Genomic DNA, 72,089 nt, shown 5'->3' with positions numbered 1-72,089 from the left:
GATAGAAACGGTAGCTTGAACCTAAATCTGACTGCTGTCAGAAAAAAAAAAATCCAAACTCTAAGTCATATAGTGAGAAGATTTCACAATTTCACCAGCAAACAATATGTTTTGTAAACAGTCAGGAGACAGCAATGAAGGCATACCAAGTCTGATGACAGGATTATTCCACATTTACAAGAAATCAAAGAAGAGAATGTAATAGTAGGTAGTATGACATTCAAAAGAGCAGAGGGTCCAAACTTCCAACCAATCCAGCCAAATATCATGTCTGGCAAAGCTGAACCTAAAGAGCAATGAAAAAATTTAAACCTTCTGCCAAAGAAAGGTATTTGTGGCATTCTTAGAAAGATAAGCAGAATTGATCAGAATATTCAACTTACAAACACCTAAAATTAGAAAAATGCAGAAAATATAAATACGTACAATTTTTAAGAAAAGACTAAATGATGAAAAAATGTTTTTAAAAGTCATGATATTAAATACCTGTGTGTAGACCATAAAGAAAAAATAGAAAGAACATAAACTAAATGGAAATCCAATAGTGACATCATGAATAATTAGTGGGTCAAAAACAAATTGTAAGAACAGTTAATTACTCTGTGAAAGAGATCTATGACAAATGAACAACATTCCAAAAATTTCTGGGACACAAGTAAAGTTGTCCTCAGAAGAAAAATTTCATCTCTGAAAACATATATTAACAAAGTGTTTAAAAATGAACTGAGTAAGCAATTTTTAAAACTAGAAAATAAGCCAAAATAAGCACAAAAGAGTAAATATTGAAAATTAGGATATTTATATATGCACTGCTCAAATATATGTATGTATACATGTAAATAATTGCAAAGACACTTTGCAAGAAAGGATGAATAACAAATAATTGGAGGAATATTCACTTTTCATAGGTTGGCTGTGCAAATATAACAAAAATTACAATAGAACTAAAATTAATTTTAATAGCTATTGCTATCCTAATTAAAATAACAAACAAGCACTTTATAGAGCCAAAAAATAGCCACACAATTCATTTGAAGTTTTAAAAAAAGTCCTCAAGTAACATTATAGGAAAAAAAATTAGGAATAATATGTAAATTCCATATCCGAAATTATGTGAAAAAGTACTAATCATCAACAATATTGGGTACTAGTTAACAATCAGAAACATTCTCAAATGGATAAGTGATCAAAAGATATGAATTAGTAGTGTTCAAAAGAATTGCAAACTATGAGCAACATTATGAAAGATTTCTCTGAATTGCTAATAAGGTGACAAATGTAAATTCTGAAGTTTCATTTTTCACCCAGCAATTTGGCAGAGATGACAAAAGATAGACGTAGACTAAGGTAGAGGGGCTGCAGAAATTCAGGAGCAGTTGGGGGACCTATGAATTGGTTTACTCATTCTAAAAAGAAATTTGAAATGATGCTTGAGAAATAACTAGATGATTAGGATTGAGAGGCAGTAAAGGAGAATGGTTTTTCTAGGAGATTGGCTATGAAAAGATGAGAGACATGACAAAAACTTGAGAGGCTATGTGGGAAAAGGGATATTTTACAAAGTAAGGGGAAGACAGAATATTTGTAAGAGAGCAGAAAAGGAAGCATTGTGTAAAGATTAGAGAAAGGGGTGGCTGATTAAAGGAGCAGGATCTCAGAGTAAGTGTGATGGAATCAAGAGCACTTGAAGAGGGCTTGGCCTTGTCCAGGGACAACGGTCACCTCTCTCTCCAAAACTAGAGCTAAATGGTAGAGAATAGTTGATATACTTGAAAGGATTTGAGGTATAAAATTGGAAAGAAGGAAAAGCTCCCATAACAGATGGCCTCAATCTTCTCAGCAAAGTGTGAGGTGAAGTCCTTTTGTTGAGGAATTTAATTGCTGTTAAATTTCATCTTTATGAAAGTTCTGTACTTGGATTGAGAAAATTAGCTTGCACAAGTAAAATATTAGGGAGGTCTAGGCTCTTAACTTGAGTGAGCTGCAGGTTATTCTTTTACTCAATCTTTCAGAGAGAATTGTCACACCAAGGAAATCATAAATCTCTAATGGTGGCCTCATGCACAGAACATTATTTCTTTTCTGGACAGACCACACCTGATATGTTGTGTTCAATTTAGGACATAAACATTTTAAAAGTGCATTGACAATCTAGATAGCATCTGAAAAGGAGAACAGGGATAATGAGGAGGCTAGAGATCACGTCATAAATGTATCAGTTTAAAGAGCTAAAGATAGCCTGGAAAGAGAAGTTTTCATGGTAACACGAAACCTTTCTGAAGAGCTTCCATATTTGTCCAAATAGCAAGGAGGTGAAATGTTTGCTGGCACAATTTCTAGGTATTTTAGCCTTCTCATTGTAGTTATTTCTTTAAATCTGTTAAATTTACAGAAGAAATGGTGAAAGTGTCAGTGTCCATCTATTCCCCATTTGTTGGTGTCAGAAAGTTAAATAGAGAAAATAAAAGCAATTGTACATTCATCTCATTTTTTATTTTTTACCAAAATTTGGTCCTCATTTGGATCTTTGCTCTCTAGCAAAACAATGGTGTGATTGTACACAGAGATTTGATTTAGAAATTACTCCCATGTTAGTAACCAGTCATTTCCTATAAGAATATGATTAATTTCTTTTTTGTAATGCTATTCAATGTTTGCCATGCCCACCATCTTATGAGTTTTTTTTTCTTTAAAAAAAGTATTCACTTTGGTACATACCCATGATATATAGACATGAGGCTTCTGTGTATTCTACAAGACTTTGCCCTTTTTCTTTTCAATTCTATCACATTTTCCAGTATATCTTGACCATGTTCCCTTGTGCCCAGCCCTTTAACTGAATTTACCAAATGTAACAGGATTTATTGAATTAATTTTGAAGGTCTTTACTGGGATATCTGGAAGATCTTCCTCTCTCTCCTCATTTTTTTTTTGCTACATATTGGTATGACTTGCAACTATCATCAAGTTGTCTTTTTGTTTATGCTTCCTAAGAATATTAAAATGCAAAAAGGCCAAGTGTCCCATGAAATACATTTTTTGTTCCTGCCTTTGGAAACACAATGAAACCAACTCTGCTGACTTATTAATTTGCTTCTCCAAAGAGATAGCCTGAGCCACCATTTCTCTTAGATGCACCTTCCTTTTACTGTCTGGTGTCATTGATAGCAAGAATGTTAATATGAACGATTCATATCCTCCAGTAGTATATCTAGTTATCAATCACTGGAAAAAGAGATGTCATAGTTATACAGAGTACCAACAGTAGTACCTAAAGTGCCTTGCAAACTTGAAAGAATTGTATAAGTATTAGCTATTATTACTATTGCTACTACCACCAGTACCACCATCACAACTACTACTACTACCACTACTATCACTACTACTATTACTACCACTATTTAAGTGAACTAGCACTCTGAAAATCAATATATTCTACACCAAGACTTTTCCAGTATGGTAGAAACTTCCAGAGCTTGAGATTCTGCTGACATAATCTTTAAAAATCCAGGGATCTCCATGCCAACAAGAGATATTATAGTAGCACATGGAGAAAGAAAACATATATTAAGACATATTTGTTATTATTATTAATGCAATGAATGGGCTCTATCCTCCCTCACAGAGTGAGTCTGGCTATATCTCCCTCACAAAGTTCTAAGAGAGTCTAGAGGTTTGGGTATGTCTTTAATGCCATCAGCTTGAGATTCAATTGGTTGTATTCCCCTCACTGACAAGTGCCAGTTAATAGCATCCTACTTCCACTTTTAAGCTAACCTTAACCTCAATTAGCTTTTGCAAAGGAATATCTTCTTCAAGGCTATAAGCAAGAATGAACATTTCTCTCCCAACACCTCAGGATAGGTTTTCCTCAATGGGTAGAGCAGGAATAGATTTAGCACCATTTCTACATAGCATTGGTCCCACCACATTCATCTCCGAACATAGAATCCCTGCTGGATTAGCCCTCATTTCAGCTGCCACTAGAACGAGTCCTAAAAGTCAATCCCAAAGGCCATTCCTTGCTCCTTGGGGCCTTGACAATGAACTAGGTGTAATACCTGCATGCTAGGATGCTAGAATGTGGGGATGCTCCAAGGCTGGCTCTCCTTAGATTTCACAACTCACAAGTTCAGAGTTTCCAATGTCTATGTCTAGAATATACAAGAACAAATATAGAGGCCAATGATCAAGGCCCGTTTATAGGGTCAAAAGTCAGCTTCAGTATGGAGGGCCTAAGGCCTCTCAGCTTACAAAATCATCTCTTTCCAGATATCATCAGTGAAAGAGCCAAACCAAGAGCAGAAGAGAGAAGAGAATGATATTGCCTTTTAGAGGAACCCCCAGTTACAGCTACCTAACCAGTCAAAAAAGTTTTTCCCCATAAGCATATGGTTAGCAGGCCAGAACCAGTTACAGAATTTCTAAGCATGCTAATGTCTCTTCAAGGCCACAACTGTCTTAGAAGCAGGCTCCTCAGCATCTTCATGTGGGGAGAGGCCACTGGGGTACTCTGCAAATGTGCCAACCCCCATTACATTTACATGAAAAGGGAGAGAGCAGAATGAAAATCAATGTAAATCCTTCTCTTCCCCTCTCCTTTTTTTTTATATACCAGACCTATTATTTCTCTATTATAGGAACTTCCTAGCAGTTAACTCCCTCTACCAATTCAGGTCAGCCACTAATCTTAAACTTATCAAGTCATCTGGGTCATGGAGATGTTAAGTGATTTACCGAAGGTAAAACAGTCAGTTTATCCCAGAATCGGGACTTGAATCCAGGTCTTCCTTATTCAAAGGCTTGACCCATGATGTCACATTGCTTCTTAGTATCTCTTATAATGTAAAGAAGGAAAAGAATCCTTTGGTTTTACATCTCAACTATGATTTCCTCTTTCCTCTTTCTGCCACTGCCCTTGTTGAGACATCTATCATCTCATGCCTAAATTACTACAACAGACTTTTACTTGGGTCTATATCCTAGGATCCTATAGAAAGGTAACATGATACAATAGAAAGAATGTTGAATTTGGAGTCAGGCAAACTAAGTTCAAATCCTATCTCTATCATTTAATACCTGGGTGAACTTAGGTAAGTCATTTAACCTCTCTGAGCCTCAGTTTCCTTACCTGTAAAAATAAGAGGATTAGATTAAAAGGGATGAGGTCCCTTCTAGCTCCAAGTTTGTGGTCCTATGATCTTATAATGTTGGGGTCCTTCCATGAAACCAGTTAGAAATCCAGCAAGCTAGTCAGGCATCAACCTGGACTAGATTGATGAGCAGATTGGAGGTTGGGAAAAATGAGTCACATTAACACTGGCTCCCCAGAAAGACAATTGATTAACAATGCCATGGAGGCAGCAGGTAAAGAAGTGGGGAGGGGGGAGAGGAGGTAGTCTTCATATTGTGTAATGAGTATTCATGAGGGGTAATATCCATATTGGAATTCAAATATTAGGATTCTGGAATATGAGCATCATTTTTATTCATTTTCTCATTTCTAGGGTTCTTGAAGTATTTTAGAGATATACATTATTAATCAGAATCCCCTATGAGAAAAGAAAAGTATCAGGGAAGACTGTCTGCACTTCAGAGTGAATTACTCAGAAATTTGTACTTGAATCAGTTTCCTTGGCTATGAAAAAGGATAGGAAATGGACTTTTATGTTACTCTGTAAATCATTGTCAAGAATCATCAGGTCTGCCAAAATCCCAGGGGTGGGGGCACATAATTTGCATTGGTCCACCCCAGGTTCACCAATAATACCTCCACCCTTTCCTTGCTAACTTCTTCTCCTGCAGCTTTTAATAGCCTAGAACAAAGGAACTTGCCTGAAGAAAAAAAACATGGAGTTTTCCCTGAAACAAAGGCTTCTGTAATAAACTAAAAACAATATTTTTACATGGTACAAAGAGGAGGTGAATATATTAAATTTCTTTCAGTCCCACTACCTCATTTCCATTTTGACTATTCTTATATTTTTAGGTCTTGGGCACATGGATCAGTGCATATTTTTAAGACTGTATTATATCCATTTTTATAGAGGGGATGATCAAAGCACACAGAAGTTGCAGAATTTGCCCAATCAATGAGAGAGCCAAAAGTAGAATGCCAGTCTCCTACTCTTATCTTTGCTCTAACCACTCACTATTTCTCTCTGTGTCTCCTTTGTAATGATGACTAATGCCCCCCCCCAAATTTATAGCACAGCAATGATTCAGAAAGAAGAAACTATAAATACCTTTCTTCAATAGGCACAATGGAGAGATCTCTATTTCTCTGTCTTCACCCACTTCATATGCTGTTTCAGATGAGTAATCCTTTTTTTTTTTAAATACATTCTCCGGGTTGCAGTATTCTCATCTCCAGTAAAAGTTATATTTTCTAGTAAACAGTTTTTCCCCCCATATTTCACAACTCTCTCTCTCTCTCCCTCCAACTCTGTCTCTATCTCTCTCTGTATCTCTCTCTGTCTTTCTCTGTTTGTGTCTGTCTCTCCCTCCATATCCATCTCTGTTTCTGTCTCTATGTCTCTGTCTCTCCCTCCATCTCTGTCTCTGTGTCTCTGTCTCTCTCTGTCTCTGTCTCTCTCTGTCTCTGTCTCTCTGTCTCTCTCTCTCTCTCTCTCTCTCTCTCTCTCTCTCTCTCTCTCTCTCTCTCTATTTCTCTTGTATAACAGATTCCTGCTGGGTCCAGAGTGATAGTGATATTTGCCCTCTGTAACTAAGAGGTCCCCAGCTCTGGGATCATGTTCCTGGACAAGATTCATTCCCAAGAGATCCTGTCTCTAATGGAGAGGAATCATGGTCTTTCTCAGTATCTCTGGATCTTTATGCTCCCACTTTGGAGTCCCTGGGAAAATCATGTAAAAAAATGTAGGTTTGGCTCATTCTAAAGGTAAAAAACAAGCCAGGTAGCTATTCATTTCCTGACATGTGCGTGCTGCCATTTCCAAGCATCTGCCAGTGTAGCACCAGGGAGTGAAATCCCCCTCCATTACACCCGCTTGGGAAGTCTTAGAGAAAAATGTCCATACAATATGTTCCAAGGAGATGAAGAAAAAATCAAGCAGAAGATCTCTGTCCTTTTAAAGCCTCTTGAGTTGGATGACTCTTCTTTGCTGAGTGGCAATCCTCTTTGTTGCTCTCTCTTCCCCAGCCCTGACATCATCGCAGGGATCAAAGGATTACTATGCCATTCATATATTCCTAATCCTTCATTGCTGAGCCAGAGGCTATGAACATGTCCCACTGGAAGTAGCTTAGCTTAGCTCCACACATGTTCTAGAGGGGTATATACTCTATACACAGTAATTGAGGTAGGGGGTGATTCCTCCCCTCCTGTTATATCTATATCAATCACATTATCGCTGCCTAGATCTAGGGATTTTTACCCATTTTTTGTGTTACATACTTTTTTGACAGTCTGGTGAAGCCTCTAGATCCCTTCTCAGAATGATCTTTTTAAATGCATAAAATGAAATATGTAGGATTACGAAGGAAACCAATTGTGTTGACACAAAGACGCTAGGCTTTTTTTTTTTAACTTCCAAGTTCATGGACCCTCTGAGATCTATTGACAAGCTCCAAAAGGCTCTGTAAACTCCAGGTTAAGAACTCCTGTTTTAAATGTAAATACACACACACACACACACACACACACACACACACAACACACACACAAAATTACTCTAATTGGTGAAACATAGCATGGAGTAAGAAGGACATTCATGTTTCTAAGTAATAACCTACTAGGTTAATCAGAACACTAGGACTGTGATGACTTCTAATGTATTCAGAAAATTATTGCCTTTTTTCTAAGTAAGGGATAATAAAACAATAGAACTAGAGCCACAATGGCTATCAGAGATCATTTTATCCAACCCCTTCATTTGATTGATGAGAAGACTGAAGTCCATAAAGGTCCAGTAATTTGTCAAGGTCACAATGTCAATGGGTCTGCCAGTAAACATTTATTAAGTACTTATTATCAGGCACTGTGCTAAGCAATGGAAAATAAAAAGAGGCAAAAGATAATTCCTGCTCTCACTATATCACTGTTCTATAGAATGTCCCTTTGAACACATAACAGCTATTTTGGTTATTGAAACATGTGACTTGCAAATGAAATAGTAATCAATCAGTCAATAAGTATTTATTATGTGGCTACTATGTGCTAGGGAGAAGTCAGCTAGGTGGCTCAGTGGATAGAGCACTGGGCCTGCAATCAGGAAGACCTGAGTTCAAATCCTGCCTCAGACATTAGTTGTGTGACCCTGGACAAGTCACTTAACCACGGTTTGCCTTAATCCCCTGGAGAAGGAAATGGCAGTCCATTCAGTGTCTTTACCAAGAAAACCCCATGGACAGGATGGGAGTCACAAAGAGTCGGACATGACTGAATGACCAAACAACAACAAATGTGCTAGGTATATGCTAAGCGCTGAGATACAAAGAAAATTAAAAGACAGTCCATGCTCTCAAGGACTCCACAATCTAATGCGGGACACAACTATGCAAAAACCAGCTTCATATAATAAACAGAAAATAATCAGGAGGGAAGATAACTAGCTTTAAGGCAGAGCATGAATGGCTTCCCATTCAGTTAGAAACGTATCTCATTGCAAAACCTAATTCCATTCTAGGCTTTGAATATTTCAGCAAGGTATACATGTATAAAATTTATAGCCGCTACCCTATATAATTGTTGCTGCCCATTAACATTCCAGCCAAAATCCTTTATAAACAAGTAACCTAGGGCTCAAGTTCATCTGCATATGGTTCTCCTCATTGGTGGAGAGCAATTACTCCATGCTCTATGGTGGGGGCAGAGCTACTGAGGGCTTGAAAGAGAGGAGATGCTCTCTCCAAAGGCCTCATGATGGAAAATGCTATCCACAAAGAAGAAAGAACTATGGAGTTTGAATGCAGATCAAAGCATACTATTTGCTATTTTTTTTCTTCTGTTGTGTTTTGTTTCCTCTTTCTGGTGGTTCCTCCTATTGGTTCTAATTCTTACTTACATCACTAATGTGAAAAATATGTTTAATAGGAATGTATATGTATAGCCTATATCAGATTGCACCCCGTCTTGGGGAGCGAGGTGGGGAGGAACAGAGAGAAAAATTTAAAACTCAAAAGTTTATAGAAATGACTGTTGATAATTCAAAATAAATTAGTAAAAAATTAAAAAAGAGAAGATATGCTTCTTCTGGCTTCTGGCTTCAAGAGAGAAAACATGAGGTTCCACATAACCTTACACAGACTTTGAAAAACTAGTAGTAGCTCTCCTAACACTGACTGCATTTGAACTAAATTGTTTGTGGGGTTGTTTGTGGTCAGTTTGCCATCAGGGAATGTCATTGAATAGCAGCTTCTTTGGTTCATTGGTCATGAAAACAAACAAGGAGCATATTACCTAATGAGGGGAAAATGGAACTGGAAATGTAAATAGGACAGTGGTGAACAGAAAGTTAGATTTTTGTTGACAGATTAATTCAGAACTTAGTGTATTCTGGTGGTTTAAATCTGAAATTAAGAATTTGACTAGGAATTCAGCAAACAGAAGGCAGGGAAATGAGAGCAGATTTGTGAATTTCCCCCCTTCTGGAATAACTTTAAAAATAGGATGGCTGTAAGTCTTGCCTATGAGCATAAGGTAAGCATGACTCAATTCAACTTGCTAGTTCAACAAACATTTATTAAAGAAGTCGTGGAAAGAGAGATAGATTTGGAGTGAGAGGACCTGGGTTCAAATCTGTACTCTTTGACTTCCCATCTCTTTGACCTCAGTTTCCTCAACTGTCAAATGGAGTGAGTTAGACTAGTTGTTCTCTAAGAAGGTTCTTTCCCATTCTAAATCTACGGTCTTATGCAGCTATATGTGTAAGGCCCTGTGTTTGGCCCTATTTGTGAAGAAGCAAAGGAAAAAAAAAGATAGTATCTCTTCAAAAAACTTACGTTCTACTGCATCTTTTGAGGTTTCCTCTAACTCTATGATTATTTCTTCAATCGTGGGGAGAAGAAGATCCCAGTGCCCCTAAAGTTAAGAGGGCAAATATTATATGGGGGACTCTGCTTGACACAGGATTCAGATATTCTTCAGGGGGTACTATTTAAGCCACAACCTGCTGCTGTTGTCTAGATTGGACATAATCACTCTGCAGGGTCAAGGGGAAATGCAATGTCCCTTCAAAGGACACAATCAATGGATTTCCTACCCAAGGGAAGTGATGTGGTCATGGCTGCCCCTGAGTTCTCAGATGCTTTCTGACCCTTAGAGTCTCTGGGTTAGGCACCTCAGCTCAAAAAGAAGCTCAGGGACTTGTTTTCTATTTGTGCTCTGTTTGTTTTCCTGGGGCATGAATGTTTCAGCTGTCTTGGCCTCTGTCTATTGCCTTGACTTTTTTTTTCCCATTTGACCAGAAGCAACAGGTTTCCTTTTCTGTAACAGTTTTCTCATTGATGATGGCAACATCAACAGTATTTCAAAAGATTTTAACAGAAAACTTTGTTTTGTTTGTGCTTTTGAGATATTCAGACAGGTCTCATTAAAAAAAAGAAGAAAAGGATCCCAAAATAACAATAGCTAACATTTATAAAGCTATTTAAGGTTTGCAAAGTACTTTACATACATTATCTCATTTGATACTTACTACACTGTTATGAAATGTGTGTTATTATTATGCCCATTTTCCTGAAGAATTCCCCAGGGTCATTGGACTAATAATTGTCTGAGACAGGATTGAAACTCAGATTTTCCAGATACCATGTCCACTTCTCTAATGCCTCTATGTTACTTAGCTCCCCAAATCCTTGTATATGTCAAATGATCAAGATATTCATTCATTCATTCAACAAGCATTTATTTTGGCCCACTGCATGCACAGGTCTAAGAACCAATGGAAATACAAGAGTATAAGACCATGAACCTTGCCCTTCAGGAGGGTTCTGGTTTGAGACATGAGATACACATATACGAAGCAGTTCAGTAGCAAGTCAAAGCAGTCCATGTTTAAGTAGGGTCTGGGAGTAATGACAAAAGGACCTGGAATCTAGCTAAATATAACAGGACTGGCACATAACAGAATTTGTGGTATCAAAGGGTCAAAGCAAGGAGACCAAGTGCTATTGGGAATAGTGTACAAGTATTTGAGGGTCCAAAGCTGAAACCAAATTCTAAGTCCAAGTAATCCATTTTAGAAGGAGGAAACAGATGCAGGATGAGTTCCAAGTAAGCATACTGGGTTTGTTGACTTGGTTTTCCACATGGTTAAGAGAGACCACAAGGCAGTGGCTTCCAAATAGGCAAGCCAGGATTCAGTGCAGACAAGAAGGAACAAATAAGAAGCAGGGTTCAAGTAGATACTTTGGATAATAGCAATCAGATAGGTTCCTAGATCCAAGGGGAAGCTGACAGACCCCTGTGATCTTCTGATGCTATCTTTGTACTGCCCTCTGCTGACTAATCAATGAATGAAAAGCATTTATCAAGCCCCTACCATGTCAGCAATTGTTCTATAATCTGGAATTAAAAAGATAGAAAAGAAACTGTAAATGCCCTCAAGTAGTTTAAGTTCTACCAAGGTGGGCACCATTCAGGAGAGCAGAACTCTAGGAGAGAAATTCTAAAGATGAAAACACAAAAAATCTCTGGAGCATGGTTTCTGATGTAGGTTGCAACTTGGTTAGTGAGTCTGCACAAAAGGCATAGAACTAGGGAGTGAAATGAAGCATAGTTGGGGCTTTCTTGAAATACTGGTACAGGAAAGGCAATCATTAGTCATGACAAGGCCCCAGAGTGGAAGTTCCAGAGATGGAAGGGTTAAAGCAGATTGTACAATGGAAAGAGTATTGACTGCAACCAGAGGACCTGGGTTCATATCTCATCTCTCTGATGACAAGTACTTCTATGACAACAGATAAGTCCTGTTTTCCTCTATTGGCCTCAGCTTCCCCATCTATAAAATGACAGAGTTGGATGAAATAGCTTATGAGACTCCCGCCTGCTCCAAGATTTATGATCCTATCCTATGACTAAGCAAACAGCAGTGGATTTGCTGATTTATAATCTTTGAGAGAAGTTAGTGAGAGGGAGAGGTAAGAAACAAAACAGAGGGTCAAGATACCAGATTACCAAGGCCTGAAAGGGGACAGGTGCTGAGGAAGTAGAAACACTCCTGGTGACAATAATAATGTCTCCTCATGGACCCATCTACCCATCAATCCATCCTTCATTCATTCAACAAATGGCTGTTGAGTGACTGTCATGGCTGGTTTACTAATTTCCTACGTGAAAGGGCATTCATAGAATCATTCACAGAATCAAGAACAAGAAGAGATTTTTGTGAGAGAGGATGTACTATGTGATTTCATCTCTTTGAAGAACTCTCAGGGTGGAAGTTCCCTTTGCCAATTCAGATCACAACCTAAAATTTAGAGACTTGCTTGGGGCACTGAGAGGTAAGTGACTGACCCTGGGCCACACAAGGTATATGTATCAGAGGCACAGGAAACCAGGTCTTTCATACCACACTGCTTCTGTAAGAATGATGAAGGGACCTCAGCTGCTCATTTTACAGATGAGGAAACTGAGACTTAGCAGGGTCAAGCAACTTGCTTGAGGTCACATTGGCAGTAAATAGAATATTGAGATTTGAATTCAGATCTTCTGACTCCACCCTTATTTTCCTTAGAAGGTTTTGCAAATATTTATCAAATAATTACCAAGAAGGTTGAAAGGAGTTCATTTCACCAAATCTTACACTTTCAAAGAGATATATAAATTTTTTTTAAAAAAATCAGTGCTAATCAGATGAAAATTAAAAGCTTTCTAGGCTCTACCTATTCAAACAAATCATTCCAGTAGTCTCTATGCGCAGAATTCCATGAGAAATATAAAGTTCAATTTGATTTGTTTTAAATGTTATGAGACATCACCATCACTACCACCATCAACACTTCTTTATTTTATTTTATTTTTTTTATTTTTTAGGCAATTGGGGTTAAGTGACTTGCCCAGGGTCACACAGCTGGTAAGTATCAAGTGTTTGGTCTGAGGCGGATTTGAACCCAGGTCCTCCTGACTTCAGGGCCAGTACCCTATCCACTCATCAACACTTCTTAAAGGATGAAACGTGCCTCAGTGGTGGAATAGTATGGTCCATATACACCTGGTCCTTTAGTCTGGCATCTGCTCTTTGTAGCTCCTGCCCCTGGTATTTACAATACCTCAACAAGCCAAGCCCATCATTTTGTCTCCCAAACCAGCTCCTCCGGAGGTTCCTATTAAAGTTCACACTCCAATGGCAGCTCTGTCTCACTTAAATCTAATTCACATGCAAATCAAGATATCCTCCTGCTAACATCATTGGTCCTCTTCAAGAATGAAAGAAGAACAGCAAACAAACCACAACCAATTTTTCAGTCACTCGGGCTCAACACTTAGAAGGCAAATCTAACCTATCCCCTAAATAAACTTATCTACAAGATATATAACAAAGGGAAGAACAACATTCGGCCTTTGTATGAAGATCTCACAAATGTAAAGGACTTCAGCATTAAGTAGCATATCTGTTCCCTGGAAAGGAAAATATAAGCCACACTCCAGGTATTGAAGCAGTAAGGTTATATCATAGAGTGCCACGTCTCATCAGCTTTGCTTGGAAGCCCAAGCTACCTTGGCCCAAAGTGCCAGAGCTCTATTGCTTTTTCACTATTGATTTTGCACCTCATTCTCACATCATAGCAATACACCTGCTTCAACTCAATTTAGCCAAATCAGTAACTCAGCAGTAAATGCGTCTTCATGAATATTTTATGGAATCGATCTTAGCAAAGATTTCAAAGCGACTCAAATTCTTATCTTGGATCTTGCATATATACACGAGTGTGTACCAAATCATTTCTAGACAGAGAAACAGAGACTGTCAACTCTCAATTATCTACCAGTGGATTCTACTTGTGGATTGTCCATAACAATCTGAGGCTTTCCCCTCACTCTCAACCATCAGGCTCTAAGACACTAACAACACTGAGAAATTGTCAGAGATAGGCAGGTAGCAAGATAGATGTGTACCTGAGCGTGCATGATTTAGATTTACGTATGTGTATACGTGTGTGTGGTGTACATGACTGATTAAAGCAAATAATGATAATTATAATGATAGCTAGCATTTGCATAGTACTTTAAAGTTTACATTCTAAGAAAATTGTAAACGACCACTGAATTAGCTGTTGTTTTGATTTATGAGTAATTCTCCCTTCCAAAAGCAAGAAATGAGCACTACTGCATGAAGCCTTGTTTAAAACTCTAATCAAAGTTGATATTTTCAAATGTTACTCGTCAAGTGTAGCATAATGGAAAGAATACTAGATTTTGCATCAAAGCAAAGAGAATAAACACTTATAAATAGCACCTACTATGTTCCAGACACGGTGCTAAGTGTTTTTTTAAACAAATATTATCTTGTTTGATTTTTTTACAACAATCCTGCAAGCTGTTATCATTACCCATTTTACAGTTGAGGAAACGGAGGCACAAAGAAGTTAAGTGACTTGCCCAGAGTCAAACTGCCAGAAAGTGTCTGAGGTCTGATTTAAATTCAGGTTTTCCTGACTCGAGAAGTCCATCCACTACATCACCCGTTGCCTCTGAGACGTCAAAGGATTTTTATTGAAATTCTTATCCTGTTAATATCTTCATGATCTCATGAAAACCATTTACCAGTGGTAGGCTTTAGTTTCCTCATTCACAAAATGAGGGTTTGGGCTATATCATCTCTGTGATTCCTTCCTGTTATAGTATCCTATGGTTCATTGGTCCAATATGATGCTATTTATAGACATGTGTATATAAAAAGGAGCATGGCATAATTAATGGAGAGCTGCCTTCACAGTCAGAAAACTTGGTTTCAAGTCTGACACATACTGTGTGACCTGAAGCAAATCACTTAACCACATAGGATCTCAAGCAACTCCAGAAGTTGCAGAATAGTTGCCCACCTACTTTGGTAAAGGGAGTTTCTTTACCAAGGAAATCAGAAGCCCAAAGCACATTCACAACTATATACATATATACATACACACATATATGCGTATATATACACATACATATATACACATATATGTGTGTATATATGTATGTGTATATGTATATATCTCTCTATATATGGATATTTATGGAAGGATATATACATGTATGTATATGTATATATACTTGTGTACATATACTCCTATACACGCATATATACCTAATATTTATATAGCACTCTAAGATTTGCAAAGTGTTTTACAAATACTATATTATTTGATCCTCAGAACAACCCTGTGATCTAAGTGCTATTATTTTCCCCATTTTACAGATGAGGAAAAGACACACATGCGTGCACATATGGATAGGAATTATACCAATGATAACATCGTTGCTAGGAATTCCTAGGTAAGGCAAATCCTCCAGCCAATGTAGGTCAATACTTTCTCTTCAGCTTATATTCTTTTAGAGCATCCTGGAGCATTAAAACATTAAGTGGGTTGCCCAGGCTCAGAGCTGATATGTATCAGAGGAGGGTCTTGAACCCAGGTTTGTTTGGCCTACAGTATTACAGGCATGTATCCCCAACTCTTTGCACAGTGCCTGGCACATAGTAAGTGTTTTAAATGCTTATTGGCTTGATTTCTAGGTCAGTAGGCTAGCTCTATGTCCTCTAGACTTTCCTTTCCCTCTTTTTCTCCTTGTCTTTCTCCCTCTCCCTCACTTCTCCTTTTATGTCTCTCCCTCCATATGTATATATAGTAATTATATATACATATATGTTCACATATGTAACATATATTATAAATACAATATCCATATTACACAAAAATATTTCGTATGTATACGTGTGTGTGTGTGTGTGTGTATGTACATTTGGGTTTGCATAGCCTAGTTTGAGGAAAACAGAATGAGGGTAAAATTAATAAGATTATCTCTAGCATTCCCAGGTCCCTTCCCAGTTAATAATGAGAAAGGCTCCATTCTTTTTGAAATCTCCAAAATGCAGGTGCTTATTCCAAATTTTATTTTGCTTCTCTATACCTGTAAAATTCCAGCTGAAAATCTCATTAGAAGTGAAGAATGGTCCTCTCTTAAGCCCTTCAGGCTTTTGGTTTCCAACGACAGTAGGGCTAAGTTCCTTTCCCCTGAGTGATTAGGTTTCAGGGTCCCAGGCAGTAAGACACTTAGGCAAGTTCTCTACAGAAACGAAGTGCTCCCTGGAGAGCGGATTGTAATAGCTAAAAGAGATGCACTGTTTCCCTATATTGCGGCTTTTTTGTCCCAACTCAATCACAAAGTGAGAGAAAAATTGATGTGGGGCAGGGGACTTTTTCAAACCTCAGAAAGATCCTTCAGCAGCTCAATCTTTTCATTTCTCCATTGTGGTAACCATCATTATGAGGGAGGGTAAGGAAAAGACAACAAAAGAGCAGTGTACAACTCTTTTCTGAAGCTTCTGAGATGTTGAAAAGTGTCTATTTTAAAACTCCTGACAAAGATTGGCAGGATCTGAGGAAACCTCACAAGATGAACCCCACCCTCTGACAATTATTATCAAGAGAACAGTAATTGGCGAGCACCTAATCCATTTTTCTAACAATTGGGGGATTATAACCTAATTGCTGCTTCTGAGGTTCTCCTCAAATGTCATAGGAGGGAGGTGAACAAAGCACAAATCGATATGGAGCCCTCCTGGAGCAGGAGCAAAGCTTCCGAAGAAGCAACAAAGTTCTAATTTTCTGAATTAAGCTGACAAAATAAAAACAAGCTAAAATTGCATTGATTGATTGAGCGAGTGAGTGATTACTAACAGGCCCATCCGACCAATGTCTCCCCAAGCACCTGACATTTAAAATCGCGAATAGGACAGGCCTAATTTGAAAATTTGTAATTAGGGGATTTAATTTAAGTGTTCGGGAGAATAGAGGAGTATATATCAACCCAAATTAGTACAGTTAGAAAAACAGACATAAATGGAAATTAGCAAGTCAGTTCAGAATAGACATAATGGAGTGCATTTATATTTGATGTAAAATAGTTGTTTGGAACGTTGTTGGCTTACTGTGAGTCTACCGACCTTAGGATCATTTAAATACCAATTTCTGAACTTCTTTTGTTCCTTCAGAGCTTCTATTAACACCAGCATAATAGGGCTCCAAAGTAGAATGATTCTAAGACATCAAGGCAATTCCCACCAGTTTGTCACCCTATGGTAAATGGTCAATCAAATAATTTCACTTCGGTCTTTCAGACCACATTCGTAGCACCCTTTGGGGAAGACCACTGTAGTATAATAGGTGTTTAACCATCTCTCTCAACATACAGCCATAAAAGCAGAAACCCACATCTGCCGGTCTGATATAATGTCTATCTGAGATATCCTAACTCATATTTCATGAGTCAGCCATATAAATAGCCCCTCAAACAGGAATTCTGTGGAAAAATCCTGAACTTCTGGCATTAAATTATAATCTTTTAATCTTTGGATATATGATAAAGGCACCTCAAAAATTTTAAGAAATTTAAATATGGAAAGTTAAAATATGTGTCTTCTTAATTTTTATTTTTAAATGTCCATGGGAAAAGATCTATCGAATGCTGGAGCTTAGTTATTGCAAATCCATCAATGTTTACCTGGCTCTGACAAATATTCAAGAACAGATTGAGCCTTTTGGACAGAATTTTCCAAATGGCCATAAGCGAACAATAAAAACATTCTTTAGCTACCAATATATAAGCACGTCTTTCTTCTCTACCACACAGCAGATGATATTTGTTTTTCTGTTTCATTTTTTGCTTTCTAACCCAAGCCACAGGCCAGATTTTCCTCCTCTGTAACTCTGCAGGGATTCTTCTGTTTGTACCTTCAATTTAATTCTGTTTGGCAGCCGAAATATGGCTGTTTCTCCTAGGTTGCAATGTTCAACTATAGACCTTCAGTGCGGTAAGTCCCAGTGACAAGGAGGAGATTTAACATCAGAATAAATTGAATATATTAAGAGGTCCAGTTTGCTATAGCCTTTTGTTTTTCTACTGTATCAGATCAGGGTGAAAATGTTCTACCTTCAAAAATGAATTTCATCACATAGAAATTTAAACAGTAATTTCACTTTAGAAGTACTGGACAACTAGGGATAGTAGTATGTGGCTATGATTTCAGCTAGTAGGGCTGCTGAGGCTGGGGGAATTTCTTGAGCTCCAGAGTCCTGAGCTTCAATTGGGTCTGCTAATTAGGTGTCCACACTAAGTTCAGTATTAATATGGTAAGTCCCAAGGGGGGGAGAGGGCTACCAGGTTGCCCAAGGAGAGACAAACTGCCTCAAGACAGAAATAAAGCTGGTCAAAGCTCCCATGCCATCCAGTGAAGCAATCAAGACTGTGAGAAGCTTTTGCACTTTCAAAGTGGGCAAGACAGGGAGACTGGGGAAAAAGAAAAAGAAAAAAATAAGTTACTGGCCAGGAGGAAGAAGATTAAAGGGCTTACTTAGTCACTTTATGTACAACCTTAATACAATACAATAAACATTTATAAAACACTTGTTATGTATGGGTTACTTTGCTTTCTAACCTGGGTTCTAATGAATTCATCCCAAATGAATTTCTTACCATCTAAAAGGGAATTTCCCCAAATGAATTTACCAAATTCTAATTCAACAAATAGATGTTTCTTCAAAAAATCCTGACACCTTTTCATTGCTCAGATTACAATAGCCTGGGACCACTTGGCTGAGAAACATAACTTAATGAATCAGGTCAAATTCTTAAATTCTTCCCCAGATTCTTTCAAGAATGTGCTTTCCTCAGTCTGGGTGTCTTTTGCAGACAATTGTGTGAAGTGCCTGAGCAATATGAAAGGTCAACAGGCCGTACAATCCTTCAAGTTATAATTACACATTCCACAAACTTTCTTCTTCTTTCACATCATTGCTTTTCTCTAGTCCTTTTTTACGATTCATAATAAAGTTGGAGGACACCTTGAGTGTATTTGTTTATGGAGCCACAAAATGGTAAAAAAAAAAAATGTTTTCTTTTAGCCAGGATTCCTATATATCTTATAGAAAACATATTCTCTCCAAAGTACATTGATTGTATTGGAATTGAACAACGTTCCGTTTGGAGAATGTTCCTTATATGTGGAACTGTTTAGATTTAAGCAAGAATTTGTTTTTACTGATACGATATATTTGATTGAAAAAAAAAACACCTACCTTAATGTTCAGGCTTCAAAACTTAAGATTGAGATTTGTTTTATGACTAGATAATTAACATAGGAGTTTTGCTTTTAGAGAACAGTCACAAACGAAATGAAAATGTATAAATTATAAGTTGTTCCTTCTCAAGGTTAACTAATAAATTCTTTTGAATGCTAATAACTTCTCTCCCTCATACTTTATCATTCCATAAACATATTATACATATATAATATTTTATATATTACATATGCTATATGTGTGTGTATATATATGTATATATATGCATAATACAATAAGAGGCAGCATGAAAAACAAGACAACAGGTCAACTTTGGACTCAGGAAGATCTAGGTTCAAGTCCTGATTGACATATACCAGATGTGCAATCATCAGTAAGTCACATCTCCTCAGCACACTAGGCAAATTTTGGAGCTGGATTGCAATCTGAGTTGGTAGAGGTAGTTTTCACATCAGAAGTTCCTTATACCAAAAAAATCACAGGTCCTAAACATACATACACACACACATACATACATATACAAACATACACATATGCATTTCACATATGTAGATAATGCACGTATATGTATACTATACTATATGCTTATAGTGTAAGTTGTATATAACATAAACACAAAATAATTTGGTAAGTATAGCATATATGGTAGTTTTGCATGACATACTTGTGAGTATAAATTTCCATATTCACATTCTGTGATTGTGAATTTTTGTATGTTACTAAACTGCATACACATGTCCACACACATGTACCATTATCAAATTCTTTGATTGTCTCCATTTTCATTTATTAGCTTAGTTTCATCCAAACAGTTAATTCATTTTTGTAAAGATTTACCAGAATTGGTCCAGAGATTTTTCAGACTGAAAGAATACATACATACATACATACATACATACATACACACACAAACACACACACACACATTTATTTATTTATATATTTATGTATTTGTTTATAGCCTCTCCTATGGGAAAAGGAGTGAAGTATTTGGAAGTTCATATAACTCACAAATCAATTAAATTATAAACATCAAATAATGCCCATGCGCCCTGTACAGGAGTGAGAATTGAAACCAAATGTGTACAGTTGCCTGAAACTTTCCACAACGTCCAGGTTTAAAGAACTTCTATTTGGACAACATTTTAAGGAAAGAATGGAATGAGGATAATTTTTCTTTTTAAAATAGAAAATGAAAACCCCACGAGAAATTCTTTTAGGGAAAGTCAATTTGTGCAAACTCTCTATAAAACTCAAATGGCAGTGAGTGTGAACTCAAAGTATGATTGTTAGTCCAGATTCTCCCAGCCATGGAAGCTGCTCAACTAAAAAAAAAAAAGTTTCACAATAAAAAGTAGAAATGGCCTTTTATAGTCATTTAAGTTGTTATAACAAAATAGCCACAGCGTATTATGAAATATTGCCATTCCTGAGACAGATTTGATTTGTATTTAATATTGTTGGAAATGAAAATAAAATTGCTTTGAAATCCTTAGGAGGAATGCATTATTCCAATGAGTAATGGGGGAAATGTAAGTGAGCTCAGTACCTGTTTCTCTGGGTGACATCGATAGAATTTTGCAGTCCCAAATTCTAGATGAATACAAGGAAGTATAGTTCTGATTTCACCAAGAAGCATTGTGGTATACAAGAAAAATAACAATACGGGCTCTACCACTTAAAATAATGATATGAATGTTAGAGCTTGAAGGAACCTTAGATGTGATCCAATCAACAATTCTCTCATTTAATAGATCAGGAAATGAAGACCCAAAGAGGCAAACTGATTTGTCCAGAACACTTAAATAGCACAGCCTAAGCCACAGCCTGTCTCCTAACTGCCTAAAGGATGACTGCTCTCTCCACTACACCACGCTATTGCTGCTGCCTACTGTATGACTGCACACAACTCATTTCATTTCTGAGCCTGTTTCTTCATTTATAAATATAGAATGATAATATTTAGACAATCTACCTCAAAAGGTTATTGTGAGGAAAGTGCTCTTGAAACTTGACTCCCTCTCTCCCAACTCTGTCAACTAAGAACCTAGCCTTATATTTTACTAGTAAATAAATAAATAAATGAATGAATAAAGCTGTTTGCAGAGAGCTCCTTTTTCTCTGTTCCTCATCTCACAGCACACAGATGGCTTCTGCAATGATCTCCTTCACCCCTCTCTCACAGGAAGAGGTGACCCTTCTTGCCAAGATCAACCCTTCATACGCAAATAACCCCACTCCATCCCATCTTCTCCAATAGATTTCCCCTCCATTACCCTCATTCTCTCACTCATCTTCAGTCTCTGCCTGTCCACTGGCCACTTCTCTGCTGCCTACAAACATGCTTATGTCTACCGTTATCTTCAAATCATTCTTTTTTTTTCTCTCTCTTTTTTTTTTAATTTTGGTTTTGTGTGTGTGTGTGTGTGAGGCAATTGGGGTTAAGTGACTTGCCCAGGGTCACACAGCTAGTAAGTTTCAAGTTTCTGAGATTTGATTTGAACTCAGGTCCTCCTGACTCTAAGGCAGGAGCTCTATCCACTGTGCCATCTAGCTGTCCCCTACGGTTATCTTAAAAAATCCCGTACTCAATCTATCCATCCTTGTTATTACTCTGTATCTCTCATGCCTTTTGTGGCTAAATTCCTTGAGAAGGTCATCTACAATACTTGCTTCTACTTCCTGTCTCTCACACACTTCTCAGTCCTCTTTCTTCTCGACCTTTCTGCAGTCTTTGAAACTGATGATCAACATCTTTAATATTCTGCTTCCTAGTTTCTTTGGTTTGTTTCTTGTGGTTGTTGTTGTTGTTTGGGGCGGGGGGATACTACTCTCTCGGATTCTCCTCCTACATATCTCAGCACTCTTCAGTCTCCTTTGCAGGATCTTCATTCAGATCATGCTCACTGAGCTTGAGTGTCCCCAGGGTTTTTTTTTTCCTGGGCCTTCTTCTCTTCTCCCTCTATACTCTTTCACTTGATAATCTTGATAATCATCTCCTATACACAATTCCAAAATCTCCTTGTCCATCCTTAACTTCTGTTCAAATTTCCAATCTCTCATCTTCAACAGCCCAATAGATATCTGAAACTGTTGATATCTTGAACTCAACATATCCAAAACTGAAAATGGATAGAATTTAGTAGCCCTAAATTCTAGATGTGTTATGAAACCAAGGAGGTATAGTTCTGATTTTGCAAAGAAGCAGAATGGTATATAGGAAAAATAACATAATCCTGGCTCTACCACTTAAGATAATGATATGAATATTAGAGCTTGAAGAGACCTTAGATATCACCCAATCGAAAATCCTTATTTTTAATAAAATAATGAGTTCATTATCTTTCCCAAAAAAACCTTAACCCTTCCAAAATTTCTGTTTTCAATTCAATTCAATAAACATTTATTAAGCAACTACCATATGCCAGGTACTATACTAAGCACTGAGTATATAAATTTTTAAAAAAAGAAGCAGTGTCTCCTCTCAAGGAACTTACAATCTAATGTGGGGAAGATAACATACAAAAGGAAGACAAAAATTGGGGTCAGGGGGAAAGGACATACATGAAGTTCCCTACAGTTCAAACCAAGCAGACCTACTTGAGAATGAACTCATTTTTCCTCTGTACCCTTCCCCCTTGCAAATGTCACTATTACTGTCAAGGGCACCACATCCTCCCAGACCTTCTGGCTCACAACCTAGGTGACTTCCTTGACTCAATTCCTCTCTCTGTCTCTCTCTCTCTTTCTCTCTCCCCCCTCCCATATCCAATCTGTTTCCAAGGCCTGTCAATTGTACCTTTGTAACATCTCCAGTCTGCCTCCCCTTCCCTTCTCTGATGTTGTCACCACCTTGGTGCAGGCCTTCATCAACTCACACCTGGTTTATTTATTGCAACAGTCTGTTCACTCATTTGCCTGCCACAAATCCCTTCCCACTCCAATCCATCTTCCATTCAGCCATCAAAATGATCTTCCTTAAGGACAAGTTTGACCATACTCCCTTTCTACCCACATTTCAATAAATTCCAATGCTTCCCTGCCACCTACATGACCAAATCATCATCAGCATGAATGATCATCTCTGCTCATTCAGAGAGTAGAGGTGAAGAGGCAGAGCATTCTAGGTAGGAGGACAACCAGTGAAAATACCTAGAGTTAGGAGATTGAATGTCTTGTTTGAGAGGCCACAAAGAGCCTGGAGTCTCTGGTTTGAAGAGCAGATGATGAAGGGCTTTGAACTTCCTAGTTTCATTCAACTACCAGCTAAAATCCTATCTGCTACTGGAAGCCTTTCCCAATTCTTCTTAATTCTTATTCGTTTCCTCTTTGATAATTTTCTATTTACCCTGTATCTAGATTACATGTAAGTAGTGATTGGTCTGTGGTCTCTCTCATTCAAGTGTGAGCTTCTTAAGGGAAGGAACTATCTTTTGCCTTTCTTTGCATCTCTAGCACTTAGCTCATTCCATTGCACATCGTAGGCACTAAATAAATGTGGGCATTGTTTTGAGGCATTCAAACTTCTGTTACTTGCCCAGGGTCATACAGCTAGTGTCTAAGACTGGATTTGAACTCAGGTCCTCTTGACTCCAGGGCTGGTGCTCTATCCGCTGTGCCACCCAGCTGCCCTTAAATAAATGTTTATTGACTGATTAACTAAGCTTGTAAAGCTTTATAGAAATATGTGTTATTATTGTTTGTATTTATTATTATTTAAGGCACATTTTAACAAAGAACTGCTGTATTCCTATCCAAAAATATTAATGTACCTACTACAAATTCATTATCTATTGCTTTGCAGTTTACAAGTACATTCACATGTGTGACATCATTTCAGTCTCACTACAACCACATGATAGGTAGGTCAAAAACTATCATTATTATTTTACAAATAAAGAAGCTGATGCTTGTTAAGTTTAAACAATTAGTTGAAGAAAGGTCGCAAGGCTAGAAAATAATAAAACTAGTATTAGACTAGGTAGTCTTATACCCAACTCAGTACTCTCTATGAGACTCCAGACTTCCTGAAGTCTGAAAATGTGAATTATTTAATATTTTTTTTAAATGTACTTTTCTGGGGGCGGAGCCAAGATGGCAGAGCGAAAGCAGTGACTTGCTTGAGCTCTCCCCCAAACCCCTCCAAATACTCATAAAAAATGGCTCTAAACAAATTCTGAAGCAGCAAAACCCACAAAAAGACAGAGTGAAACAAATTTCCAGCCCAAGACTACCTGGATGATTGATCAGAAAGATGTATCGCGCTGGGCTGGGAGCGCAGCGCAGCACAGCGTGGGCGCACAGGCCTCAAGAAACCTGGAGCAGGCCTCAGAGGACTGAATCGCTGGCAGCTGTGGAGGTTTCCAGACTCCTCAATCCATGAATGCCAAAGACAACTTAGAAGGTCAGTGGGAAAAGTCTGTTTCTGTCAGTGCTAAGAGAGGAAGGTGGGGTCTCAGCTCCATTCCCCAAGCGCCTGGCCCTGGGGGGGCAGCTGCTGCCCAAGCTTCTGGCCCACAGACTGAGGGGGAGTCCAGTGGCTGATCAGAGAGGGACTGCAGGGATCTCTTTGCCAATGCTGAGGCAGGAATCTCTTGCTTTGCCCGTGTGTGGATCTGGGTCACAGTTCTGGGCAGAGGTGCTGGGGTGAGGAGGAGCGCTGGCGGTGGAGAGAACCCCTCCTCACAGTTACAGGACAGAAAGGAATACTTGTGGTCACAGGCCAGGAAAGGAGTAAACACCTCGCCCCTTATCATACCACCTTGGAAGAACTGAAAATTTACAGGTCCCTACAAGTATCTCTGAAAACAGCTACACAACCCCTGAAGCTTGGGACAGTACATCTCCACATTGGAAGCAGACTCTTACCTTAACAAAGAGTTTAAAACTCAAGTAATTGGCTGGGATCATGAGCAAGCAGCAAAAAGAGTCAGACTATATTATCTTACTTTGGTGAAAAGAAGATCAAAATGTACAACCAGAAGAAGACAACAAAGTCAAAGCTCCTACATCCAAAGCCTCCAAGAAAAATATGAATCAGTCCCAGGCCTTGGAAGAGCTCAAAAGGGATTTTGAGAAGCAAGTAAGGGAAGTAGAGGAAAAACTGGGAAGAGAAATGAGAGTGATGCAAGAAAATCATGAAAAACAAGTCAACAGCTTGCTAAAGGAGACCCAAAAAAATACTGAAGAAAATAACACCTTAAAAAAAGCCTAACCCAAATGGCAAAAGAGGTCCAAAAAGCCAATGAGGAGAAAAATGCCCTAAAAAGAAAAATTGGCCAAATGGAAAAGGAAGTCCAAAAGCTTACTGAAGAAAATACTTCCTTAAAAATTAGAATAGAGCAATTGGAAGACAGTGACTTTATGAGAAATCAAGACACTGTAAAACAAATCCAAAAGAATGAAAAATTAGAAAACAATGTGAAATATCTCATTGGAAAAACAACTGACCTGGAAAATAGATCCAGGAGAGAGAATTTAAAAATTATTGGACTATCTGAAAGCCATGATCAAAAAAAGAGCCTAGACATCATCTTTCAAGAAATTATCAAGGAAAACTGCCCTGATAGTTTAGAACCAGAGGGCAAAATAGAAATTGAAAGAATCCACAGATCTCCTCCTGAAAGAGATCCCCAAAGGAAAACTCCTAGGAATATTGTAGCCAAATTCCAGAGTTCCCAGGTCAAGGAGAAAATATTACAAGCTGCCAGAAGGAAACAATTCAAGTACTGTGGAAACACAATCAGGATAACACAAGATTTAGCAGCTTCTACATTAAAGGACCGCAGGGCATGGAATATAATATTCCGGAGGGCAAAGGAGATAGGATTACAACCAAGAATCACCTACCCAGCAAAACTGAGTATAATCCTTCAGGGGAAAAAATGGTCATTCAGTGAAATAGAGGACTTTCAAGCATTCCTGATGAAAAGACCAGAGCTAAACGAGGTAAACAGGAAAGAGAAATCATAAGAGACTTATTAAGATTGAACTGTTTACATTCCTGCATGGAAAGATGATATTTGTAACTCATGAGAACTTTGTCAGTATTAGGGTAGTTGAAGGAAAAAAATTGTATGTATGTATGTATATGTAGATAGATAGAGGGCACAGGGTGAGTTGAAGATTAAGGGGTCATATCTGGAGAATAAAATTAAGGGATGAGAGAGGATGATACTCGGAGAAGAAAGGGAGAGGTAGAATGGGGTAAATTATCTCACAAAAAAAAACAGAAAAGAAAAGTCTCTCACAGTGGAGGGGAAACAGGGGAAGGTGAGAGGGAATGAGGGAATCTTATTCTCATAGGATTTGGCTTAAGGAGAGAATAACATACACATTCAATTGGGTATGGAAATCTGTCTTACCCTACAGGAAAATAGGGGGAGAAGGGGACAAGAGAGCAGGGGGATGATAGAGAGGAGGGCAGACTGGGAAAGAGGGTAATCAGAAGCAAATACTTCTGAGGAGCAACAGGGTCAAAAGAAAGAATAGAATAAATGGGAGGGCAGGATAGGATTAAGGGAAACAGAGTTAGTTTTTCACAACATGTCTACTAAGGAAGTGTTTTGCATAACTGCACATGTACAACCTATATTGAGTTGCTTGCCTTTTTAATGAGGGTGGGTGGGGAGGGAGGGAGGGAGAAAATTTGGAACTCAAAGTTTTAAAAACACGTGTTTTTTAAAAAAGTGTTTTCACATGCAACTGGGAAATAAGAAATACAGGAAATGGGGTACAGAAGTCTATCCTGCTCTACAGGAAAATAGAAGGGGAAGGGGATAAGAGAAGGGAGGGGGGAGAGATAGAAGAGAAGGCAGACCAGGGGAAGGGGTATTCAGAATGCATGCCATCTTGGGATGGGGGGAGGGGTGAGAAATTTGGAACTCAAAAACTTGTGGAAGTGAATATTGAAAACTAAAAAAAATAAATTTATACAAAAAAAGAAAAAAAAAAAAAAAAAGAAAATGCACTTTTCTTAATCGTGAGTACCTATAGTAACTTGCATGAATACATTACAAGGTCTTTGATCCTACTAGATCTGATGCATAATCAGTGGAAAGGCTCATTTTTGTTTAGCACTAATTGTCAACATATAAACAAAAGTATATGAATCCTTAAAAATTTCTATACTTCTAAGAATCCTCTAAATTTGCTTACATGGAATTAGCTTTGCAAATTGCATTTCTAAATAGTAGGCACAAAGACAAAACTCCAGTTAAGTCCAAATGGAGTACTTTAAATTAGTAAAATCCTAATTAATGGGAATTTACTGATAAACATAGCAATTAATGAATATAGCTGTGAAAGGGAAGCTAAGGAGCTTGATCCTCTCAACTATTTCAGAACAAAATATTCTGAGATAAAGGCTTAAAGTTCTTAAAAATTTCTATACTATGAGATTTCATTGTTGCCAGACACCAGTCTACCATTTAACATTGTTTCAGAGGTATGAGTTGGGCTTAGTGGGGAGTTTCCTTGTTGATTTTTTTTTAATTTAGTCTTATACATCTCCAAAGAAAGCAAGAACTTGAGAAATACTCGATGGCACAGTATTTAATTACTTGGACTGGCTCTTCACTCATTTGTTTACTAATAGTTTAGTTTTTCTAATAACTTATTCTAAAATGGTTTCTTTCTGGACCCAGTCTCTTCTTGTGGAATATCCTCAAGGTTTTGAGATAAAAATTTAGTGATCCCAATAAAGTTAACACATTTTCACTTCAGATTGACATCACTCAAGACACAGACATTACAGACAGGCATGATACTGTTCAGTAATAATGAAGAACATTTGATACCTATAGCAAACCAAGAGGCAAGTGCTGAGAAAAAGAAAAAAATATGTTCCAGACTGTTGCAGATGTTCCTAAATAAAATAATATTCATATGAAAAAATAATTTGGCATATTTAAGTGATACAAAGGAGAGTTCAATCACCTGGCCATGTTTCTCATTACTTTGAGTCTTATATTGGCTCTTTAAGGGCAGGATCAGTGTCTCAGTTCAATTTTGTAGCACCTAGCACCACATCTGAAGCATAGTAGATGCATAATCAGTGCTACTGAATAGACTTGAATTTGTTGATATGAGAACTTATAAATATATATGTTTCAGAAGAAATGACTATTTACATTTATGATATATTTTAGTCATGAAAAAGAATATAATGACTATAGTATCTTCATAGGTTCATAAGATTTAGAGCTAGCTAGAACCTCGGAGAATCATCTAACCCAATCCCCTTATTTTACAGATAAGGAAATGATGGACCAGAGAAGTCAGGTGAATTACCAAAAGTCAAACAGATAGTGAGTGGAAGAGCAAGAATCCAAAAGTAGGTGTTTTGCCTCCAAATCCAGCACTCTTACCCCTGTATTACCATTACCAATTTGACTGTTTTTACTGACCTTACCTTTCCTAACTGGTCCACTGATTACTAACTAGTTACCTCATTCAGCAGACTAAAGCAATGAACAAAGCCTCTCAGTGCTGAAATAAAATCTCTAGAGGACAGCTTCAGGAAAATTATGTGGTTATTTGAAAGAGACAGTGAAAAATTAGACAAGGAAGGAAGTTAGGAAGGAAGAACATAAAAAGAGGGAAGAGGCAATCTGCCATAGGACTGTGTTTGGTTTGGTTTGTTCCATGCTTTTTATGCATGTGTTAGATTAGAAACATGGAAGGTAGGCTTTTTCAGATTTAAAAAGGGCAGCAAACACAAGACTGAGGGTAGGAATGGCTCAAGAATATAGCAAAGACACAGAAGAAAACTTTAGTTGACTTAAAACTTTAAGTGGAAGCAACAATATTATGAGGCTGCTAAAGCATCTAATACAACCTCACCCTGCATTAATAGAAATATTGCATCCAGACAGAGACAATTAAGAGTACCATTGTAATCCCCACCAATAAATAAGGCCATGTGTGTTCCATTCTGAACATCACATTTTATGATGCAAGGATCTAGGGAAAAGTGGCTGATGAGGTTTGGGGGTGAGAAGGTAGGGAGAATGCAGAAACCAAACCACAAAGACTAGCAGAGAGATTTGGAGAAGCTTGGCTTGAGACAAGAAGAATTAGTGATGATAGGAAAACTTCCTTCTAATAGTTGAAAGGCTTTCATACTGATGAGGTATTGGACATTCTATACTGCTCTAGAGGATGAAATTAGAATCAATGGTTTGAAGTTTCAGGGCGGCAAATTTGGGCTCAATATCACAAGATTTTAGCTGGCAGAACAAAATTCAATTGTTAGAAAAGCACTAAATTCCCCTCACTAGATGTGGTCAAGCAGAAGATAAATGCCCATTTGTAGGGGGTGCTTTAGAAGAGATTTTCACAAGGGGTTGAAAGGTTGAATTAGATAACCTGAACAGTCCATTCCAATCCTAAGATTTTATGAAAATGGGAGAAGAAAACTAAGGGATGATTAAAGAACCTTACAAAGGAATGAAGGAAGTAAAATGGGGAGTCTTAAATGAAATCTGGGAAAGAGATATTGTTAGAGATCCTTCGATTCAGTGATTCCAAGCCATGGGTAAAGGTGAGTTTTCAGAACTGAGTGGACTAATGTGAAATGCAAAGGAAAAGTCAGCAAGTGCATTTATAGAGAGAACCTAGGGTAAAGAGAACTAAAAAAAAATGTTAATGCTCTATGTAGGGGAATAGATCAGGTAATACTGCTTTATGAGGCTTTGACTGGAATTTTAGAATACGAATGTGACACATGGGAAAATGTTGAATAGGTGGAAAATGTTAGTGAAGTTTCTTCAGAATCCAAGGGAATGAAAAGCATTAAATAAATATAAGATATTATTACATTATTATCATAGAGTCATTTAAACACAGTCTGCTTACATGGAACAAGTTACTCTAGAGAATTAATATAATTAAGATAAGAATTTTTCCCTAAACTTTTATACCTAATACATTAACTGCAGTCATTTCACCAGCCAAATTAATCAAACAGATATATAAACTATTTAAGACGTTTGAGTGGGAGAGCCAGAGCCACTCTTTCTAAGCTCGGTCTGCCAAAAACCATTGGAGGCGTCTCTATTTCTAATATTAGATACTACAATTGGACCTCCGCCTCCTGTCTCCAGATAGCTACTCAGTAGGGTTGACTTTCTCTTTGCTTCCGCAAAAACAGAACCTGACAAGGTTTCTGACATTCTGAGATCTTGCCAGGCTTTGGTGGGCAATAGGACCGTGGCCAAAGGCAAAGTGACAATACATACCCTCTTGTCCTGTGTTGAATCAACAGCCATATTATTTGTATTCAGAAAGGGAGAAAAAGAGAAAGAGAAGGAAATAATTTACTTTTTGAAAGTGTTACTCTAAGAAAAATAATTCCAAGTTAAAGCCAATGTACTGAGAGGAAGAAGGGAAGCTAAAATAAAAAAGCTTAGCTTTAGTTCATTAACTTTAATTGGTTTTTGTTGCCTCTTTTCAGGTTTCCTGGATCTTTCAGCCTTCTCCTCCCCCAACTCTCTGCTTCCCCTTCTTCTACCTCTCGCCTCCTCCCCCTCCAATCTGGCTTCCCCTTCTTCCTGGCAGCCTTTTTAGCTTTAATTTGATAGTAAAAAGGCTGAATCCAAAGTTACAAAATACTTTAGATTCAACTTCTTAAGGGAAAAGAAAAACAGAAAAGCCAGAACTATAGTCAATTTTCTGTTTACTAGCCATTACTTTACAAAGTATACACGGAATCAGGAGGTCAGCTTCATCAATGGGGTTGACCAACCTCTAAGCAACTATAGTAATTTAAAGTTCCTCTGGACATTGACTACCTAAGCTTCTCATTAGCATCATCAAGCTGTCCTATACCACTTAACTCAAGCTATTTCTTTTTTCTAAATAATTTTAAAATAGTTTGCATTAAAGTCTTTGATTTTTATATCATCTATGTTTTCCAATGTATCCTTCTCCCCTCCTACTTCCAGAGTTATCCTTTATACGTATAAAAATAAATCAATAAGTAAATGAAAACAGTTCAGCAAAACTGACCAACACATCAGAAAAAAAAAGCCTAACATTTATTTGTAATGTTTTACACTTGTAGTACTTCACCTTTGCAAAAAGAAAGAAAGAAAGGAAAGTACCTTCTTTGGAGCCAAACCTAGTCATTATAATTTCACAGCATTCAGTTTTGATTATTTTGTTATTGTTATTGTTTCCACTTATGCTGTAGCCATGTATATATTTTTCCTTAGCTTACTTATTTTACTTTGCATCAGTTCATGCAAATTTTCCCATGCTTTTCTGTATTTATCATATTTATCAGTTCTCCATTATGTAAGGAATCTGCCTAGTACTGCCAGTCAAGCTATTTCACACCACCTAAATTGCAAAAAAAAAAAAAAAGGAATTTGAACACTTAAAAGCTGAACGAAACCTTAGAAATCTGAGGATTCTTAACCTTTTTTTTGTGTCATGGAGCTCTTTGGAAATCCAGGAAGCCTGTGGATCCCTTCTCAGAATAATATTTTCAAGTGTATGAAGCAAAATATATGAGATTGCAAAAAAAAAAACCTAATTATGTTTAAATACAGTTGTCAAAATTTGTTTAAAAACAGGTTCATGGGGCAGCTAGACCTGAGTTCAAATCTGACCTTAGACCAAACACTTGACACTTACTAGCTGTGTGACCCTGGGCAAGTCACTTAACCCCAATTGCTTTAAAAAAAAAAAGGTTCATGATCAGCCGGCTCAGAAAGCATTTCCTAGTCCAATCCTCTCATTTTACAGATGAGGAAACTGAGTCCTGACGAGGTTAAATGCCTTGCCTAGAGTTGCATGATTAATTGACAGAGGCATGATTTAAACCTAGGTCTTTTAATCTCAATTTCACCTATCTTTCTACTGCTCCATAACTACATTTCACTAAAGGGCTGATTTTGCTGATATTAAGCCAGATAATTAGTTTGCAAAAAAAAATTTCAAAGTTTCACTCCATCATCATCTGACAGCCTGCTCAATTGGTACTGTCCACATATGGGGTAGCAGACAGAGCACCGGGCCCAGAATCAGGAAGACTTGAGTTATAATCATGCCTCAGACACTAGCTCTGTAACCCTGCACAAGTCACTTCACCCTGTGCACTCAGTTCCTCCTCTGTAAAATGAGCTGGAAAAGGAAATGGCAAACTACTCCAGTATCTTTACAAAGACAACACCAAATGGGGTCATGAAGAGTTGGACACAGTTGAAAAACAATCGAACAACTACATTTCCCAAGGCCATACCATCCCCTCACAGTTGTGCCCAACATTCCTGCTGTATATCATTTTAGTGATGTTGTATCTAAGTGAAAACCTAACCCAGGATCCTAAAACTTGGTCATGCATGCCTATGAACCATAACTCATCTTTACAGCCAAAGCAGATACCAGGACTCAAAAGCATAGTGCTAATCTATTTCATCATATTGAAACAACTCATGGAAAACTGGGCCGAACAAACTAATGGCATCATGTTTGAGATGTAAAGTTGCATACGATGATGAAGAATGATATCCACTCCCTGAGAGATTTTGCCCAAGGTTATACAGCTATTTCATGACTGAGCTAAGACTAGGATTTATGTTTCCTGGCTTCCAATCAAATTCTCTTTCTCCCTCTGGCCCTTAATTTTCCTCATCTGTAAAATAAAGTGACTGGCTAACATGATCTTTAAGGCCCCCTTTTTTAAAAAAATACTCTATAGAATTTTTGACGTGCAAGTGACCTTCTCCAATCTAAAAGGTAAATAAATGGCAGAAGAGTTTGGAATAAATTCATGGGTGATAAACCCATAAAGGATTATTAAAGGTGAGGTAATATGTTCAGATGATGTACCTTGATGCCACTGATAGAGTCAGAGTGTGAAGATAAATCAACAGTCAGTTATCTTGTGTCATTTCTCAAATTATGTTGAGCAAGAAAGAGAAAGAAAAGAACTGAAATTAAAAATGAACAATACACAGAAAATGTCTAGAGAAGAAATACAATGAAAAGAAATGAGATGGAGAAATGCGGGAGAGAGAGAGAGAGATGGGAAGGAAACAGGAATTGAAATTTAAGAACTCAAAAAGAAATGAGAAATCTAAAGGGATGTTTGAGGGTCATGAAACAGACACAAACTCTGAAATGCTAAGGCTAAAGAAATCTGAACTATCTAATAAAAGTTGAGGTGAAAGTGGGAAAAGATAAATGTGATAAATACAATTTATTTCCATACCCTTAGAAACAAAGCCCCATTAACTTTAAACATGTGAGACCAAGTTTTTCCCTGGGGGCTATTCCAAGGGCCAAAGAACAGAGATTTGGATTTTTAGTGCTATTTTTATCACTCACTCAATAGGCAGAAATGTTGCTATGCTTCAGTTTCCTCATCTGTTAGGTGAAAACAAATACAGGAAAGCAAATACACCAGTCTAGTGAAATCTTTAGGAGCAACTGGGTGTCACAAGGGATAAAGTGCCAGGCTCAGAATTAAGAAAATTCATCTTTCTGAATTCAAAACTGGCCTCAGCCACTTACTAGCTGTGTGACCCCAAGCAAGTCACTTCACCCTGTTTGCCTTAATTCTGTAAATTTCCTCATCTGAAAAATGACCTGGAAAAGGAAGTGGCAAATCACTCCAGTATCTTTGACAAGAAAACCCCAGATGGGGGTCAGAAATAGTCAGACATAACTGAAAAATAACTAAACAATAGCAACAACAAAAGTGAAATCATTGCAAAAAATACTCAAATAGTGAAGTCTGCTAATATTCACTTCTTGCTAGTCCTATCCCCTTCATTTTACCATTATTATGTTGGCTGGTTGTTGTCCTTCCTTCTTGAAGAGGACCAAAATGGCATCACTATGTTAGTCAAGTTACAGTGTGCCCAGTTGTGGTTGATCAGACAAATACAAGCTTGGAATGTTCTACCACAGGTCGAGCACAAATAGCCCATGTGAACACTTGAGGTGGATTCTCTAAATTTGCACATCTCGCATTTCTTTTGAGTTACTTCAATTCTGCTTTGCTCATAGAGCACAGCACCTTCTCTGATGAGGGCACGGTCCTGTGCCAGTGTCTCCAATATCACACAATCAGTTCCAAAGTTCTTCAGAGAAAGCTTGAGAGCATCCTTGTATCACTTCTTCTGACCACTGATAAGTGCTCGCCTCATGTGAGTTCTCCATAAAATAGTCTTTTAGGCAAGTATGTATTTGACATTCGAACATCATGGCCAACCCATCTGAGTTGCACTTTCCACTGTAGAGTTTGAATGCTTGGCAGTCGAATTGGAGAAAGGATTTCAGTGTCCTGTATTTTATCCTGCTAGGTGATCTTCAGAATCTTCCTAAGACCACTCAAATGGAAACAATTCAGTCTCCTGGCATGGCGCTGGCATACTGCCCAGGTTTCACAGGCATACGACAATGAGGTCAGCACAACAGCTCTGTAGACCGTCAGTTTGGTAATCATTCTAATACTTCTCTCCCATACTTTTCATCAGAGCCTCCCAAACACTGAGCTAGCTCTGGCAATGCATGTGTCAACCTTATTATCAATGTGTATATCCCTGGAAAGTCTACTCCCTGCTAGGGGGAAGAGAAAAGTGAAACAGGAGTATATAGACATCTCTTCCTCCCCTTGCCTTCTTCCCCTTCTGTCTCAGGATGCTAACATGTAATCACTTTTTACCTCTTCTTCATCCTCTAAAAAAAAAGGACAGATGGTGGGGATTGGAGATGGAGATAGTAATCAACTTAGATAATTCTCAGTGAAGTTCTTTTGGGCTTTTTATAGCTTTTCTATCCTAACATGTCTTGTAGTTATTTCTATGCTTTCTTTATGACTGCTTTAAGTGCCCTAAAGAGCAAGCCCCAGGTCATCTTCACCTTGTAGCTTTCTACAGTGTCTTGCTTATGGAAGGCACTCAATAACTGTTTGAAAAATTAATAAATGGGAGAAGCTAGGTGGTGCAGTGAACAGAGTGCCAGGCCTAGCATTAGGAAGACTCTTCTTCCTGAGTTCAAATCTGGCCTCAGATACTTACTAGCTGTGTGACCCTGGGCAAGTCACTTAACCCTGTTTGCCTTAGTTTCCTCATCCTTCAAATGAGCTTTGCCAAGAAAACCACCAGTGGGGTCATGAAGAGTCAGATACAACTGAATAACAACAAACAACTGAAATAATAATAAATAGAAAAGCTTAGAATAGACTTGGGAGGCTGGGTGGACAAAGGAGAGGCTGAGGTTCATTCCAGATCATTCTGACCAGCAGCTCCCATTACCAGGGTCAAAAATACAGTCAGCATTAGTAGAATAAAACATCGAGAATCAAATCTGAACCATGTGAAAATGGTGCTTGAGTCCCTGAGATCACCAGCCACCATCTCAGAGATATTGACCAAACTGATGGACCCAGGCCTCAACCCAACTGTGAATGAGAATAAAGTTGTATTAAGTGATGACATTCTTCCTCTTTTGCATACTTTTATCCTTTGCTGCATGCTTCAGACAGCTGAAAGTTTTCCCTGTACCCTATCAAAATCACATCTTAGAAAAGGTACTGAAAGTCATTTAAAATAAGATATGACTAACAGGTCTAGATCTAAGAGAGGTTTTAGAAACTATGTAATCCAACCCTATCCTTTATAGATGAGGAAACTGAGGTCTGGGAAGATAGGCCTCAAATGACTTACTTAAGATCAAAGAAGTATTAGAAGCTGAGATGAGATTCTAAACAGGTCTCCAAATACTCCAAATCCAGTAATCTTTCTACTACACCGCAACATCTTAGAGCTTGAGTTCTTAATGTTTTTGGCATCATGGGACCCTTTGACAGTCTGGTAAAGCCTACAGACTACTCAAAATAGTGTTTTTAAATGTATAAATTTTAAAATGTAGGATTACGAAGGAAACCAATTATAGTGAAATGCTATCAAATTTTTTTCCTATTCAAGTGCATGAACTTCCTGAAATTTATGAAGCCCTTAGGGGGCTATGGACACCAAGTTAAGAACCTTCACCTAGAAACAGTTGCATTTTCATGGAGATGAAAGTGTTAACATATAAAATGAAGCTTAGTGTTACAATTTCAGGCACAATCTGGCAGGTAGGGAGATTTGGGGGGTTGGTAGGTGGTTAGTACCTGTAATATGCTATTAAATGTTTAATAACTGACTCTCCAAAAATAAAATGTACATGTGATACATTTTAAGTTTAATCTGAATTATTAACATTTCTCCACCACTCTCATAAGTCCAGAGAATCCACAAAATATTAAATCAAGTCCTGATTTGCAGCATTTCTCTATTTCTGAGGCATAAATACTAATACTGAAAATTTGACAATCAGCTCTCTCAAACAGGTTAGAGCTGGTTCAGCACACCCTAGTTGCTACCATATAAACAACTACTTCAAAGTCAGCACCTCACAGCGGTCACATTTTCAGATACAGCTCAAAATTCATTGTTATGGACAAATGGCCGACTTGAAGATTCATAAATGCAAATGATCTTCATATGACTCAAAACAGGTAGAAATATAGTATTTTCAGAGTAGCATTTATTGCAACACTATGTCCATTCACTGTTTTCTCATTTTCATAGTAAAACTGAAGGCCCAAGACTTATATTTCAAGGTTTCAGAGTGGGGTTTTTTTTCCATTTTTAAAAAAAGAGTTGTTTCAATAACAAAATTAATGGATGGCATACGCCATTCTTTAACTTGGACATCTAACATCTTCATAAAGTATTGGAAGATATATTTGTTCTAACCAAAAAAAGAAAAGAGGAGGAGGAGGAGAAAGAGAAGTAGAAAATGAGAGAGGAAGGAGAAAGATCAAGACACAGATGGGGAAGGATAAAGAGGGAAAAGAGAACGTGACTTTAGAAGAGAAGTACTAATTATTTTAAACTCACTAAAAAATCTTTTTAAACATATAAATCCCTCTTTGTTTTATGATATGGTTCTCTAGCAAGGAGAAGGCAAAGAAATACAGGGGAAATTTAAGTGTTGTGAAAACCCAAAAGATCTCAAGGAAGATTAAGTTTTCTTAATGTAATAATTGGCTGTTCTGTCCCACATACCAAGCCTCATTCAAATATAAATAATTTAATATTTCAGTACCAAGGATGAGAGAGGCAGCATGGAACAGCAGAAAGAGATTGCTAGAACAGAAGTTTGGAAGTTAATGGGTTCAAATTCTGCATCAGACACTCACTAGTTTTGTAACCCTGAATAAGTCTTTTAAACTTCCTAGGAATTGGGTTTCTCATGGGAAAAAAGAAAGGGATTGGACTAATTGATCTTTGGGGTCCCTTCCAACTCTAAATCTATGATTTGTATGATCATCATTCTGAAAATCAAATTATCATTCTCTATCGTGTGGATAGATATAGGAAAGTTATAAGAAATTGGGACATACTTGGAAATTTTTTTCTGAATAAATTTCTCACATTAACAAAATTTTTGTTTTGTTCTTCTTCTCCTAAAAGAACACTCATCATTCTGAACATTCTTGTAGTAAGTGTCATAGTTAATTGTGTTTAATCTAATGATTTGATTAAGAGGAAATAGCTTGATATAATAAGAGTAATCCCTAAGAATAAATATGATCCAGCTTAGTTTAAGACATGCCTCTGACTCATACTGGTCAAGTCACTGTGGACAAGTCACTTAATATTTCATAGAATGGGAAAATGTAATAAAGGAATTCATATGGAAACCGAAAAAAGGTCAAGAAGCTCAAGGAAAAAATTAAAGGACATGGGAATGAAAAAGGTCAAGTAGTGCTAGATCTCAGACTATATTTCAAGCAAATTACAAACTCTCAAAACAATTTGTTACTGGTTAAAAAATAGGTCAATCAGTAAAATTAAGTATACAACATAGAGAAGAAAATATACCTAATATACTAATATTCAATAAACACAGACCCTAGCTGCTAGGATAAGGACTCAGTATTTGAAGATTAAATAGAATGGGAAAATTGGACACCAGTATTGAAAAAAACAAGTTTAGACCAACACAATGCACCTTATAAAAAATAAGCTCCAAATGGGTAAATGATCTAGAATATAAAAGATTACATCATAAACAAATTAGAGAAAGAAGGAAAAATTACCTATCAGATCTATGGATAGAAGAAAAGTTCATTACCAAACAAAGGAAAAGAGAGGATCATGGAAGATAAAATGGAGAATTGTGATTACATAAAAATTTTAAAAATTTTGGACAAATCCAATAAATCTAAGACAAAAAAGGAAACTGGAAGAGAAATAAAAACCTGGCAGCAAGTTTCTTTGATATGGATCTTCTTTCCAAAATATGTAAGGAACTAATGCAAATTAAAGAGTAAGATTCACTCCCCAGTTCGTCCAGCAAAAAAAAGACAAAAAAGGAAAATGATAAGTGTTGGAGGGGCTGTGGAAAAACAGGCAAGTTCAAGCCGTGTTGGTGGATCTATGAATGGGTCCAACTGTTATGGAAAGCCAGTTTGCAATTATATGCAAAACATTGCACATTTGCATGCTTTTTGACCCAGCTATACAACTGCTAAGTCTATATACTCCAAAAATAAAAGATAAAGAAAAAAGTCTCATATATTCAAAATATTTATAATAGGTCCTTTTAAGTGGTAAGAAGAACTGAAAACTAAAAGGATACCCATCAGTTGAGGAAGAGTTGAATAAGTTATGATATATGAAGGTTAAGGGATACTATTATACTGTAAGAAATGAGGAAACAGATAATTTCAAAGAGACATGAAAAGATATATATGAACTAATGTATCAGGAAATAAGCAGAAGCAGTAGAACTATTTATAACATCAATACTATAAGAATAAAAAATTTTGAGGATATTTACAAACTAATAAAAAATGAAAGGGGTAGGGGCAGCTAGGTGGCCCAGTGAATAGAGCACTGGCCCAGAAGTCAGGAGGACCTGAGTTCAAATTTGGCCTCAGACCAAACACTTGACACTTACTAGCTGTGTGACCCTGGGCAAGTCACTTAACCCTAATTGCCCTAAAAAAAAGGGGGGGGGGTAGAAGCAGTAGAATAATTTATGCAACAACACTTAATTTTCATTTACTTATTTATAACACTCATTTTTTTAAATGTTGAGTTCCAAATTCTCTGCCACCCTCACATTCCTCCCACATCCATTGTGAAGGCAAGCAATTTGATATCATTTTTACATGTAAAGTCATGCAAAACATTTACATGTTATCTATGTTGAAAGAAAAAAAACAAGAAAAAGCAAGACAAATAAAGTGAAAAAAATATGCTTCGATCTGCACTCAAAGCTCATCTGTTCTCTTTCTGCAGGTGGATAGCTTTTTTCATCAAGAGCCCTTTGGAATTGTCATGGATCATTGTATTGATCAGAGTAGCTAAGTCTTTCACAATTGATCATCATTACAATATTGTTGTTACTGTGTACAATGTTCTCCTGGTTCTGTTCACTTTGCATCTTCCCAGGTCTTTCTGAAACCATCCTGTTCATCATTTCTTATAGCATAATAGTATCTCATCACAATCATATATACAACTTGTTCAACCATTCCCCAATCTGTGGGCATCCCTCCAATTTCCAATTCTTTGCCACTACAAAAAAAGCAAATGCATACATGTAAACTCAAGAGACAAAAGCATACATAAACAGCTATTTTTGTACATATGTATGTATTTGTACATATAGATCCTTTCCCTTTTTCTTTGATCTCCTTGGAGTACAGACCTTGTACTGGTATTGTTGGTTCAAAGGGTATGCACTTTCATAACCCTTTAGGCATTGTTCCAAATTGTTCTCTGGAATGGCTAGACCCCTTTACCATGTCTCCAACAGTGCATTAGAATAACAGTATTTATAAACACAAACAACTTTGAAAACTCTAAGAATACAATACAGTGACCATCCCTAATTCCAGAAGACTAGTGATGAAATGTACTATGTAACTCCTGAGAGAAAAGAATAATTTAAGGGTACAGTATGAGACATACATACATACATACCAAATAAATATATATGTATATATGTATATACAACCTTATTGTATATGTATGTATGTATGTATGTATGTATACATATATGAAGAAAGAGAGAGAAAGAAAGAGAGATTTGTATATATACAACCAATGAGGAAATTTGTTTTGTTTGGCAATGCATATTTCTAAAAATTAATTTTTTCTTTCCTCCTTTTTTCAATGGGAAAGGGGTAAGAGGGAGAGAAAATGAATTTATGTTCATAAAAAAAAAAGAAGTACTTTAAATAGATTGAAGGGAAGGCTACAGGTGTGAAATGTTCCAAGTACATTCAGATGAAGTCACTGTACTGTTAGATTTAAAAAGACAGTTCACTTAACCTCTTAGCAGCACAGGAAACTTTTTAAGACTTTAAGTTGAAAAGTAGGTGACCATCTACATTGGTGGATGGAGGTCCTGTGCCAGAAACTGAATACAGCAGTGAAATCACAGGAAAGCTTAAAAGAAATCAGGCTTGTCTTGTAGTTTATGTCTGTCCACAAGGCCCAACTAAATAGAAGTATACGCCCTTTGGAGATACCTTCCTTGTAATAATTAACTGTTGCTGTGTTGACCAACAATATGTGTTCTACTCATTCTCTCTCCAAAGCATAAAAGGGTGGGGAGGAGGGAAGTCAAAGCACAGACCACACCTATACCTGCCCACTGGGGCTTGGTTAGGACAGGACTTCTAATTATTCAATAAATAAACAAGTATTTATTAAATGCTTACCATGTGCCAGGCACTATGCTAAGTGCTGGGAATCCAAAAAGAGGCAAAAGGTGGTCCCTGACCTCAAAGAGCTTACAATCTAATGGAGAGACAACATGCAAACCAATACATTCAAAGCAATCCACATAGAGGATAAATAGGAAATGATTAACAGAGAGAAGGCACTGGAATTCCCTAAGAGCCACCTCACACTGTTGCAACTTCCTCTCCACTGTCTACTGGGTCAGAGCAGAAGGGGAGGCAACCCCCAGGAGTAAATGATTACAAATACGATTTATTCGGGCTGGCTGAGTCAGGGGCAGGCAGGTGTCTGATTTTGTTATGAATTTACTCTCTTCTCTTTTGCTATCAGTCTGTCCCCTATCTTTCTTGCATCTGTTAGGATGCCTGCTTCTTGAAATTGCACTTCACCACCTCCACCTTTAAATGGATTATGAATACAGATAATAACCATGCTTGCTAGAAGTGTATCTAAAAGCAGAGTTAATAGATCTAAGTATGGAGCACAGAGGGTCATATTATCCCCTGAGCAAAATGAAAAAAAAAAAAAGTCCTGGACGTTTGCGACTTTCTTTGAGGCGGCTCAGAAACCTCTTCTGCTTCCTTCTTGATTCTCAGCTGAGATCTGGATTTGGTAAAACTGGATCCAAGTGACAGATAAGTAACCTCTGGAAAATTAAGGTATTCCTATAAATATAAAACTGCAAGTAAAAGAAACCTTACATCATTTTTGAAGGTATGTTATCTGCTTCCATGCTTCTCTTCAATGGCTTTTATTTTTTCTAAAATATTTATTTATGTTTTCCTATACTTTTTTCACACTTCACTTTGAATATATCCCTTTCATCCAATATAGATTCATAACAAAAAAAGCAAACTTGAGTTAACTTTTTTTCAAACTCCCATCTCCCTCTTTATCCCAATCTACCTCATCTTCTCTCTTTCCCCAACACACACGGCTTTGAAGGGAAAGTAAGACGATGAAGATGAAGGAAAAAACTCCACATGCTGACCAACAGTTAAAATGAGCACAATCGTTGGCAGCTGGCCCAAGGTTCCTAGAGGTCGGACCACTATCCCATCCCCATGCTCAAGAGATAATCTGCCACACATTTTGAGAGGCATTTTAGCTGCCTGCTACTTCTGGGAAAAGCTTTGCTTGTCTTTGCTCATGCTGCTTACATAGTTTTCACCCTCCCAACCTGTCAATCTGATACCTTTCAGTGATTACTAAGTACACAAACAAAAAATTCAAAGATAACAAAAACACGATTACCTCTGTAAGGAAGACAGCAATGAGTGAAATATGGATACATTATCTCTGATTGCTTTTAGTTTAATAGAAATATTTTTGTAACAGCAACTTGAGTTATGTACATATCTGTGATTGTGATTGCTGTATACAAAAAATAATGAATGCATTTTTTTTACATTCTTTCAGGCATATAATCAAAACTCAATAGTTTTAAGGGGATTGTTTTAAAGCACTCCTTCCTATTTCCAAACATGTAAACACACTAAAGATTTCCTTGTGGCTTAAAAAAATTTTTTTGCGTGTTTCCCCTCCATTTTCAGTTTTCTAATTGATTGAGTTTTCAATAAAAACATATTTCCTGAAAGACCTCAATTACATGTTATTCTTAAATGTTTTCCATTGCAAGGATTAGAGGTGATAAATCACATTCCGTTTATCTCCTACGGTTTCTTCTAGCACATTGTCAACTCCCCTCTCACCCGCGCTCACACACACCCCCTGCATCGTGCCTGCATATGGGACCCTGGAAAGGCGGTGGCTTAAGTGACACCATTAGCACAGTGTGGTGGCTTTGATGTGTGGCTCTCGGCAGGATTGCCAGCAGAGTGACAGACTCCTGCTCTAATGCAAAGATCATTTCTATTCATTTCATTCCTAATAGTCCTATATTACCATCAGTGGCACAAAGCAGACAGAAGTACCTCATAGCCAAGGGGGAAAAAATCCCATATCCCTGAGGATTAGCTTTGCCCTCTCCCTGCCGGTTCTCAGGCCTCCAGAGGACCTTTATCAAAAGAAAAGAAAGAAAAATAAACAAAAGCAAAATAACGATCTTAATCAGGTCATTCATTATTACCATTCCGATGAACAAACTCTTTCTTAAGAAAAAAAAAAGCTTCAACTTTTTACTCTTCATTTCTATATCTGGGGTTAAAACAACATTGTCTTTGCATGTGTCTGTCCCAAGGAATAGTTTTATTTTCCCCTTTTCCCAGTTCTTAAGGAACTTCTGAAAAATATATCCTTGAACAAGTTTGTGTTTGGGTCTTTCTTTTGTTTGGCTTTGTTTTCTTTTAATTGGAAATTCAAGCCTAAAAATACCAGATTAAGTTTCAGAATTGGAAAAGAAGATCAAAAGAAGTTTAAAAAAAATTTTAGGTAAGAGTGGTTTCCCCTGTATGTGAATGAATGAGGAGTTAACCAATGAGCAGTTAACCAGCAGGTTTAAAAGTAGGAGCCACAATACCTATAAATGTGGGAACATTTTATGTGTGAGAAAGCTGTTAAAGGGGACTTAAAAGAACAAAAAGTACCATTTGTTCCCCTAATTAACTTTGAAGAGTCTAATTAAGGGCAACATAAAAGCCTAAGAAATGCTTGTTATTAGGCATGTACTTTCACTTGATCAGTGAGATGGTATTCTTGTAAACAAAGATGCTAATTTAATCCAGCCCAAAATAAACCACTCTGCAAATATCTCACAACATAAGCATGCAGTACCTTGGGAGCAAAAACCCCATCTAGTGCACATTGCCTCTCGAGGGTCCTAATTTGGGGCATTAATGGCACTCAATTTAAAGATGCAATAGAGGATAACGAACATTCTGATAATTTAGTCTCCTCCACTCCGCCACCCCTGAGGCTGTCTTGAACAATGTTGTAACTAAAGGGGACTGATCTAAGTATTGACCTTTTCTGTCTAAGGCAGATATAGCTTCATGTGTTTGTATTTGATTAAAACATTTTATCAATATTCGTCAAAGGTAAGAGTTCAGGTTTTGCTGTTGTTCTAAGAATACTGTTGGACTTTTTTTTTTTTGAGGTTAGCTTTAATATACAAGACTAGGGAAAAGAGATAGTTTTCCTGCTCAGGAAAGATTTTTTTAGTCAATCGTGTAAGATAATCATATAAGAGACTTGTCATAGAGTACCTTAGCCCAGTTTCAAACTTCCAGCTTCCTAAGTGGGGGTGAGCACTTGACCAGCAGTCATCAGTTCTGAGGCTAGTGACTTCCTTTCAAAACCTTCCATTCAGTAGTATCGCCATCTGTAAAATTAACCTAAAGATGTTTGCTAAGAATACCCTACGGGAAGGCTCTAGCAGGTTTACGTCTAGAGCTTCGTGTAAGAAAGGTATTCTGTGTTTGACTATTGTAAATATCAATACCCAGTACAAGGAACTGGGAAAGAAGGAGGTGATGGCTTAGTAGTAGAAAAACACCAAATGATATTTCCAATCTTTTTCAGCCTTTGAAATTAGTGATAGCCTGCAGTAGAAAAGATAGCATGTCATTAAAAACTAACCCTACACCTTACAAGTAGGGGGAAAAAAAGAAGATCTAGCTGCAAAGCTTTGAGACTTCCGTTCTAACACCAGTGTTAGAAAGGACAGCTCTCAAGAAAGGGCAGTGTCTAACAGCCTGGAGCATAAAGTTTATAGTCTATAAATAGAACAGGCTTTAAAAATATAGTTTGGCATGCAGAAACTTCTAAAGATTTTACACCACTAGACCTACAGCTGCTGACTATCCTTGTATTTAACCTGGTAAGTGGAGAGAGAAGGATTTCTTAGTTATGGGCTCATACTGCTTGAATCTTGTCCCTGGAGGTTTGGTTACATACCTGGGCATTTGGGAGGCCAAAAAAAAAAAGAAGATACAGAACTACCTCTGTATAAGCCTTTACACAGTTCTACCCAAAGAAACTCCCCCAGGCTTGGTAAGGAAGTCACATACAAAAATGTTCGCCTTAAGGGATGCCTTTTATTCCTTCTTGCATCATTATGAGCTTATAGAGTGCCCAAGGTGTGCATAGCATTGTAATTTAGCACAGAGGGTATGGAAGTGGATGGGGGCATAATTGGCATAAGAAAAGTGAAGGTGGAGGCAGCAGAAAACATTGCCTTTAAGCTGACGTCTCTTGGTCAGGCATTGCAAATGTTGTTTTGTATTATTGTTTTCAGACATCACCGGAGCCACAACACATTCACTGGTCCTGTCAACAATTCATGCCATGCCCTTTCTCATGCAGTAACTCCCTCCTGCTGTTCCTTTTTCTTCTCAAGAAAGAAGTACAATCATATGACTAGAGCAAGTAACCCAAGTTATCTCTATGGACACAGATTCCCATGAAAAACAGCAAAAGGAGACGAGGAGAGGTGCTTTCTATATGTTCTGAACTCATTGCCTATTTCCTTCTATTACCTTAGAAGTATTTTCTTTTTTAACTAAATTATTTTTTCTGTCGTTAACAATCACCAACAAAACACAAATATTTCAATATGCAAAGGATAAAAAGAGGTTGGCATAATAAATTGGGGCACAATGGGTAAAGCAGTAGGCCTGGAGTCAGGAAGGCTCGAGTTCAAATCCAGCCTCAGACACTTACTAGCTGTGTGATGCTGAGCAAGTCACTTAACCCTGTTTGCCTCAGTTTTCCTTATCTGTAGAATGAGCTGGAGAAGGAAATGGCAAACCACCCTAGTATCTCCCAAGAAAACTCCAAATGGGGTCACAAAGAGTTGGGCACTATTGAATAATAGCAACAAAATAAGAAACTGAAATATTTTGGTTTTAGCCTATTTATGTTATATATGTCTATATTATCTATATATGTGAGATATATAGATATAGATATATATAAATTCTCTCTAGACACATTTATTTGGTTTCCCATGATTTCTTTTAGGCCCTGAGCATGCACATCCACATTTATTCTCACGGCTATGAATCCCTTACTGTCTCAAGAATAGACACTGAAGAAGACATGTATCCAGGAAGAGATTCCATTTCACTGAGACAAGGAAGCTTAAAATGTCAGATGTCCCTGTCCTAACTGATAGCCATTGGACACTCTCAAAGTGTATGATTTTCACGGGTGCCCACACCCCTTAAAAGCATACCAGGCATGCGTGGCTTTCCTTGACAGGAGTGAGAGACTAATTTAGTGCTAATTGTTCAGTGTTGTCTGAAACACCTCCCTACCTATGCTTAGCACACTGTTGGAATGCTTACTCTGAACACATACATATTTATTTGCTTTTTGATTCATTTACATTCTATGTTTATGCCCCACCCCACTCCAGTAATATAAATTACAGAAGCTTGAGCTGGGATTTGGAACACATGGCCTAGTCTCCTGGATCTGGATAAAAAACAATAATGTCCCAGAACATCCTGGATTTAGCAGCTTAACACAAAGAGCAACCAAAAGTTCTCAAAATATTCTGTGGTTTCCAGATCTGCAATTACTTTCCCTTAAAATTTCTTCAATTTAGATTTTCTTTAAAAAAAAATCCATTTCTCTATACATTTCTATGAAGGTTGTGCTCTTGTACTATTGGGAGTGATAAATAAATTTAAAAAAAAAACCCAGCAACTGTGGTACAAGATGATCCTATATTGCTCAAGTCTACAATGAAAACAAGCACTATTTCAAGGCTTCAATAATATTTAAAAAATAACAATAGCATTTACATAGCATTTTAAAGGTTTGCAAAATACTTTACATATGTTATTTCTTTTTTTTTCCCCTTACAGCTATCCTAGGAGGCAGGTACTGTTATTATTTCCATTTTAGAGATAGGGAAACTGAGGCTGAGAAAAGTTAAGTAACTTACCTAGAGTCACACAGCTAGTAAATGTCTGAGGCTGTACTTGAACTCCAGTCTTCCTGATGCTAGGTCCAGCACTCTGCCACTTAACTGTCCTTAATGTTTATAAAATGCTTTACATATTTATTTCATTTGATCCTCACAATAATCTTAGAATACGAGTGCTACTATTGTCCATTTTACACATGAGGAAACTGAGGCTGAGGGCAGTTAATGACTTGCCTAGGATCACACAACTGTTGGTGGTAAGATTCACTCAGGTCTTCTCACTGTAAGACCAGCACTCTATCCACTGAACCACCCACCTGCCAAAATGCAAAGACAAGCCATCACCATTGTTTTTCCTAAGGCACCAAAATCATTGGTGTGCTTACCATGATCTTTATTCCAATCTTAAAATCAGAAACATCCCATAAAGCATTTGCTTTTCAGTTCACTTAATCTGCACTCAGGAAGAAGGAACATCTCTGCATTTGGTGCAGGTGGACTTTTGAACTAGAACTTCATCAAATACATTATTTTGCTGAATGGACTTCCCTTTCCCAATACAAATGCTGTGTTCATGTCTGTCCACACCCTTTTACCAAAGCTTTAAGGACTACCAGAAGAACTTTAATAGGTTTAGATGATTTTGAAGATAGACTTTTGACTTTAGTGTGCCAGCAGTAGGATATGTCCTCACATTAACCCCTATTCAGTTCTATTCACATCAATATATATTTATTAAAGCATTTATTATATGTGAGGCATTGGGTATAGAAACAAGAAAATCCTACGCCCATCACTGGGATAAGTAGGGTGTTATGGCTGATAGTCCCTGACATTACAGCTTTCTCCATGACAGAAAGAAACATCTGGGTGTGATAAAAAACAAAACACTAGGCCAGCTAGAGAGAAGGCTGCATCAAGAAAGAAAGCTGGATTTACAACATGAATGTCCAGGCTTCATCCATGATTAAGACCAGGGGCAAAGTGTTTCAAGGCTCTGGTCCTCAGTTTCCCCATCTATAAATTTAGTGTTGTGGTCTACATCAGTGCTTCTTAAACTGTGGGTCCCACATGGGATTGTGACCCACAGTTTAAAAAGTGCTGAGTGTCAAGTGGATAAAGTTTAAGAAGCCCTGTGGACCAACTATCCCTGTCCAAATCTACATGATAGCTAAGATTTTGACCAACTTTAACATTCTAGAATGTCCTCATCGCCAGTTCAGATCTGTCTCTATATGAATCACGCGTGCATACACACACATACCCACACAAGACAGATACATGTCTTCTCTCACTTCTATTTTTTATAGATTGCTATGTCAAAGTTTTGAATATTTGTGAATCTCAGGACACGGTACTGAAACTTGATATAGCAGCATCCGATGGCATCTGAAACCAAAACACCTAGCATAGCATGGGTTCTAGAAGGTTTTTTTAATGTCATGTGTCCCCTTCTCAAAATACTGTTTTTAGATGCATAAAATAAAATACATAGAATTACAAAGGAAACTGATTATATTAAACATGGTTATCCGTTTCTTTTCTTAAAGAAAAAATCATGAAGCCTAAATTAAGAACCCCTGAATAGGGAACTTTTATGACATTTGAACTCTGCACTAGACCTTTTTCATCAGTGACAATACCTTTGGCAAATGTATGTCTCCTTGTTTTAAGCTTCACTTGATCTTAATTATCAGAGTAATATCAAACAAAATCCTCTCATTCCTATCCAGGAAGTTCATATAATTTTAGCATATAGGTGAGGGAAGCACTTTATTGGAGATGGCACTCTAAGGCCAGTTTTTGCTTTTCCTAATCAAATAACTTTTTTTACGGTCAACAAACAATAATGACAGTGGGATCTTACATTCGTTCTACCTTTAGTGTGTGACTATAAAGATCTATCTGTAATATAATTCCATTTTTAAAAGCCTGCCTCTCTCCTACATTTTCATTAAAGACACAATCTCTACCTGCATAAATTATTCTCAAAGATGAGGGAGTAAATGAGAAGGGTCAGTCGTTATTGATATCTCCCTGGTTGCCATTTTTAGAGTAATCATGTCCATGCTTTCCCCCAATCATGTGATATCTCATTCCTCCTATTCTTGCTCTTTTTAATAGGATAAGAACTGTACCTGTAATTTCACTGGTATAAGGAACTCCTGAGTGAGGAAATTTTTTTCTACTACAGCATACCTTCACCTCCTCAGCAGCCAATCATTTTATAGAGTTGTCTACAGCACTTAGAGGTTAAGTGATTTGCCCAGGGTCACACAATCAGTGTGAAATAGTGTAGCTGTGTATTTTCAATGCCTCTCCCACTCTCTTTAATAAAAATGAATAGTAATACCCTATGTTTATATAATTCTTTGAAGCTTATAAAGAATTCTTTACAATTTATAAAGCATTTTTACATACATTATCATTCAATGTAGAGCTATAAGGCATTTTTTAACATCATCTCATCCAGTCCCCTCATGTTATAGATTAGGGAACTGAAGCCAAGAAAAGTAAAGTCACTTTCCCAAGATCAAAGGGCTATTAGGTAGCAAGCTAGGACTTGGACCCAGATAATCAGATTTCAAATCCTATGAGCACCTCTAGACCATGGTTTTCTCCTTCTACTCTCCCAACACACATTTATAAAGTGAGTATACCTGTACAGGTATATATACCTGGGCAACTAAGTGGCTCAGCAAATAGAGCACAGGGCTTGGAGTCAGGAAGAACTGAGTTCAAAAATAGCCTCAGACACAGTTATGTGATCCTGGGCAAGTCACTTAACCCTGTTTGCCTCAGTTTGCTCATATGTAAAATGAGCTGGAGAAGGAAATGGCAAACCACTCCAGTATCTCTGCCAAGAAAACCCCAGATGCAGTCACAAAGAGTTGGACAAGACTGAAAGGACTGAACAAAAAAAAAATCTGTACATGACAAATCACCCTTCTAGCATCACAGGGCTGGAAAGATCCTCAAAAAGTCATTTAGTGAAACTTCCTCATTTTACAGATGAGGGAATATAGGCCTCTAGGCCTAAGGTTAAGCAACTTGCCCAAGGTCACACAGGTTGTAAGGGGCAAAGCCTGGATTTGAACTCATACCACATGACTCCAGATTCATCAGAAAATCCTAGACATGCTCTTTCCACTGTCTGACATTACCTTTATTAAATTTTAAGTTATTCCCCAGGCAAGGGCTATGTTTTATTCATCTCTGTGTCTCTCATGATGCCTGCACATGCTAAGCATTTGATAATGTTTCTTGAATAAAAGAATACAATTGAACTGGAAACCAGGCTGGCTGTAACTACGCTTAAACTTTTCAGCAGATTTGATACTCACAACAATCTTGTGAGGAAGGTAGCGTAAGTGTACAAGTCTTTTTAAACCTCATTTTACAAAAGTGGAAACAGGTTGTGACTTTTTCAGAGTCACATGGGAAAAGTCAGAGTTGGAGCCCAATCCAAAATTCTCTCCACTACATCATCCTGTTTTCCTTTTCCCGGGTCCCCTCTTGAAAATTGGCACGCATCTGCAAGATATTTGGCAGAGTTTAGGAGGATGGCCAGTAGCCCCAGAACAGAGAAAAACTAAACTCTTGTGGGAATGGAATGAGAGTCCAAGGCCTCCTTAGCACTGGGCTTCCACCAACTGAACTAACCAGCTGGACTAGGGAAAGGTTGGGTGGCAGTGGGAAAATATGGGTGAGATTTTGTAAAATGTTTAGTCTAAATAAACCTTGGGTAAAACTAATGGTCTCTATATACCCAGATAAGCCTTATGAAGAGATTTCAAAGTGGGGTGCCAAAGCAAGCTACCAGTGCTTGCTGAAAAAAACGAAGGTGTGAAAGAGAAAAGTACAAATCTGCATGACTTCCCCTAAAAGTTATTAATTATCCGCATTGTGAAATACCTGAAAACCATTTGTGATTTCTTTATGATTTATTTTTTAACAAAATTCTGCGTTGGTGTTAAACAGATTTCCAACCCTCAACAAACCAGATGGCTAATCCAAAATTATTACATGAAATATGAATAGGAAGCTCAGAGCTGTATTCTGCAAAAAGATAATGAGTATTTTTCGGCCTTTATAACTTAACAAATAAATTACATTTCTATTTCACTGGTATCTACTTTTAAATTGTAACAAATAGTTCCAGTGATAATTACCAAATGTCTATATTTAGTGAAAACTAGCACATGTGTATAATAAATAATAGCACAATTTGATATTTCTGAAGTGCCTGTTTCTCTCGATATAGACATTTGGTAATTATCGCCAGAGTTGGCATGTAGAGAGGTGTTTAGACAATTTTAAAAATGCATATTGCTTACTCAATAGAAGATTCACTCATTATATTTGGTTTTGAAAATCCATATCCAGGTATTTTACAGGAAGATGGGTTCTTGACCTGGCAGATATGAATGGATAAGTAAACATTTTGGCTTAGTGGCCATAATCAGTGCATTTTAGGATCACTGCTCTAGACATGACTGACAAATCACTTGCTAATTTAGTAGTGGTCCCTAGGTGGAATACCTGTGACCCTTCAAGCCAAAATGTTTGCTGCCCAAGTGTTATTCTGGTATCTTGGCACAAAACACTCCATTAATTCTGCCTTGCTATGTCTGCCTCCGGCATCTTTTAGTACCAGATTATTGTCAGACTGGCAAAGAGCAACTTCCAGCAGAGACAAGCTTAGCACAGCTTGGCCAGAGTGAGGATGCTTTTGGCTCGTCACCTGGTAGAAGGCTGTAGAAGGAAAGTTTCCTTTTCAATTCAGGTAATCGGCAAGAGTCTGAGCAGACAGCAGATGAGAGGGAGACTTGCTTGTTTCAGCCCATTTTAGTAACTGGCCAATTCTTGGCATAAACAGCTCCCATAATAGCAGAGGGATGCAGGTGAGGCTCCAACAATTACATAAAGCCATGGGCAACACCATAAGTAACTGAGATCAAAATGATGAGGATAAAGAGAGAAGGTGGGAGGAATCAAATGGCCATAAGTGGTGATGTGGCTTACCTAACTCACTGCCACTGCCTGGAGAGTGGCAAATGTCACCAGTGGGCAGTGAATGGCAGCTGAATCTACAGAAACCAAGACTGATGCTGAGAGTTAAAATGCAAGCAGATAAGACCATGAAGAAACAAACTGAAAAACTCAAAGCTCTAACACAGAAAACATAACACCAAGAGTTAAAACCCAAACAATACTGGGAAAACAGAAGAAAAGCACTGATTATGAAAGGGACTTTAGAGTCATCTAGTCCATACCCCTCACTGATAGCTAACAGAATCAAGGCTCAGGGATGAGAAATGATTTATCCAAGGCCATACAGCCAGATAGTGCAAGACTGAGTCTAAAACCCAATTTTTTTCACTTCCAAGCCAATGCTATTTCCCATTTATATTTTAATTTTACTCCTCCTTTGATCTTACATCTCCTCTTTCAAGTCTCCCCCCCCAACTCCACTCCAATTAAGAAGCACTTAGTTGTCAGAGGTTTCAGTGAAGTGTTGCTTTCCTTTTGTGTAAGGCAGAGAGATCACAGAACTAGATAGCTAGAATGGACTTTAGAAATCATATTGTCCAACTGCCTCTGCATGACAGATGAGAAAAATACTGACCAAGGTGTTTAAGTGAATTGTTGAAGGTCACATAGCTAGTCAGCAGCAGAGCTGGATCTCCAGCTCAGGTCTCTGAGAACAATTTGCTCCAACAGCCATGAAGGTGGCTGAGGCAGGAGCTGTGGAGCCTCTAAAGCTTGGTCAGACATCAGAGATGCCAAAGCCATCCATTTCATCCCAGGCCATTACCAGGGAGTTTTGTCCTGCCACTGGACTTCAATGACTCTGGGATAGTGAGGCTAACGATGTGTAAAACTCTACCTCACTTTAATCCAATTGACACTGGAGTCAAGATATACCCCCTGTGATGTCATTAGTCCTCATTGAAAATGGAAGATGAACAATTGGTTGCTAAAATAGCAACAATTGGTACATCTCAACAGAATAGGGATAGATGCATGATAAGTAGTATAAGAAGCTCAGGTCAGGAACTTCTGGAAGTGGAGAATGGGAAAGTTTGGTTGTGTTGGAGACGAGCCCCAGGGTGGACCATTACCGGAAAAGTAGGCTATGATCCATATTCCCACTCTCCAATTGGTTGGTCATATATCCCTTGGGATCATATCACCCCACTCAAGCAACTAACAAGAGACCACAGAACCTATGCTGGAGACCATGTTCCTAAAGCAAATGCCAAACAGTAGAGAGACTCATTCATAGACACTGACAAGATGAAAACAAAGATAGGAATAAGAAGGTAGTTGAGGCTAGAATTCGCCCTGAGTAGTTACCCAAACTTTGGGGAATTTAGGGACAAGATTCACACAGTTTGGGGAAGCATATCAACATTGCATTAGAGGTAGTACCCTAACCAATGAGATTACATTATTTATGCTCATGCTTATCTGAGTTTTGTCTATTACTGACAAGAATTATTATGACCTACACAAACTCCAGAGGTAGCTAGGTAGTACAGTGGATAGAATACAAGACCTGAGTTCAAATTTGGCCTCAGATACATACTAGCTATTTGACCCTGTGCAAGTCACTTAATGTTCTTTATCTCAGTTTCCTCATCTGTAAAATGTGCTGGCGAAGGAAATGGCAAATCACTTTAGTATCTTTGCTAAGAAAACCCCAAATGGGGTCACAAAGAGTTGAATACAACTAAACAACAGCAACACCACCAACAACAGAAACTCTAAAGTTGGAAGAGTCAAAGGAGCTACTATCAACTTCACCACTGGGGAACAAAAACAAAAACAAAATCCCACATGCTGGCCTTGCCCAGGGAGAAGCAATCCTATACAATTTACAGAATGAACTAGAGAGTCTATAAATACTCTCATGCAACTCTTTAATCTTGCCGGGTCATTTTCCACGTTACTGGGCTTTTAATTAACAGTGTCAGGGTAGACATTCTGTCTTGTCCACAATTCCACAACCCTACCTGTTCCCAGACGCTCTCCTCCCTGTCAACAGTATTACTGAGAAAAATTCTTCCATATCAGAATTTTGTCAGAAAGCACAGCAATACAAAACCATAACACTAAAAGAGTATCTTCCAATGCAATTATTTGAATAGGATATCCTTTTAATTTAAACATTAAATATTTTCTAGTAATCATAAATAATAATAATAATAATAATAATAATAATAATAATGCATCAGTACCATAAAAGACAGGACCTTGCATTTTCTTAACCCTGAAAATCAGCCCATTAAAATGAATTTTCAAGGTTGAAAAATAACTGGGATAAGCCAATGTTTAAACTTAGTTCAATATTTAAGTTTTGGGGGTTAACATAGACATTTCTTACCCTTGATAAAATGCCTATCTTCTCTGCTTTTTCCATTTTCATTATCCATCTAATATTTTTACCAATTCAATGGGGTGGGGGAGAGAGGAAAAAGAAAAAAGAATTTTTGCCCCCAAAGTCTTAACAATAACTATTTAAGCATTTCTTTTGATTCAATAGAGGGACAAGTTCAGCTCATTTAGTTTCTGCAGCCCCTCATTAACTATTTCTTTATCTCATTCCAATGAAGTACAAAATCTAAATTATAAATTTAAGAAATATATGTGCATATGTATATATATGTACATATATTACAAAGATATGTACATATACAAATACATGTGCGTGCATGTATTTATGTTGAGTAGAGTTGCTACCATCAAATTACTTATCATCATGTGGCGAGTTTGCTTGATAATGAGCATCTCCAGACTGGACTGGTCCTCAGAAAACAGTCTTGTGCTAGAATTTGATTCCAAGTCTTTCCATCAAGATAGAACCTGCCAGAGCTTGATCTCTCCCAACTTAATTCTCAAGAACCTGGGGTCATCTCCACACTTAGATGAAGAAGAAATGGTGAAAAAGAAGCCCTCACAGTAATGATGGATTAAAAAAGAAGGTGGACTGGTCGTGAATTAAGGGTTCTTAACTCGGGGTACATGAACTTAGTTTTTTTTAAAAAAACATATTTTGATAACCACATTTCAATATAATTTATTTTCTCTGTAATATTATGCATTTTATTCTATGCTTTTAAAAGTGTTATTCTAGGTTTTGCCAGACTGCTAAAAGGGTCTGGCACTCAAAGAAGCTTAAAAACTCTTGATCTAGAGGAAAGTACCAGGTCATTGGGTGCTCCAAATAAAGGATTTACCAGAGATCAGTCTCACAAGATGAGGTATGGATGAGTTACCTCGGTACCTTTGAAAGGAGTACCCACATCACTAAGATCACCTATCCAAAGAAACACAGACTTGTATTACTTTCAAGCACAAACAGTAAATAACTAGGCTGGCAAAGTCATTCATTCATTTCTTAATTCAAACTGATGCCAGTGAGGAACCCTTAGGGGATCTGTCTTAATAAATGGTAAGAGTGATTTGCAATTAGCACATTAATTGCTTGTATATAAAATTACTGCTTCTTACATGCCTTAAGGATGCTTGAAAACAGTTTTTGTTTTTCAATATTTTAAACATCCCAGCGAAATCTTGCTTACACTATTAATTTACCCTATTGATTAAGACAACATTTTCTAGGCAAAAATACACTTCACTTAACTTCTGGCCAAATGATCCCTAACTCCTGCTTAGTGGGATTTCTCATGGTTTGACTGTATCTCAAAGCTATTGGCCCCAGCACTCTCTTGTTAAGAACTTCCAATAATAAGGGAAGCTACTGTTTTTTGCTGGGGAGGCATTTACCAGTATTTCCTCTAAACTTGCTAACTTGTATTCTACTATTTTAATTGTAACAATTCCTGTAAATCCTCTTTGTCTTTTTCTCTTTCACATGCATTTGTGGACACCAGTTCTCTCCTGACCAGTCCTTTAAAATCTTCTCTACCCACTTGGTTGGTGTGTGGTGGATGTTTATCATCAAATAATCAGTACAGCTGAAAATATTTGCCTTTTATATTGGAAATTAATCTCCTATTTCAGAAGCTTAGTGGTGTCGAGGTTGAATGGGATTTCGATTAGTGGATAGCTAGAAGGGTTCAGCTTTTTTTAAACACCCAGAGGAAAGATAACAAAAACTGAGATATTGGCACTCCAAGCAATTTGAGAGAGCTCCCTAAAAACTAAAGGAATGAAAGAATTAATGCTGGAAATGAATCAGCAGATTGATGGTAGTAACTTGCTTTTTAACTATCCCTCCAGTTTTTCTTTGACATTTAACTATTTTTGGTGCACTTTCCTTCCTTTTCTTACCCCTAGATTACACATTAAACCCCAAATACTGAGATATTATTTCTTCTAGCAAGACCATCAAACTCAGACAGAACCAAAATAGATCTGGCTTATATAAAACTCCTCCATGATGTTTCCAAGGTATTTTTCTCTTGGGACATTAGTTTTTTAATTTTTCTTTGAGGAAAACTCTTATTTTTTAAAGATATGTAAATGAGAACAATTATACCTTTCTCTTGGAGGTGAGAAGAATCAAGTTTATCCAAAGACTGTGGTGTATTCAAGAGCAGCTGAGGTGAATGGGAAGGAGGGGAAGTCTCCTTCTGAGGCCGCCTTGTGGTTTTACTGCAAAGCTCAGGAAAATAGAAGCTTTCTGTGCCTTAATAAATGTGGCCCTATGTCATTCCCACCATAAACATGGGTACAGTCCTGCACCCATATAAAAATCATAGACTTAGTTGCTTTTCTTGTGTGTCCATCCACACACCTAGACCCCAAAACCCTGACCGCAGGCCCCTCTTTAGCAGGCTTACATCTTGTACTGTTTGCCCTGTGACTTGGAAAACCACATGTAGCCTAAACCTTGTACACAACTTCCATACCAAAAAAAAAAATTATTTACAATCACCCCATGACATTTTCAATGACTATTTTCCCAAAATAGTTATAGTATGTTTTGATTTCCAAATCCTTTTTAGACATAGACAGATAGAAAGGCAGAAAGAGGTGTTTTCATTTCTTGGCTTAGGAGGGACATGGAGAAATCATGTTCCTAATGTTGGATGTAGGGTGTCGTCTGTAAGTGTTTTAGCATGTTTTCAACTCAGTTTAAAAAAAAATTAAGCACCTGTTATTTGTAGAGTACTATGCTCTGGGCTTGTTGAGAGACAAGGTTTAGATATGATTTAGACACGAGGTTGTTACCTCATGGTGTTTATAATCTAATAAGGGATTATAGGATCATAGATTTGGATATGTAGGGGCTTTAGGAGTCATGTAGTCCAATATGATTATGCATGAGGAACGACAGTCCATAAAGGCGAAGGGAATTGTCCAAAGTCACACAGGTAAAATAAGTGGCAGATTCAGGTCAGGCAGGCAACAAGCATTTATCAAGCACCAATTTGTGGCTAGTTCGGTGTTAAATACTGGGTAGAAGTCATCAATAAATACGTATTAAGGGCCTATTATATTCCAGGCACTGTGCTAAGCACTGGGGATACAAAGGAAGGCAAAAGACATTCCTTATCCCCAAAAAACTCACAATCTACTGGAGGAAACAAAATGCAAAAACCTATGTGCAAACAGGGTGTATACAGAAGAAGCAGGAAATAATCAACAGAGAGAAGGAACTAGAATTAAGAGGTACTGGGTGAGAAAGGCTTTCTATAGCTGAGATTTTTAATTGGCCTTGAAGGAAGCCAGGGAAGTCAGGAGGGGGAGATGAGGAGGTAGAGCATTGTAGGTGTGGAGGGACAGCCAGAGAAAATGCCTGAATCTCAGATATAAAGAACAGCATGGAGGCAAGTGTGACTGAATGGAAGAGGGAAGGTGGAATGTGGAAGACAGCTGGAAGGGTGGGGTGAGGACAGGGCTAGGTAATGAAGGTCTTTGAGCACCACATGGAAGGAAGACCTTATGTTTCATGCTAGAGATGGCAGGAAGCCAGGGCAGTTTATTGAGTGGCAGGGTAACATGGTCAGACTCCTGCTTTAGGAAAATCACTTTGGCCACAAAATAGAGGGTGGGCTGGAACTGGGAGACCCATATGGCAGGCAGAACAACCAGCAAGCTACTGAAATAGTCCAGGAGTGAGGAGATGAGGAGATGTACCAGGGCGATGGCAGTGTCTGATGAGAGAAGAGGACTTATTGGAGAGATGCTGCAATTGAAAGGCCTGGTCAACAGATTGGATATGGGGGTAGGGGGGACAGGGAGAAATAGTGAGGAGTTGAAGATGACCACCTAGGACTAGGAGGATAGTGGTTCCCTTGACAGTAACAGGCAAGTTTGTTAGAAAAGTTTTATATTTAAAGAGGAAAAGATCATTATTTATTAAGGGGCTCAAGGAAATTTTTCAGGTAACAGGAACATTTGAGTTGGGGAAGAGGAAAAAGGCATAAGAAAACTGCACAAGCAAAGTCATGGAAATGGGCAAGTATGCAAATGGGCCATGTGGATAGCAAATGATTCATTTTGGTAGAAGCATAGACAATATACATGGAGTAGAATAGCATGAGAAGACTGAAAAGCTAGGATAAGACCACATTGTGGAGGGCCGTGAATTCCAGACAAAGCAGTGTGAATTTTATTTAGTAGGTAATAAATAGAATGTAACTGAAGGGATCTAAGCAGGTAAGTAATAATAATTACAGTAGCACTTCCTATGTATCAGATACCATGCTAAGCACTATATAATTATTATCTCATTTGATCCTCATTACAACCCTGGGGGGGGTAGGTGCTATTATTATCCCCATTTTACAGATGAGGAAACTAAGGCAGAGTCACATAGCTGAAGCCAGAGTCTTCCTGACTTGAGGCCTGGTGTCCTATCCACTGAACCACTCAGCACAAGTAGCATGACCTGATCTGTGCATGAGGATAATAAACATTTCAGTGGCAGAAAGAATGTTTTGGGGGATAGTTTCAAGGGAGTGGGAAATAATAAAGATAGATAACCTGATAGGAAAGTATTACAATAGTCCATAAGAGAGGGTCTGTTTAGGCATTTGATTGTAGGAATCAATGGAAGAGAACAGAGGATAAAGATATTGTACACCTCTGTCATACGCTCCTTGGCATCTGTTCCAAACTTCTTCTCACAAGATGCCTACATCCATCTCACTGCCATCTTAGCAAGAGACCTTGAAGTAAAACTGAGGCCACCAATCACTAGCTCCCACTTTTCTCCAATTCTTTATCTCAAATCCTTTTAACATTATCTCCAATCTCTCTTCCTTTGCTTCAAGACTTGAAAAAAGAGGTGGCCCTTCTACTTGCCAAAGCCAACCCTTCTTGTGTCTGTGATCCTAGGCCCTTCAGTCTCCTCTAAGTGCCTACCCCTTCAATTATCCCCTCTCTCATTTAAAAAAAAAAATCTCTTCTTACCCACTGGTTCTTTTTTTCTTTTTTTTTTCTTTTTTGCTACCTAGATATATAATTAAATGTTCTCACCCTTAAAAAAAAGTCTTCATTCAACCTTACCATTTCCTCAAGTTATTATCCTATTTTTCTCTTTCCTTTCACAGTCAAACTCCTAGAAAAATTGTCTTTCAATTACTATTTTCTCAGCTCCCAGTCACTTCTCAGTCCTTTTCAATATGGTTCCTGATGCCTCATTTAACTTGAAGTGTATCTCTCCTAGATCGCTAATATTCTGTTTTGCTAAATGCAGTGGTCTTTTCCTAGTGCTCAACCTTTTTGGTCTTTCTGCAGAGATTCACAATATCACAATTCACAATTCCTCCTCCTCCTAAACACTATCCCTTCCCTATATTTTCTTGTCACTGCCTTTCCTAGTTCCCCTCCTCATAGAGAGCTGAAAGAGAATTTAAGGGTCCTTGAGTCCAAGACCCTCATTCTATAAATGAGGAAACTGAGTAAGAAAAAGGCTAAATGACTTGTTCCAAGACACCAGGTAGAAGTGTCAGAGTCAGGATTCTCAGCCTCTTTTGCAGGATTATCATCTGTGTTAATTATCTATGTGTGGGTGTACCACAAGCCTCAGTCTTGGGCCTTCTCTATCTCCATTCTCTATGTGATCTCATCAACTCCTCTTCCTTCAACTATTATTTGCACAGGCCAAAGACTTGAAGATTTACATATCCAGACTCCACATCTCTCCTGAGCTCCATTCCCACATCTCCAACTGCCTGGTGGATCTTTCTGCATGAATGCCCCATAAGTATCACAAAGGAAACATATCCAAAACAGAACTTTACTGTCTTTGCCCCTAAACCCACTCCTCCTTAACCCAAGTGATACCTCCTACAAGAGACGCTTCTTATAGTGGCAGCCAGTCAGTAAATAAATATGCTCTAAGCAGCCTCTTATGTTCTAGGCACTGTGCTAAGGGGTACATATCTCAAAATTGCCTTGTATTTATTTTGTACTTAGGGGCACAGCACTCATCTGTGTATGTGATTTTTCCCCCTTCTACCCTATTCCTACCCCCCAGTAAAAGAGAAGTTCTTTGAGGCCAGGAAATGGGTTTTTATTTCTGTTTTTGTTTTGTCTTTCTATCCTCCCTCATGCCATGGCTCTCTTCAAGAACAAACAACACTCTCTCCCCAGAACCTAAAACAGCATCTGGACATAATAGTCACTTAATAAATGTTTGTTGAATTGAATTATCATCAATAACCCCAAGTTTTCGATCAAAGGAGACCAGATAAAGATATAACACAGAAGATTCAAAAAACCCCAGGAAGAAAAATCCAAGTTCGGTTTTACTAATGAGTTTGTGGAGTTAGTGGGACATCCAGAGATAACTGGGGATACAAAAGAAGACTTGAAGGTTACACGAAGGTTCAAAAGATAGATCAGGCCAGGAACTACAGATTTGGAAATTGTCCATGTTGAACTACTCAGAGAGTATAGTTGTTTCCTCATCAGAAATTGCTAATCCTTGACATTGGCAAGGGCTGGGGGGGGGGGCACAGGGGGGGTTGAGGGGAGGACTAAATTAAGAGTCCCTGAAACAAGGAAGAGGGGAAAGTTTATATAGACATTTTTTTTTACCTCCAGCAGTAAGAGTAAGCCTGAGAAGTATCTCAGTTAGTGACTTAAAGATGAGTTTCTCCTATACTGAGTTTTATGGAATAGAATTCCAAAGAATTTTTTCAGATGCCAAAATTACCTCAGATATACATGCACACAAAGTAGCCTAAAAAATTAATCTTGAAATGTGCTCAAAATGTAAAGTATAAGATTCATTATCATTAATTAGCTGACATGTAATAAAACCCACTGACAAATTTGTGGGGTTTTTTTAAGCTTTGCATCAGACCTCTATCCTGCAGTATTTTTTTCTTCCTTAAATGCCACAGCTGTTTCTGATTCCTTGACTATTGTTTTCTTTAGCAACCAAGAAGTTTGTTTTCGGTTGTCATTTTCTTATATTCTCAAACTATTTGCAAGAGACTAAATTATAATTTCTGCTTTGGGTGCTTTTCATATTAGGTAGTAGTAAGAAGTAAACCTTTATGCTTGCATTCTGAGCTAGCTTAAGTAAGATCATTTCTAGGACTGTTGGTGTTGTTTTTCCTCAAAGGAAAAAGAAAAGTTCAGATTCTGAGGAGGAAATAAATTGTTTCACTTACTATATGGTTCACATCAGTTTGGTTATGGAAAAATCTTAATAAAAATAATAATAAAAAAAATCCAACCACTGTTATCATGGAGAATTGGGGATTTCTCTCTTTTTCCCCCAAAACAACAAAAGTGGTCTGGAAAACAAACAAACAAAAACACTGAAGCCAAACGAAAACAGTTAAACATGAAAAACCAAAAGCAGTTGGAAGAATTCACAGGGGAGGGAAAAAAACAAAACAAAACAAAAAACCCCCAAAATTTTCTTTTTTTGTGGGGGGAGGAGGTTTGGGTCCTTATCAAGGAGGACCTAGCATTTAGAAGGTTTAAATACTATATTGAAATATTTGTTGGATTTAGTTAAAACTGGACACCAGGATGAAAATAAGAATTCAGTAATTTACAAAAGACAGGTAGAAGAGTGTCAGTCCCATCTTTCCTTGGTAGGGCCTCCTTACTTCTCTCTCAAGCTCTGGCAGACTTTACTCAGCATACCTGGTGACAAGCCCAGCATTCCTGACTTCCTCCCCTCAGAGAATTGACTTCTCCTACAGGCTGCTACTCTGTTGGGATAATGGCAAAATCCATCATCTCCAAGGGCTTATCTCTCTGTCACAGTTATCGCCATAATACCCTCTGGAATCACATAATTAACTCTGTCACCAGAAAATACTGTTTATACTTTTAGAAATATCACTTCAGTCGCTGTACTTGATGACCCGACCTCTGTTAATAGTAGCCCTGCTGGTTTTGTTTTGAGGTATGATTATGATCCATCTGATAGGGATGATTATGAAATTCATCAGTAATGGGGAGGGGGCTGAGCCTTGCAGGAAACTGCCAATCACAAAACAACCCAAATATGTCACAAACCCAGACACAAAATCCTTATAAATAGTAAAACTCTTCTTTCCCAATCTTCTTTCTCCCACATTTGAATTACCTTACTCCCTCTAGGCAGGAAGACTTTTTTTTCTTTCCCTGAAGTGAAATAATTTTGCAAATAGTACAATTATATACCAAATAAATGAAACAACTGCATTTGTGAGCAGAAGCAATTTATCTTTGTTAGCCTAAAGATGTAATTATTCTATGTATCTCCATGCCTTCTAACAATTTCAAAGTTAGATACAAACACCAATACTTCATATTTTTTTTTTAGGCAATTGGGGTTAAGTGACTTGCCCAGGGTCACACAGCTAGTAAGTGTTAAGTGTTTGGTCTCAGGCTGGATCTGAACTCAGGTCCTCCTGACTTCAGGGAAGGAGCTCTATCCTCTGTGCCACCTAACTGTCCCCAATACTTCACATTTTGAACAACCTTCTATAGCCATTAATGTGGGGATGGGGTGGTAGATAGCTGAAAGCATTCCTACAGCCTGAATCAACATGGATTCGAGTTCTATCTCTAATCCATGGTGGCTGTGTGAGTCTAGGTGAGTCCACTGACTTCTCAGTGTCCTAGGCAGCCATCTACAATTATAAATTGCAGAAAAGGTGCTGACCTGAAGTTTTAAAGGGAGTTTGTTGGGGGGCTTTTTCCATCCAGGAATTCCCTAGAGTAGTGAAATCACAGGTCAATCACTATCTCTTCTATAAAGATTATTTTTAGGTTGTTTTTTGGTTTGGTTTGGTTTCTGTGAAGAAAAATAAAATCCAGCTCATGAAAAGGAAATAAATTAATTTGGGACTTTTTAGTGCAACCTATTGATTAGCTACTCATAATCTGTCTTCTGAAGGATCTCATTCACTGCAGAATTTGTGTTGTCACCTCCCAGAGTGCCCCACTGCGGACTTCAAGTTCATGGGAATGACCAATGCAAACGATCCCTGAACTCTTTCCCACAGCCAAATGACAGCTGTGATTCTCTGGCCCCAGCTTGCCTTCTTAAAGCTGATTCAGCAGTAAATTTATGGCATTTCCTCCACAGTGTCCCATGCTGGGTCAGGACATTTATCACTCTGACCAATTATCATAAGATCTATGGCTTCCCTATCACTCATGTTGATCAAAATTCCAAATTCCTGATGGGAGGAGCAACCATGGGTCAAGGAATACTTACTTGAAATGCTGCATGAAGCCCAGCACCTTCTTTAAACACAATGACAAAATGTTTTTCATATATTAGCTCATTGGAGCTTCACAACAATCCCCAAAGGTAGGGACTGCAGACGTTATTATCACCATTTTATAAATGAAGAAACAACTCAGAAGACGTAAGTGATTTTTCTCCACGGTCACAGGGATGGTAAGTGTCAAAGGCAGAATTTGAATCCAAGCCCTCTCAGTACAGTATTCAATTTACTATGTCACAATGGTTTGTTATCCAAGGGAATCTTAATGGAACATTTCATGATGGAAAACCATAAAAAGTCATTCTGCAGTCTGAAAACATGCCAAAATATGTGAAGGAAGAGGTTTTTAAGAAACATTGGAAAATGCTTAAAGCAAACACACACACACACACACACACACACACACACACACACACACACACACACCCCCCAAACAGCTTGACAACTTATAAAAACCAAAACTAGTTCTCCAATAATGAAGTCCTTTGAACTTAGTCAAAGAGATAAATGAAAACTTTCCCATAAAAATATATTACAAAACCAACAGATCGATGCTGTTTTGTTTACATGTGATAATATGAGACTATTTACACATGGAAAAATTATAGTACAACAGATTGCCTTATTAGCCTCATGTGAAAATGTGAGCTTACTACATCGTAAGTCAGGACAGATACTGCTGCTTATGATATGATCTGAAGAAGGAAGCTTTTCCTATTAAAAAATATCTCATGTTGGCTTGTGATAGAGCTGCCATGTCTTCCTATCTTAAACTCCTAAATATTTAAGTAAATAATGGTTTAGATAGCAAAGGTTAGACGAAGACATTGTCTCCAGAAGGACACTGTAAAAACATGCATCTAACACCTGAGAGAAAAGCCAACTGTCCTCTGACCTATCCCTCTCCCCTTAGCACATTACATTGGTACAAATTAGGAGGGGAGGGGGTTGTTTGTTTTCTCCTCCAATTGGCTTTGTGTCACCTTTGAAGGGCATCTTTATTCCTCATCCTAAAGTAGTAAGACTCAAGGTAGGCAAGTTTCAACTGAGGGAGAGGTGAAAGTGTCATGGAGACTATATCACTGACAAACCTTAGGTAAGTAACTGGAGGAATATTACGAAGTGTTTATGGAGAATAAAAATCCAGGTAAGATATCTAATGCAGCTAGAGTGGCAACACCAGACAAATAATTTTCTCACCTATAGAACAAGAAGGTTGGACTAAACGATCTCTAAAGTCATGTTCAGCTCTGGATCTGTGATCCTGATTTAGGATTGTTTCTTAGCTGGTACTATAAGAAGTAAGGAGATTCCCTCTCCTATTTCTTACCATACCTGTTATTTCATTTATTTAGGGAGGTTTCAATACTCTATAAATATTTATTAAGCATGTACTATGTGCTAGAGGGTTCAGTGGATAGAGCACTGGGCTGGCAATCAGGAAAACTCATCTTCCTGAGTTCAAATCTGGCCTCAGACCCTCCTAACTGTGTGACTCTGGGCAAGTCACTTAACCCTGTTTGCCTCAGTTTCCTCATCTGCAAAATGAGCTGCAGAAGGAAATGGCAAACCACTCCAGTATCTTTGCTAAGAAAATCCCAAATGGGGTCACAAAGAGTGAGATGTGACTGAACAACAATGCATACATGCGCCAGCTATTGAGCTAAGTTTTGAGGATACAAAGAAAAGTCAGGCCTCCCCTGCCCTCAAGAAGCTCATCATCTAGTGGAGAAAAGAACACATTACAAAGTGGAAGAGGGAGTGGTGGCAGGGGAAGGAGGGTATCCAGTAAGGGGGCATGATGAAGTCCAGAGGAGTGAAACTGGGTGAGAAATAGAGATGTCCCCCCGCCCCGCCACTGTCTTGGATCTAAGATAGCGAAGGGTCTCAGCGGCAAGAGGTACAGAGAAGGTATGTTTCAGAATTAATGTGGTCTTGTAGAACAATGAGTTTCAGGAAATTACAATGAAGATCAGGAAGGGGGAAGGGAAAGCATTTATATAGTGACTCCTATGTGCCGGTACTATGTTAAATACTTTACAAATATTATCTCATTATCACATATTATCCAGGAGTTCAGTCTAGTGGGTGTCCAGGAAGAATTTCCTCTACCAATATCCATCAGCAACTTCTTATCTTAGAGAGCTGTGTAGTTTACTAAAAGAAAAGTGATTTGCCCAAGGGTCACACAGCCTTTATGTGTCAGAAGCAGAATTTGAACCCAGGTCACCCTGATTCTGAGGCCTTCTGTATCTACTATATCAGCCTCCCTCTTGGTAATACAAATTTCGTTGTTGCTGTTAAGTCATTCCTGACTCTTCATGACCCCATTTGGGGCTTTTTTGGTAAGAGATAGTGGAGTAGTTTGCCATTTCCTTCTCTAGTTCATTTTACAGATGAGGAAACTGAGGTAAAGAGGGTTGAGTGACTTGCCCAGGGTCATACAGCTAGTGCCTGAGGCTAGATTTGAACTCAGGTCCTCCTGACTCCAGTGCCTGTGCTCTACCCACTGAGCCATCTAGCTGCTTCTGGCATATAATGGATACTTAATAAATGTTTGTTGACACTCTGACTGACCAATTTACTGATAATCCCTGATAAACCCTAGAGAGATGGTAGAGGCTCAGAAGCAGCCTGTGGGCCTATGTTCCAAGAACATTCCAAACTAACTTCAGAGAGGCCTTGTATTATAGGAGATGATCCGTATTTGACTACAACTCTGAACCCAGTCTATGTCGGTATGGTAAGGTTACAATTTCTATCCATAGCAGGTATCTGTTTATATGGATTAAATCATGGAGCCTTGAAGCATTGAAATGAAGTTCCCTGAATTTAGGTCAAAGTTAGTTGTTAGCTAAATATGCTTTTTAAATTGTGAGCATTAATTTGTGTTTTAAGGTTTGCAAAGCCCTTTACAAATATTATGTCATTGGCAAGCAGACTTCAGAAAAACCTGGAAAGACTTATATGGACTGATGCTGAGTGAAGTGAGCAGAATCAGGAGAATGTTGTACACAGTAACAGACACATTGTGTGATGACTAACTTTGATAGACTTAGCTCTTCTCAGCAATGCAAGGATCCAAGACATCTCCAAAAGTCTCATGATGGAAAATGCTATCCATATCCAGAGAAAGAAGTATGAACTCTGAATGCAGATCAAAGCATACTATTTGCTCTTTTCTTCTTTACAACATGACTAATGTGAAAGTATGTTTAATAGGAATGTATATGTTGAGCCTATATCAGACTGCATGCTATCTTGGAGAGGGAGTCAGGGAGGGAGGGGAAGAAAATTTAAAACTCAAAACCTTATGTAAGTGAATGTTGAAAACTAAAAATTAATTAATTTTAAAAATATATTATGTCATTTGATCCTCACAGCAACCCTGGAATCAAGGTACTATTATCACCCCATATTATAGACAAGGAAACTGAGGCAGAAAGAGGTTCAGTGATTTGCCCAGGGTCACACAAGTACTAAGTATCTGAGACTGGATTTGAACTCAGGTTTTCCTGACTATGCCCCCACTCTACCCATTGGAACACCTAACAGTCTCTCACGACATCCACTGATGTCAATAATTCCCTACTTCTTTATCAGATGTCAATTCTAAATAGAACAAAATGAAAACCATTAAAAAAAAAAAAGGTCTGTGAATCAGATGAATGCCTTGGACAAGCCTAACTCCTTTACATGTTAGCTTGGAATCATAGCAAGTATTCTTAGCAACCACAGAAGATGACCAAGAATTCTGACTGTTCTGTTTTAACTTCCAGTCTCATTGTTCGGAGCCTTTAGCAGCCTGAGCTAAATCGAGGGGGGCTCTTTGTCCCGAAGTCATGCCAGAAGACTCAGACACGCTTGGTCCTTCCATCTGAGCTGTTACATAGAGAGCAGGTTTTGGAGCAGGGTCTTATGGCACTGAGACATCATGACTGGAGCATGATGCTTCAAACCTCCCAGACATGTTCTCACTTCCACAAATGTTAAAAAATAAATAAATAAATTAACTCTAAGAGTAAATTATTGTCTTTTTTGGTTCCCATCTTTTTTTTTCCCTTTTTTTTTCACCCTGGAACAGCACACCTCATATGGTGTTTTGACTTACAGAAAATGGAAATTTTTTAAGAGATTAATCCTGAAATTGCTAATTCTGAAACAGGATGGATTTGTGAAGAAAGTAAAAGTATTTGATTGGAATGGGGGAGGGCTAAGATTCTGAGAGAAAATAATAATCATATTTGCACAGAAACTCTCTTCCTAATTTAAAAAAAAAATGGACCCGATTCCTCCAAATGTCAGTCAAAAAGTCAACAACCCTAGGCAAATTTTTTAAAATTTCATGGCTTACATATTCAGAGGTTAGTTTAATTTGTAGAGATGAAAACATTTCCATATGAAATAGCATTAAAATTCCTTTATAATTATGCTAACAAGAACTTAAGAAATATAGATAAATTTACAATTCTAATTCTGCCTCTATTCATAACCATTTTATGACCTTGTGCAAGTCACAACCTTTTGAACCTCAGTTTCTTTATCCACAAATTGAAAAAGCTTGGCCCAAATGATCTCAGGTTTCTTCCAATTCTAAAAATTTCTGCAATTCTGTGAAATCAGAATTGCATTAATCATATGCCAAAGAAAATTAAAGTTGCAGAGACTGCATAAATCTAAACCTTTTTATATAATTTACTAACAGTAATAAATGACTAAAGGAGGGTTTTGGGTTTTGTTTTGTTTTGGGTTTTTTTTGGAGGGGTGGGGAAATGTTGATACATATCAAGTATTTGTTTATAAATAGGTATAAGCAGAAATACTGCCCAAGCAATTGCTAGAAGACTTAGGGACTCTGATGACTGAAGATTCCTAAGAGAAAATTCTACAACTATTAATGAATCAGCTCTCAATCCCGGCCCATTGGAAGGATCAATGAATTGCTGTATGGGGGGTTGGGGTGAGGGGGTAAGTGGAGAGAGGAGTTTGGCGAAATGGAACTTAAAGTGAAATCTTGGTCAGATCAGGAACTTTATTTTTGGGTGCCCATCTTGTATCATCTAAGGCCCTCCTTAACGAGCCCACCGTGATTGCTAGTGGTGATAAAATACACTCCACTGCTAGAGGAACTAACTACCATGTCTCCAAAGGTGAGCATAGAAGATCCCTCACAGTCCTGCTAAGCACTGACTTCACTGAAATGTCAAAACTCTCTAATCTGAAATGTATATTTAGTATTTGAAAGTGCAATGGCCCAGGGTAGAGTGTATTTCACTGTTAGGACCTACTCCAGCACTGATGGGAGGTTAGTTCTGTCGATTACCCTCCTGTGGTACTATGTTTGATCCTACACAGGGGATGTAGATTCAGGTAACCAGCTAGCCTCCCTTGAGACCACAGGCCATTACATACTGACATCTCTACCACCCCTTTAATCATTTCTTTATGGGGGTTCTCATTTCTTGACCTTGAGGGAGAAAAATTACTTAAAATTGGGTATTAAATGACTGAAGAAAGGATTTAAATATGTTATTTGAATTAAAAATAGGAATCTTCATTTCTGAATTTTAAAATTTATATTGTGAATTCACTTATCAACAAATATCTCACCATGAAATTGGATTGTATAAGAAACTCTGAACTTTTATCACATGCTCATTTAAGAAATATATGTCTATCAGGGCAGCTAGGTGACACAGCAGATAGAGTACCAGCACTGGAATCAGGAGGACCTGAGTTCAAATCCAGCCTCAAACACGTTAACACTCACTGGCTGTGTGACTCTAACCCCAACTGCCTCACCAAAAAAAAAAAAAGAGAGAGAGAAAGAAATATATGTCTATATGTTAAATTTAACAAAGTAGTAACAAAATCACTCCATTTGTGAATCCCCCTGCTCAATCTTTTTTTTCTATAGGCCCAGTTACCCATTTCTTGTGAGCCTGGACAACCTCAATTTCACCCTTACCCCCGAGTTCTAGGGAAATATGAAAGATCATTACCCAAAATATTTCTAGGAGACAATGCTGTGGAAGGTTTTCTCTACTTTCAACAACATTCAAATAGGCATTATTCAATTCAGCATGCGCCTTGGCCAGATGGGTCAAACATTCCCAGTATGTTCACTTTCTACTGTCTGCAAAAGAGAAAGACAACAGCACAGCCTTGCTGTGGACATACCTCTGGAGGCAAAAGAGGAAGTATATGTGCACAGTTGGCTTGCTAAATAATAGTTACAAAAATGGAACGTAAACTATATTTAGTATTATTTTTTTTAAAGTTTTGGTAATATTGTCTTCTGAAAAGCATTCAGCATATATAACTACGACCACACTACAAGAAGAAAATAATGTAAGATGCATGAAGGGGGTTTTTATTTTTTGAGAAACAGGAAAAAGAAAGTGGTCAATCACAGTTCACTGAAAAACGAACAAACAAACCTCTTGAAACTTCAGAATACTTATCATCACCTTGATGAAAAATATAAATCAAAAAGATATTATTTATTGGCAAGTTATAACTATCAGAGAGACTTGTGGAATCAAGTATTTGCTCTCTCTCCTTCCACTCAAATGCTTCCTATACTTTGTTAGTCCTTTGGGAAATCACTGTTTTCTATAAATTGCATTTTCCTCTGCAGCCAAGAAAATGTATCACAAGATTACACTGCCACTTAATCCAGTATAATTGTAGCAATATGGACAGCAGGGTCCAGTCAGAAAAAAAAATCCTCATATTTGGTCTAGGGCAGTGAAAGTCTCGTGGATTTTGGTTATTCAGTCGCAATAGAACAAAGCTTTCCTCTAAGAGTGATGTTTCTGCTGTCTGGGGTGGGGGGGGTGACATTATTTCCACAAGTAATTATTATTCCCCTTCTTTTCCTCCAGAGATAACAAGTTATGTAAGTAAACATAGGAATGCAGGAGGGTCTCTTTGTACCGTAGGCAAAGAGCAGGAGAGAGAAATAATAAATTCTTGACACTTAGAAATTCACTTTTAAGGAAGTCTGTCTCAGTAGTCAAGATGTGAGAGGCAATGACTTAGGTAGGTGAATAGTCATTTTTCATAAAAATAATGTACTGTAATACATGCCTTACTACGCACTCTAATCACTGAGTGTGAATGGGCACTCCTCAATTTCTGTAATACGAAGTCATTTTCGAAATACAATATTTTAAAGATCTACTCAAGTTCACCCTACTTTCTGACTTGTTCTTGTGTTTTTTCAGTCCCTAGCTCTCTTGCTCGCTGGCTCTTCTGCTTTACTCTGGCAAAGAACAAGGTGAATCGTTTGCTGATGAGTTATTTTTTACCAGTCACAATGCAGCTTCAGGGCTCCATCTTAGGTCATATTGTACACACAGTTGACTTGTTCAAAGGCTTTTAAAAAAATACTTAAGTCCCAGTAAATACCAGGCAGTGGATGAGTCAGACTTAAGGGGAAGAAAAAGGCAAATTATCCATTTTGTAATGTGAACACAACTTATTTACTTTACATGCTCCTGATTAACCCCACTCAGTTCCAATCACTCCTTTATTCTGAGTTCCCTCAGCACTTGCTTCTTAAGAGTTTGAATAATACAAGCAGAATACAAAGAGTGAATGAGTTGTGTTACCAAAGTTCACTTCAAAAGTCAATAGTTTGGAACTCAGTACTCATTTTCCCATAGAAACAGTGTTGTAAGTGGTGCTTAGGAACACAAGGCTGTCCTCTCCCCCCCCCAAACTCCCCCACCCTGCCACCTACCAAAAGCACTTGTTAAACAACATTCAATCAAATCTAACCCAATAAACATTTATTATGGAGCCAACCATGTGCCTGTCACTAAACAGTGTTTAGGTACTGTCCTAAACACTTTATAAATATTATCTCATTTGATCCTACAGTAATCCTGGGAGGTAGCTATTATTATACCCATTTTACAGATGAGGAAACTGGGGCAGATAGAGGTTAAGTGATTTGCCCAGAACCATGTAGCTAGTGAGTGTCTGAAGAAGGATGTGAACTCAGGTCTTTCTCAGTCCAGACCTAGAGCTCTATTTACTACTATCTGACTGCCTCAAACTATAGAAAAATGCTACAGAAGCTTAGAGACAGGGGAAATGACTGTGGGATGTGAAGCTTCTGAAAGAAGGCCCTGCTTTTAAGATGGGTAGGATATACATGAGTGGAGGCACTTAATAAATGTTTATTGAAACCATAAAGCTGTGCATGCCCCTCTGATTTAACTCTACCACTATCAGGCCTGCTTCTCAAAGAAATCAAAGGAAAAGGACCTATTTGTACAAAAATATTTATAGCAGCTCTTTTTGTGGTGGCAAAGAACTGGAAATTGAGGGGAATGGTTGAACAAGTTGTGGTATATGATTGTGATGGAATACTGTTGTGCTGTAAGAATGATGAGTAGGATGGTTTCAGAAAACCCTGGGAAGATTTGTGTGAACTGATGCAAAGTGGGGAGGGGGAAAGGGGAAGGGAGGAGGGAGGAAAAGTGGGAGGGAAGACACAAGCATTTATTAAGTGCCTATTCTATTCCAGGCACTGTTCTAAGCACTTCATCAATATTATCTCATTTG

This window comes from Phascolarctos cinereus, unplaced genomic scaffold, assembly GCF_003287225.1.
Source record: "Phascolarctos cinereus isolate Bilbo 61053 unplaced genomic scaffold, phaCin_HiC Scaffold_4;HRSCAF=312, whole genome shotgun sequence".
Lineage (NCBI taxonomy): Eukaryota > Metazoa > Chordata > Mammalia > Diprotodontia > Phascolarctidae > Phascolarctos > Phascolarctos cinereus.
The sequence above is the reverse complement of the archived record's forward strand: the minus strand, read 5'-3'. Positions refer to the sequence as shown.